Genomic DNA, 72,089 nt, shown 5'->3' with positions numbered 1-72,089 from the left:
GTGTCTATTTGGTCCATGAGAGGTAGATCTGAGTGGGTTTCCTGTAGCTTATAAGTTTACAAAAGAGATAACAGCATGAGTTAACAACACGAGCAGTCTTTAAGCCTTTGTTGGATCGTATAGTGGAATGTTAATTAGAGTTAGGCAAGTTTACAGGAACTCAGATAATATTAGGACAGTGGCATAGCAAGAAAAGGAAATATGAAGCATTTAATTGATGGCAACTGAGTTTAGGTAATGAGGTAACAGATAATGTCTGTGAAAGCTTAGCTGTCAATGTAGTCAGAAGTCTGAGAAAGAGTAAACAACAATCTACCAGTTATATATTATTTTAAAAAGTGACAGAGTCCACTAGCCAACAGTTCCCATGGTTTCCATAGTCTCTTGGGTGAAGTCAGTTTGGCTTTCAAGTGCAGAAGATGCAGGGCTTTTTTTCTGTGGAATGGATACACGTGACATGAGAAATGACTTACCTTGATTTAGCCAAGTCATTTGACTTAGGGCGTCCCATTGTGTTTGTTTGTATACAATCTAGGCTGTTATGTTCTAGGAGTTCGGCATCTGAGTCTTCTGAAACCATCTTGGGAAACTGTTAGAGGCTTTGGGCATTCTGTCAGCCATAAACTTAAAACATACTGTTAGCAGACTTCTGACAAGATTGAGAGCCATAAGGATTGGTTGTAACTGAATAAAAATCTATCGAGGCAGGTTAGGAAAAAGTCTTAAGTAACTTTGGCAGGTTGTGTAGGTAGAAAAAGCACATTTTTGTATTAGCAAAGAAGAAAGCTGGCAATAGTGGCATACGGTACAGCTGGTACAGCTGGCGGGTTGGAGCTGGGAGCCACAGGTGCCTCGGACAGGTCAGGTCTGCAGTCAGCCAGGGCTGCAGGGCAGGACTTCCTGCTGGAAGCCACTGCCTAGTGTCTCTGGCAGTAGTGAGTAAAGAAAAGCAAACATGTCCCATATCACCCCAACGTTTTTGTGGCGAAACACTCACTTTATAGGTCCCGGGCAGAGAGGGAGAGAGAGCGAGCCTTCCTCACGTGCTTGGGCAGCCAAGCCCTTTGTGAGGTGGCTGCACACGTGGGGAAGCAAGTCTCAGAAGACCCAGAGCAGAGCTAGGGACCACAGAGGGAAGGGAGCAGGCAAGCCGGCAGACCAGCCACAGAGGAGGCGAAGGTGGGGAGGGAGCCAGCTGGGTAGCGAACCCGCTGGCTTTCCAGGCAAACCATCAGAACTGAGTGTGTCCAGGTGGCCGCAAATGATGAAGGAGGTGAAGGGGGAAGGTCTCGAAAGACTGGCCCTTGGAAGAGACACCTGGGGACTACGGTCGGAGCCGGTGTTCCTAAGAGAAAACAGTCTGTCCAGGCCTGGCCTGGGGTACTTAGCGTCAAGAAACTGTCTTGAGAGGAGAGGGGAAGTGTCCCATCCAAGGGGAGCCATCCTAGAACGAGGTTCAGGGAAGGACAGGGTATGCTTCTAGCGCAAGAAATCTTTCTTGTGACCATGTGGGCAGTTACTGCGTGGTGTAGCAGTGGCATTGCGTCTGTCCTGCACGGGTCACAGTAGCTGAGGTCCCGGAAGTCTTTTCAGGAGATAGGGAAGAGGAGAGAGAGAGAGAGGAGAGAGGGAGAGCAGAAAAGTAGAGGAGTAGAGGCTGGCCATGACCACGTGGAGAGAGGGGGAAGGGAAGGGGGGAGGGGAGAGGGAAGCCTGCAGGCATGGGGCCAAGGGGGAAAGAGAGGAACAAGAGAGCGAGGAGGGGGCAGGCAGCCCCTTTTATAGTGGGCAGGCCTACCTGGCTGTTGCCAGGTGACTGTGGGGTGGAGCATGCCTGGGTGTTGCCAGGTAACTGTAGGGGTGGAGTTTAGACAGAATACTAACACTCTCTCTCTCTCTCTCCCTCCCTCCCTCCCTCCCTCCCTCTCTCTCTCTCTCTCTCTCTCTCTCTCTCTCTCTCTCTCTCTCTCACACACACACACACACACACACACACACACACACACTCTGCTCTAGACAACTTTTTCTTGCTATTCCAAAAACTCTGGTTTAGACAGCTCTCTCTGTTAGTAAAAATTCTAAAAGCTATCTGGATAGCTCATGGGGTTTCTTGGATCTTCTGACCATGTCAGAAATCCTGTTAAAAAATTCTTGAAGAGTTGGTTTTGCTCTCCAGAGATTTCCAGATAGCTCAGCTCTCACTAGAGAAAATTCTAAAGAACTGCTATCACTGCTAGCTCAGCTCAAGTAGACCAAAAGCTAGTTTTTATTTACATAGCAATTTAGTTATTTACTCCAGCTTCCCCTTTGATGATCCTATGAATTAGCATCCTGTGACCCCAGCCCTTTGATTCTTAGAAAACAGCAACCACAGATTTCCTTTAACATTGCAAAAGAATCCAGACATCCTCCTGCCTCTGTTACACACAGATGCTAAACCAGCTGGGTGGGACCCTGCCCTAAAAATACCGGTAGTACCACATCTGGGCCTAACCTTGCTGTGTGCTAGGTTGCTGAACTCAGGAATCTGCCTGCCTTTGTATCTTTCTGACAAGCTGGCTCACTAATGCAGCTGCTTTTGGTTCATTTAGATTCGTGAAGCCCCTCACAATTCATATTGTATCCTTATATTTTGCATAGTTGAGATATTATATATATATTGAACTCACGTATTTAGAGCTCTTTCCCACAGCCTTAAGGGCTGTCCTGAAGGTCCCAGTGTGTATCATTTTACTGAGACATTAGCCACTGTTGTGTTTATAAAAAGATAAAGAGATAAAGAGTATGTTCTGCGGGTGTGTGGAGAGGGATGGGGGAAGGGGCTGTCCCAGCAGGTCCTTCCCCTGAGGGACCAGCCACACACCAGTATAGCATAGAATAGAGCTTATTCAGGGCATGGGGAGGGGAGCCAGGAGGGTAGTAGAGAGAGAGAGAAGAGAGAGAAAGAGAGAGAGAGAGAGAGAGAGAGAGAGAGAGAGAGAGAGTTAGAGAAGTAGAAGAATAGAAGAGTAGAGGAGTGGAGGCCGGCCATGACCACATAGAGAGGGGGGAAAGGAAAGGGGAAGGGCAAGGGGACAGAGAAAAGCTAGAGGCAAGAGAGCAAGAAAATAAGAGAGAGAGGAGGGGGGCAAGTAGCCCCTTTTATAGTGGGCATGCCTACCTGGCTGTTGCCAGGTAACTGTGGGGAGGAGCATACCTGGCTGTTGCCAGATAACTGTGGAGGTGGAGTTTAGACAGAATACTAACAGCCACACCCTTGACTCCTGGACTCATGCTGTCTCAGATTATCACAGAGTCATTAATGTTAGCAGAGGGATATGAAAATATGTACATTATTACACAAGTAAGCCTTATGTCTACAGGAGCCATCAATGCTCCAGGAGGCTCACACCAGGGCCTGGTCCCAGGAGCAGGAACCATGTCACTCTGTCTGCACTAGAGTCATGCTGGGCTCGGCAAACATTAAGACCTGAGTCTGGATCTCCAGCATCAATGTAAAAGCCAGGCATGGGCACAGGCAAGGTATTATATTTCCAGTCCTGAGATGGGGGAGAGATAGGTGGATCTCTGGAGCTCTTCCAACAGGCCATGTAACTGAATCCATGAACTCCAGTTTCAGTGAGAGATCCCATCCAAACGAATGTACTCGTTGGAGGACAATTAAGGAAGACATATGATGTAAATCTCTGCTTTCAGATGCAAATGTATGGTTATTGTAAACATGTATGCATGTGCACGCGATCTCTCTCTCTCTCTCTCTCTCTCTCACACACACACACACACACACACACACACACACACACACGTATACCATACCACTACCACTGAAATAAAAGTGGAAAAATGAATTCATTTGCAGTTTTGGCTAAAATCTTTCTCCCATAAGAGTGTGCAGGGTTCTTGGGGTAGACTGTTTTTATTGCTGGCATAGTATTTCCTGTAAGGACTCTAATTTCTGAGGACCCCATTGAAAGATTTTGGCACGCAACTTAGACAGACAACACCAGACCAGCCGGTTCCACGAGGGGAGGGGGTTTATTCAGGGCAGAGGGTGGGGAGAGAAATGGGAGGAATGGCAGAGAGAGAAGAGAGAGAGAGGAGAGAGAAGTGGAGGCTGGACATGATCATGTGGAGAGAGGGGTTAGGGACGGGGGGGGGAGGGGGGAGGGGGCAGAGAGCCTGCTGGCAAGGGATCAAGGGAGCAAGAGAGTGAGGGGGGGCAAGCTGCCCCTTTTATAGTGGGCAGGCCTACCTGGCTATTGCCAGGTAACTGTGAGGAGGAGCATGCCTGGCTGTTGCCAGATAACTGTGGAGGTGGAGTTTAGACAGAATACTAACACCCATTGTAGGGGTGGTGCTCTATAGCTGCTCTAAATCCACAGCAAATATCTGTAGCTCTAATTCACAGTGATGCTTGGGGACACTCAGAAAGACAAGCTTTGTTATATGTTAGGGTTGGTGATTGTAACAAGAAAAAATAAGAATCGAAACAAGGAAGGCAGATTTCTGAGCAAGCCGGAAATCAGAACAGGAAGTCAATGGTGAAACACAAGGCTCTCCTCTATCCTGTTTCTGGAACTCCAGGCCATAATAGTTGGATGTAAGTAAGAACTGCTTCCCACATCAAAAGAAAGAGACACAAACTACATAAACAGCTAAAGTGGCTCATGCTTTTCATCCCAGCACCTCAGAGATAGGGGCAGGTCGAGTTTTGTGGGTTGTAGTGCAGTTCTGATCTACAGAGCAAGTGACACACAGCACCCTACCACCCTACCAGAAAAAAAAGAAGAAAAAAAAAACACTGGAAATTTTACCTGGCCGTAGTGGCATATACCTTTAGCCCCGACTCTTGCTAAGACAGAATCAGGTGAGTCTCTGAATTTTAGCCCAATCTTGTCTACACAGTGAGTTCCAAGGCAGTCAGGATACACAATGAGATTCTGTTTCAAAAGACAACATAAAACAAAACAAGGTATATAGATACATGAGTTTATTTACAGTTTGAGCCAGAACTTGGGAGAGTAAACTTCTTAGTGTCTCTTCCTAACTTACTACAGTATTACCATTCGTAGAAACAAATGCAGATAAAAGAAAGGATATTTGCATATGGAGATTAAGCTGGGGCTTCAGCTACTTGAGCTGAGAGAAAAGTCCTGGGAGGAGAGACCCTCACAGACACAGGGAAAAGGGGTAGTAGTGGGGCCTGAGGCCCATTTCCATTGTCAGCATGCTAATTTCTAACACCTCCATAACAGCTCCCTCTCCCAATTCCAGGAAAATCCCTGTAGATTCTGTACACACCACAAGGGGATTAGAATCCATTGCATCGTGGTTGTTAAGGAACTGGTTGATGGAACAGCCATCATTTAATGGCTGGGGATTTGTCACCCCTGTTCAGTGACAGAAGACAGGAAGCTTGTAACGCCTCACTTCCTGGTGAAGATGTAAAAGGTGGCTCTTCACAGAGGTGGTCCCTCTGATTCCCCATGCTTTCACTCATGGCCTTTGATCCCAGTCTTGCTACTTTTCTGGACTTTTATGAGGCTTTACCAATGGAGGGTTAATGTGATGTTTGAAAGGATTTCCACGGCGCAGCTTGGGACAGATCACAGCAGGCCAAGATGGTTCCACGAGGGGAGGTTTATTAAGAGAGTGGGAGAGCAAGAGGAGAGAGAGAGAGAAGTAGAGAGGAGTAGAGGCCGGCCATGACCACGTGGAGAGAGGGGGAAGAGAAGGGGAGAGGGGAGAGGGCAACCTGCAGGTGCTCAGGGTTGAGGAGCAAGAGAGAGAGGAGGGGCCAAGCAGCCCCTTTTATAGTGGGCAGGGTTGCCTGCCTGTTGCCAGGTAACTGTGGGGCGGAGCATACCTGGCTGTTGCCAGGTGACTCTGGAGGTGGAGTTTAACAGATTGCTAACAATGTTCACTTCCAGTGTGGACAAAGAACCAATGGCTTTCTCTTCTGCATACTTTTTAAGTCAGATATAGAGAGCTGGTAAATAAAAGGGAGAATTCGTAAGTCTGCTTTCACAGTCCAATCAGGGGTTAGTGTTTGGAAGCTTTGCAGCTCTCAGGATGAATGTAGTGACCTGTGGTTATTGAAAAGATTTCAGGGACCAATGGTGGAAGGAGATGTCTCAGCGGGCCCATGCCAAGGCATCTCTTTCCCCTGAGGGACCAGCCACACACCGGTATAGCATAGAGTTTATTCAGGGCATGGGGAGGGGAGCCAGGAGGGTAGGAGAGGCAGAGAGAGAGAGAGAGAGAGAGAGAGAGAGAGAGAGAGAGAGAGAGGAGAGAGAGAGAGCAGGGAGGTAGAGGAGTAGAGGCCAGCCATGACCACATGGAGAGAGGGGGGAGGGAAGGGAAGGGGGAGGGGCAACCTGCAGGTGAGGGATCAAGGGAGCAAGAGAGGGAGGAGGGGGCAGGCAGCCCCTTTTATAGTGGGCAGGTCTACCCGGCTGTTGCCAGGTAACTGTGGGGAGGAGAATACCTGGCTATTGCTAGGTAACTGTGGAGGTGGAATTTAGACAGAATACTAACATTCCCACGTTCTGGTTTAATTAAAAAGAAAAATTGGAAAGAGGTGAAATTTAGACAGAATATTAACATTTATGACACCATCACTGTTAATTAGCCAGTAGTACAACCCTGCCTGAGTGGAGAAGAGATGGGTGTGTCTATATGGGTATCTATCATGATGATTAAAATATATTAATGACAATTTTCACTTCTTTAGCACCATACATGTTAGGATCTTCTTTAAAAGTGCTTCCACAGGCTTTAATTAGGTTGGTGGATTTTGGCTGACTGGAGCTGCCTCCTCACTGACTGACGGGCAATGGGCTGAAACTTTCCTCTTTCCCTTCCACTAGGAAGAATATGAATTTGCTCATGCCTTAACACTTGAGACACCCAAGCCCCTCTACCCTCTACCTCCCCACCCTGTCTCCTCTTCCTGTACATTTAGGGATGCAGATGAAACTATTGATTAATCTAGCCTGGGGATGTAACTCTGTGTGTACCTGCCTAGCATACAGTAAGCCTGGCTTTCCATTCTGACCATGTCAAAGAAAAATAAAACTTATTTAAGTTACTCCTACTAGGATCAAAACCAACGAACAACAACAAAACTCAAACAACTCCCCCAAATGAAAATAAAAACAAACAAATAAAAAAATCAAAACCTAAACCAACCAACCAACCAACCAAACAAACAAACAAACAAATAGTCAGGAAAGGAAAGCGTAGAGAGTCAAATGGGCCATAAAACCCAGCCATTCTGAATCTTATTTTCCTCTAACAATTTTCCATTGTAGATTATGTATGGCACTGTTGTAGCTCAAAATGGAAGATCTGATTGCTTACTTTCCTACCTTTTATAGAGCACTTCCGGTTTCAGATGAAGGAAGATGTAGGATGCCTGGAGGAAAATGCAGAGAAAACCAGAAAATACTCTTTGCATTAGCTATATCTGAAAAGGCCTGAGCAAGGACCATGTATCTTCGAAGCTATTAGGAAGAATTACTAATGCCCTCATCTGTCACTTCCCGCAACTACCAGCTTTCTGCTAGCCCTTTGTCTCCTCTGCCCCACCATTTGTTTAGCTTGATTGAAGTCAGATCCAAAATGCAATCTCATTTCACACTAGACATTTCTGTGTCTTTCCCCCTAGTGAGTAAGGACTTTAAAAACAGAAGCATGAGACCTTTATCATGCTTAACAGGAAACCAGTTCTCCAATGCTATCTGACTCTCAGCCTATTTTGTCTCAGGCAAAGATTGTTCCCCAATTGCATTACTTGATGTTTCTTGTGTCCTTTTGTTCTTTCTCCCCTCCCTCTCCTTCTCCCTCCCTCCCTCTCCCTCTCTTTCTTTTCTTTCTTTTGAAGTCTCTTTTTCTTTCACTCTCTCCCCATTCTATTAATTTGATGAGAAAAAAATGGATCATATGCCACATAGAACTTTCCAGTCTATATTTAGCTGACTGTACATTTGTCTGGTGTCTTTCAATGCATTTCCTCCATCTGTCACATTTCCTTAAACAGTGGTTAGATCTGGAGGTTGAATTGGCTTTGTGATCTTTCTGCTTTGTTTTTAGTTTGGTGTGAGTAACATGGGCACCAGAGCTGGCCATTCTCTGTTGTGTTTTTTGTTTGTTTTTTGTTTGTTTGTTTGTTTTGATTTTTTTGGTGTTGGGGACTAGACCCCTGGGGTCTTGCACATGCTAGACTCTGACTCTAGCTTTTGATTTGATTCTGAGACCTTTAACAAGGTCTTGGTTAAGTGAGTCAGGCTGAGTTTAAACTCACCCACTCAGCTTTTATTTTATAATATCAGCCCCCTGAGTAGCTAGGATTCTAGGTCTGTGCCACCAGACCTTGGAGCTGTGCTATTGTTATACTGGATCACATCACAAAGGAGGAGGTATAGAATGTTCTCGTCCTGACATTTGGGAGCATACTTAGATGGAATATTAGAATCCATGATGTTATTGCAATATGATGCCTTTTCCCATTCCATTGTTTTTGTTTGTATGAGCTGTGATTTTTTTTTTTAAACCGTGGTAGAGATCCAGCTCAGAGGCTCACACATGTTGGGCAAGGGCTTTACCATGGAGCCCTGCTTTAAGCCCACTGTGAATTTTTTTCTTCATTAATTAATTTATTTATTCACTTTACATCCCAATAGTTGCCCCTCTCCTCCCAGTCCCTCTCCCACATCTTCTCCTCCATTCTCTCCTCCTCTACTGCTCTGAGGAAAGCCTCCCTGCAATTGCCCCAACCCTGGCACATCAAGTTACTGCAGGACTAGGTGCATCCTTTCCTACTGATACCAGTTTTTCCATCAACAGGATGCCCTCAAATTGTGCTTTCTTTATTGCTTCTATTTCCATTTTCAGGTCTTGAACAGTTTTATTCGTTTCCTTCATCTGTTTAATTGTATTTTCCTGTATATCTTTAAGGGATTTATTAGTTTCCTCTTTAAAGGCCTGTACATATCTGATTGTATTTTCCTGACTTTCTCTGAGGGATTTATTAGTTTCCTCTTTAAAAGATTCTATTATCTTTATAAGGTTGTTTTACAGGTCGTTTTCCTGTGCTTTAGTTGCGTTAGGATATCCAGGGCTTGCTGTAGTGGGATAGCTTTGCTCTGAAGGTGCCGTGTTGCTCTTGCTCTTGTTTGTGTCTTTTGCTGGCTTTAACCATCTGGTTATTCCTGGATATTCTTGGTGTAGCAGGTATTGGGAAGGCAGCCCTAATCAGGATGCTACCCATGCAACAGGCCTCTGGTGGGCAGCCTTGGACTAGATGTTCTTGATGTAGCAGGCCTGGATGCTCCTTGTTTGGCTGGCTTGATGGAGGCCAGCAAAGCAGGGCCAGACGATTGGAGCTCTGAGGACAGCCAGCAGCTAGCTCAGGGCAAATGGGCATACCCCGGGGGATGGGCAGGGGAACTGGGGTGGGGGCATCTATCTGGGTTTTTCCTTGTTTGGTGGGCATGATGGAGGCTGGCAGAGCAGTGGCCAGACCTATAATGCTAATTCTTAACCAAATCTTAACATCTAGGGATGAATGCTATGAGGATGAAGTGGAGAACGTAATTGGATGGAGAGTTATTTCCCCTGACAGGACTAGGAGGAGACTGTTATCTTGTTAGTAGGCAGGCAGTCCCTATGCTTGACTCTGATTGGGAATGTAGTCAGGAAAGATGCAGACAGAAGCATTTCTTTCTTTGATTTCTTGTTGTGGTTGTTTTGTTTGTTTCTGTTGTCTTTTTATTTGATTTCTCCTCAGAACTAGAGCTAAGAGACGGTTGTGAGCAGCCATGTGAATGCTTGGGAATCAAATCAGAGTCCTCTACAAGAGCAAAGAGTTCTCTAAACCACTAAGCCATCTCTCCAGTCCCTCAACCCCTCCCTCCCCCAAAAGCAAAGGCATGTTAAACTTTACTGTGAAGGATGGGCAGTTGAGTGATAAGACACAGTTTTGTGATACTGTCAAAGCTGACATCCTGAATCCTTATGGAGAAGGAAGGACAGTGATGAAGATGGCAAGCCCGGGAATTCCTTAGTGGGTAACAGACATTTTTACCTTTTTGAAGACTTGTTTTTATTATTTCTATTTATCTGAATGTGTGGATGAGTGCCTCATGTGTCCAGATTCCCATAAAGATCAAAAAGAGGGCATTGGATGTCCTGGAGCTGGAGTCACAAGTGGCTGTAAGGCAGTCCCCATGAGTGACTCTGATGGGAAAATAAGTGGAGAAGATGCAAACAGATCTTTTCCTTTGTTTATTTTCTTTCTTATTTGGGGGGGGGGTTCCCTCAGAACCAGAGCTAAGAGATGACTGTGACCAGCCATGTGTGTGCTGGGAACCAAACCAGGGTCCTCTGCAAAATCAAGTGGCCTTAACTGGTGAGCCATTTCTTCAGCAAATGTTGTATTTATTTGTTCTGTGGGCATGAATGGGTACCACAGGACCCACGCAGAAGTCAGAGGAGAATCTGTGGAAATCTGTCCTCTCCTCCCACCATATGGACTGCAGGGATTGAACCCAGGTCATTGGTCTTGGTGACAAATGCCCACTGAGTCACCTTGCTGGCCTGAGAGTCATTGTTGACATCCGTGGTGGGTATGAAGATACTCAGCTTATAATGACTCATGTAGTCATGCATTGTTTTGCTGTGTCTGTTTAATTTGGGTTTGGGCTTTTAGCTTCATCAAACCTTCCCTGAAGCAACAGTTGCACAACCCACAAGGACTTGCTCTTGATGTTTTCAAACACTCAGAAAAACATTGTCATGCTTCTGTTTGGGGTTTTTGTTTGCTTGTTTTTGTTTTGTTTTGTTCTGGTTTCTCTGTATAGCCCTGGCTGTCCTGGAACTCACTCTGTAGATCAGGCTGGCCTAGAGTGCAGAGATCTACCTGCCTCTGCTTCCCAAGTGCTGCAATTAAATGTGTGTGGCACCACCAGCCTTAACATTTCTTATTGTGTATCTTAGAAAGCTGGAGAAGAATCTGCACCAAGCTCTCAAATGATTCTAAACTTTGTTTGGTAACTCAGGAAGCAGGGGAAATCCGACAGCCTTCCTAGAGAGACTTGGGAAAGCACCCAGCAAACGTTATCACCTGAGATCCCGAGTCAATGGAGGGTGCCTGATCTTGAGAGAACACTTTAACTGTCTATTTGCTATTGTGAACATAACTCAGTCTGCTCTGGCCCTGGACATCAAACAGAAATTATGAAAGATCCCCTGGGGCCTGACAATACCTGACAATTTCAAGAAAGCCACTAAGGTGTTCTATAGTCTAGACTAGGAGGAAACTAGGGAAAGAGAGTCACAAGACAGAACAAAGACCATCCTGTTAGTGGCCAGCCTCCAATAGCAAAGAGCTGCTGTGACTCAGTGTCTCTGACTGGATGGTGGTGTGAACGTGGAAGCATGGGGCATTTCAAGGATCACCACCCAAGACCTGTCTCAATTGTCAGTAAAACCATAGGCAAGCAGATGAACCACTTTCCTAGTGGCAAGGGCTCAGATGGACAGAAAGCAACCTGATCCTGGTCCAACAAGGGCTGGACTGAGGAGCCTGGGTTGTCTCATACTTCTAGGTGACATCCAATATCTCTATGTGAATCCTGGGTAACCCTGATGGTGGAGGGAGAAGACACCTGCCTATTAGAGTCAAGTGCTTTTTTGTCAGCCTAATTCTGGCTCTCCTTCTCCTTTCCAGAAGTCTCTGGAAAGTTCACCACTTGCTCTTTTGCCCACCCTCCTGCTCCAGTTGAAACATGCCCCTGATAGTGCCGGAGCACTTTATTCTTCTGGGACAAGATCTCATGTCCCGATTGGGAACTACCATATTTATGGTCCAGGATAGCACCTCATTCTCCCTGTAATGGAGAATGAAATAAATTTGAATGTATGAGCTATCTAGGAGGCAGACTGAAAGAGCGGATGTAGCCTTCTAACTTTATTGTTTTTTCAAATCCTATTTTTAATGACGATTCTTAAATGCTTTAACCTTTCTTGTAATCTACCACCCACCAGGGGTAGTGGAAAAGAAAGGATACAGGGGAAGTGGACCTGTTTAGAAATGGTTCTTTGGGGCAACTCCTATCTGTGTTATCTGGAAATCAGCAGTTCAGTTCACAGGTCAGCAGTGGCAGCTCGATCCACTTGCAAACACCTCATAGATACACCAGCAGTCCAGGTCAGTAGAGTTGGGAAAGCAACAGCGGTGACACGACCTAGCAGAGATAGCCAGGCCTTAGCCTCAGCACAAGTCAGAAGGAGGGACCAGCAGGAACACCAGGAGAAGTTCTCAGCTGTGCCTCTCTCAGGGAAGTGAAGACCAGTGAAGATGCAAGACCCACAAGAGTTGTACAGCTAGCTCTATATGCAAGCCAAGCACTCTCTCTCTGTCAGTCTGTTAAGTCCTATTTATACCCTCCAAACATCACATGTCCTCCACATGCCTTGCCTCAGCATGTGTATCCAATCACCCGAGTCCTTGGAAGTGGCAACAAACTGCAGCACACCACGTTTTTGGTGCATTTCTCTCTATGGCATCCTGATAAATACAGTTCAACTACACAACATAAGGCAGACTAATACATGTGTGTCCTTAGCAAAGACTCTTTCATCACATGTGGTTTCACATGCTTGTTTTAGCGGAACATCCTCTCTCCTGTGTCTGCTTCAGCGAAACATTCCTTCATGTGTTTGCTCCAGCAAAACACCATCCAACTGACTTTCCCAAGAGCCCTTAAGTTTCCACATCACAGCTTCCTTATTAAAATCCATCTCAAAGACTCCTTTTATTTTTCATACCCTACAGTAACCTTTACAACTTGATACATGACAAAGCTTACAAAGCATCATATAATTGGAAACAGTAGGGTTACATGATTCCCTGTAACACCCCTATTCTGGGTTTTCAAAACCCTAATAGTGGAGACTATTCTACTCTCCTGACCTAGATCCTAGAGGACTCCAAATGGTTTACTGTCCTAGACTTTCTTTAAGAAAGCCCTCCTTTTGTGTATACCTTTACATTCTGTGCTAGATAGTTTTATGTCAACTTGACACAAGCTAGAGTCATCTGAGAGAAGGAAACCTCAACTGAGAAAATGCCTCTGTAAGATCAGGCTGCAGGCAAGCTTGTAGGGCATTTTTGTTTCTTAATTAGTGATTCATGTGCAAGGGCCCATCTCATTGTGGGTGGTGCCATCCCTGGGCTGGTAGTCCTGAGTCCTATAAGAAAGCAGGCTCAGCAAGCCACAGGGAGCAAGCCAGTAAGCAGCACCTCTCCATGGCCTCTGCATCAGCTCCAGGTTCCTGCCCTGTTAGAGTGCCTGTTCTGACTTTCTTCAGTGATGGATTACAGTGTAGAAGTGTAAGCCAAATACACCTTTTCTCCATCAACTTGATTTTTTGTCCTGGTGTTTCATTGCAGCAATAGAAACCCTAACTATGACAAACTCAGACTTTCAATACATATTTGCTTTTAAAGACTCAGCTCCTCAGGTTAGTCAACTCACCTGGATGGTCCTGCCCCAGCGATACAGAGACAAGTCCGACTCTTTGGGTAGACTTTATTTCGGGACTTCCTTGACTTCTTGAGCTTTCAAGCCAAGATGTGGATGACTTACTTCCTGTGTCCCTGAAGATAGAAGATCCCCAAGAAGGATACAAAGCACTCTGAAGGTCTTAGCTGAAAGGGGCCAATTGTCAGTCAGGTATTTAGGACTGGGCATACCTAAAGGAGAAGAGACTTGAGGACCAGGTGCAACTTTTCTCTTCCTTCCCTCTACCAAAACCATTTAAACACTTTTAGGAGTTTTAGGAATTAAGGAATTCTACAGGCTCTGGATTGACCATACGGAAGAAATAGTCTGGCTTCTGTATCAGCTAATGAAAGAGACCCAGATGGAATGAACATTCAAACCCTGAAACAGGGGCCAAGGAACTAAGACCTTAAGCATGCACTCCTTAGGGCCCCAGCTTTGAGTCCTTCCACTAGTAAAGACTTCAATCTCTAGGTAACTGAATGAGGAAGAATGGTTTGGGGGTGCTTACCCAGTCTAGCAGGCCCACTCAGTAACAGCTAGGCTACCTTGGCTTAGAACTGGACCTCATGGCCAAAGGCTGCCTTGCATGCTTCAGAGCTTGTAAGCTAGTCACTGTGTCTGTTCCAGAGGCATATACATTGACCTTGGGACATGACTTGACTGTATATCTCCAATAACATGACAAGACAATTGGAATCAAATTGGAATCAAAATAGCTGAGTACAGACTTACATGATCTGTCGTTCCTCTTGGAGGGCCCAGCTGTTCAAATAAAAACTTGCTACACCTTTGATTCTGCCACCTTCCTCCTCAAGGAATCAAAAGCAAAGACAGTGCAAAAACATAACTGAACAAATAATTCTACAAACTTCTATTGTTAGGGAAGGACTTGGACAGTCCCCTGCAAACTCTAATTAGGTCTTCTTTATGGGTGGCAGCAGCATCATTGAACATGGAATCCACAGAGTCAGGTATAATAACCCTTTATGACACCCTAAAAAATAAAGCCCCCCCCCAGGGACCAGTACTCAGGTAACTGACCTCATATTCCCAGCCAGAGGCCAAGAGATGTCAAAATAAGAGGGCCCCCTTTACACTGATTCTAAATATGCCATTTAAGTCCTGCATGCCCATGCCCTGACTCAGGAAGAAACTTCCATACAGTTGCATTATCCCCTATTGAATACCGTGAAGAAACAGACGGGCTGCTTTCTGTCATATTTCAACCCAAACAAGTGACAATCAATCACCCATTGTAGAGGACATCAAAGGAGAACTGATAAGGTGCAATACTTGCTCAAGCCGGGTTACTACACTGGAGACTTCCTTTCCATGGCCACCCTAATCTGTGGCTTCCTTACCCCTTGGTTCCTGTAACCATGAGAGGAACAGGGTTTCTCTTTCACCTTTTCTGTGGTTATTGGCTCTTGGTCAGTGTGACTGACACCTTCTTACCCAACTCATTAATCTTTCCAATTGCTAGATCTTTCCATCATAGGACTCAACCAAACCCCAAAGAGACATCTTTGTGAGCCTAGCTCCCAAACCAGGTCAATCTTACCAGTCGATAGTCTGACTTTTCATACACACCTGAAATCTCCAATATCAGGGTGAGAGGAGAATCCAGACTGGCAGCAAATAGACCCCTCTGAACCAGTATGATGGCTTCACTTGTGTACCTGGAGGAGACAGGCCGCTCTTTATCCTTACCTGACTAATGTTTTCTTTGTTTTGTAACTATTTAAAAGCATGCTCCTTGCTGCTTGTTCCTCTTTGGGAACCTGTTCACCTCAGGAGTTTCTCTTTGGCTTTCTTTCTAACCTATCTACTGATTGAATCTGTCTGACTCCCCTCCCCCTTTCCCTCTTTCTCATACTGCAGGCTTCATTTCTCCTTGTCCCAGGACAACCATCCCGGGATCTCAGACCACAGCTTTTATAATCGTCCAGCCTCAACCTCTGGAGTGCTGGGATTCCTTGTGTGAGCCATTACACACCTGGCACAGTCACTCTTCTTGATGATGCCACTGTTGGAATCACACCCATGAACCTGATGCCTTTGTTTCTCTGCATTTCCTTTATTTACACATTTAAACATTTCTGTTGGATTATGTATGTTTGTGGGTATACTCTGGAGGCCAGAGAACAACGGCAGGAGTTATCTACTTTCATCATGTAGGTCCAGGGGATAGAACTCATATTACTGGCTAGTTTCCCTGTATTTTAAATAAAGCAGGATCCAGACATTCATAGTGGGAATTTTGGTTTCTTTAAAAAACACAGAAATATTCTAGAACTATGTTCTCTAGGTATGGGGACATGGGGCTGCTGTGTCACAGCAGCTGATTATGATTTGCCTCGTGCTCTAGCAGGGGTGGGGTTTTGCCAGTTGTGGCTAGTTTCTGTGAGTGTGTGATGTTTGGAATTCTGGGGACTTCTCAGAGGATGTATAAATGCTAGAGCCCCAGTAGTGTGACTGGCTGGTTGGTGCTTGGATGCTGTTGACTGCTGTAGGTTGTGATTTGTCAAGTGATCATGAACAAAGAGATGAGAAGAAATTAGCTATCCTGATGGTGACAAGCAAACTTTCCCCCAAGGAACTTAATGACCCCAGTAAACAGGAAGTAGTCTAATGATAATGTTGCCTCCCTTTCCCACCCCATCCCTTTTTCACTCCTACCTAGTGTTTCAAAGAGTGGAATAAAGGTGGAAGGAAAAAAAACCCACAAAGTGGTCAAAAGCCCGGCTACAGACAATGGTAAAGAAAAGATGATTTTTTTTTGGGGGGGTGGTTTGGTTTTTTGAGACAGGGTTTCTCTGTGTAGCCCTGGCTGTCCTGGAACTCACTCTGTAGACCAGGCTGGCCTCGAACTCAGAAATCTGCCTGCCTCTGCCTCCCAAGTGCTGGGATTAAAGAAAAGATGATTTATTTACAGTTTGGCCAAATGGAGAGATGGAGAAGTCTAAATTCCTCCCCAGTGAGCATTTGGCCATTTTAAAATTCATAAAAATCCATAACACAATGCCTAGAACATATGTAAATGTAAATGAGGCATGCTAATCAGTTCTTTCCTAAGAAAAGGGGACCTGGGTCCCCAGGTTTCCTATGTCCCCTGTAACAAAGTTTTTCTTTCTTTCTTTCTTTCTTTCTTTCTTTCTTTCTTTCTTTCTTTCTTTCTTCCTTCCTTCCTTCCTTCCTTCCTTCTTTCCTTCCTTCCTTCCTTCCTTCCTTCCTTCCTTTCTTTCTTTTCTTTGTGTGTGTTTGTGTGTGTGTGTGTGTGTATAGTACATGTTTGGTGCACAGAAGTAACGGCCAGAGCAGGATGTTTGATGTTTTTCTCTATTGCTCTCAGCCTTACTACTTTGTTCAGGAAAGATCTCTTCCTGAACAGGAAACTTTCTGGTTCAGGTCAGGTGGCTGAGGGAGCAGCTCCCAGGATCCACCTGTGTCTCAGTGCTATGGTTACAGGCATGGGCAGCTGTGTCTGTCTTTTTTTAAGTGTGGGTGCTGAGGATTTGATCTCAGGTCCTCATGCTTGCTTACTTCACCCCACAAACCATCTCCTTTGCCCCAATCTATCTTTGTATTTCATTTCACATTTTAGAAACATAAAATCATTCATATATAATGTATAATTATAACAATGTACATGCATGTATGAGTGTGTGTGTGTGTGTGTGTGTGTGTGTGTGAGAGAGAGAGAGAGAGAGAGAGAGAGAGAGAGAGAGAGAGAACGCACATATAGTCCAGGGTGGCTTTAGCCTCTTGAGTGTAGGCTTTCAGGTGTGCATTGCCAGTCCTACCATCAATGATATACTCTCTATAATGTTATAGATTTCTGTTTTACTTTAAACTATGTTTATAATGGAAGTAGAATCACAGCACTTTCCTCCCTCTGGCCCTTCCCAGCTACCCTCCCTTGAAGCCCTCCTCTTATACTCCCAAGTAGATAGCATATTTTTATTTATTGTTGCATATATATGTATGTGAATGTGAGTGTGAAATATGCACACACACATGCATACAACCTGCTGAGCCCATTTTTATTGGTGAGATATATATATATATATATATATATATATATATATATATATATATTCCCGCAGTCATTAGTTGTTTATAGCTCTTTGCCTAGGGATGGGGCCTGGTGGATTTTCCCCTTCCCTGTGAACATGTCTGTGATATTACCATTGTTCTGGTTTGTTTACGAAGTCATTTCTAGGAGTGACTGTTTCACAGCAGACTTCCTGGTATTCTGGCTATCACCGGCTTATTGTCCTCTTTTCCTTGATGGTCCCTGAGCCATAGATGCAGGAGTTGTGATAACGGTGAATCCACTGAGACTGGGCTCCCCAGGATCTATTGATCTCTATATCGTATCCAGTTGTGGTTTTCTGTGGTAGCCTGCATTTGCTGTAAGGAGAGGCTTCTTTCATGAGCTACATGCGCACAGGAAAAGTGGCTTTCAAACCTAACAAAGTTTTAAATTCAAGTCCAGGGTGAGGAAAATAAGGTTTTATAGCTCTTCCATTTTTTTTTTTCAAATAGAAAAGCATCTCAGGGGTTTTGTGGAGTGGAAGATCCCACCCCATCTCAGGCCTGACAGACTTCTTTGTCCCTAGATCCATTCCTTTGCCAGGTGGAAAGCGGAAGCCTTTGCATCTTTTCTTTGCCAGTCAGTGTCAATCTCTAGACTCCTGGATGTCTGTCAAACACTAATTTTCTAAGTGGCAAAAGGTGACGATCTGAGAGCAGCAGGGAGGGCCCCAAGCCTCTCCCAGCATTTGTTCTTCTGACAGGCCATCAGCAGAGGCTCAGTTACATGGCCACTCAACATTGCACAGACTCAAGTATCTTTGATGGCTTGTCTTCTGAAATCAAATGTTCCAAGATCTTTTGCCTGCCCTGAATACCCATGATAAGAGAATTCTGAAATGCTCTAAATTAAGTTACAGGCCAGAGAACAGAGGAAGAGATCAGATATTATTTTAACTGACAGCTTCCAGCTAAATCAACAAAGAAAAAGACAAAACTGCTGCACTGCGTTATTTTCCTGTGTGCCGAAGACTATCCATGAAGGTCATCCCACTTTCAGCTTTCAGAACGGACTAGCCAAAACGCAGCAAGTCTGCTATGGACTGATGAACCCTCCACTCCTGGGACTCTGTCCCATTCCTCTTATCCTAGCCCTTCTGATCATAGGTGTAAACAATTCATTTCTTTCCCCCAACATTTTATTCTAAAGCATCTGGCTCCTTAGGTCCATAACTACTGATTTCAACTGTTGTCTGGCCATGCTGCTGCTGGTGGCTTAGGAATCCTGTCCCAGGACCTCTTTCACCTCTTAGCATGTGTCAGCACCGTCAACCACTGTTTCAGAGGCCTCTTTGAGACTGAGACATTGATTTTTTTTAATTGGATATTTTATTTATTTACATTTCAAATGTTATCCCCCTTTCTCAGTTTCCCCTCTGTAACCCCCCCCATCACATCCTCCCCTTACCCTGCTTCTATGAGGGTGCTCCCCCACCCATCCACCCACTCCCGCCTCACAGTGATTTGATACCTGGCAGCGCCTTGCTGCATGGAGTTTTGGGTCTTTTCCTTGGGCAAGGCAGATGGATCTATAGCTCTATTTTGGAGGCCACACAGAGTGGCAATTTCACAAGCAGCACCTGGCAAGTGCATTTTGGAGTAGTGGGGCAGTGAGTCTGTTGAGAAAGACGGCAGAAGGAATCCTGGGCCAACCCTTCATGTGCTGTGTCAAACTGGCTTATTATCCACCCTCCGGACTCCAGGGTCAGTCAGTAGGTCACTGAAGGACCCTCTCCAGAGGGACCTTTGCCAGGCTGGCCTTTGGCCTGGGCAGGCAGCCTTCCAGCGGCTTCAGGTGCGTGACTAAGATTTCCGGCTCAGGAGCGCCCCGGGCCTTTCCGGGCTAGGCAGCCGCCCCCGCGCCGCCATGCTGGAGCCTGTCTCCCGGCGGGGGGCGATAAGGCGGGCTGCGGTGGCACTGGTCCAGCGCCAGAGCTTCAGCGCCCTCTAATGGGCAAGCCTGGGAGGGCGGGGCCCATGCTCCGATGCCCCTCCCCATCAGACCTCGGGAGCGGGCGGGGCTGCAGCATCAGTTACCGGCAGAGGCTGCCCGGGTTTCGCAAGGACGTGACCTTGAGGGGGAAAAAGTCCCCTGGTGCGTCACGAGTAGTTGCTAACCCAGGCAGGCGAGCTGAACTAGTTTTCGAAGTCCAGAGTGGTGGGAAGGAATAGGGACTAGAATGTTCATACTGGGGACTCGCGGCTAGCTGCACCTTTACGACCGCCAAGGCGAGCTTTGTGCCCAGGGCCCGGAAGCTGGTACGAGCCTGCATCCCGACTTTGTCCGGGCTTGCCCTTGGGGTGACGTCATTCTGGGAGTCAGCAGAATAAGGAGTCTCCCCCTCCTGCAGTCCAGAACTCAGGTCGATTCGCCCAGCCTCACAAGGAGCTAGGGTTTGCAACAGAAGAATGGTTTCAGCTAAGGCAGTTTAGAGCTGCCTCACAGAAACAAGAATGGATGGCTTGCCTCATTCTGATCTCACATAGGCAGTGAAAGTGGCTCTTTTTACTGGAGTCTCAGGAGAGAAAACAAAAACAATCAACAATAAAGCAAAACAAAAAACCATGACCTAGGCGACCAAGTCCTTGTTCCGCCTTCAGCACTGTGAACTGAAGTTTTCCGAAGAAGCTTTGTCTGATTAGAACAACTTGGTGGTGGAATTTTGTGAAAAGAGGGGAGTCAAAATTGCCATATTTTAGAACTCTTAATAACCATTTACTTTAACTTTTATATCTGACCTAACGTGTGTGTGTGTGTGTATGTGTATGTGTGCATGTCACACGTATGCCCACCAGTGCGCTTGGGGGGTACGTGTGAAATCCAGAAGACAACCTTGGGTACCCTTCCTCAGAGGACATCCACTTGATTTATTTTGAGATTTGTCTGAAGCTTGCTAAGTAGGCTGTGCTGGCTGGCTACTGAGCTCCAGAGATCTTTCTGTTTCTGTTACCTTGTTGTTGTTGTTGTTGTTTTTGTTTTTAAATGTGGTTTCTGGGATCCAACTCAGATTTACTGACTAAGCTGTCTTCCCAGCCCTGACCTAAATTGTTTACAAATTTAAAAAAAAGTGTGTGTATTTGTGTGTGCCACACCACATGAGTAGAGATCAAAGACCAGCTTACAGGAGTTCGTTCTCTTCCTCCAGCAAGCGGGTCTGCGGGGAATCCAACTCAGGTTATCAGGCTTGGCAGCAAGCACCCATAATAGCTAAGCCATTTCACAGGGCCCTGGCCCAGCGTTCTTGTAATGCTCAGAGAAGCTGTCACCAGTTTATCACAGAACTTGGCAGACCTTTGGCCTCCACCTGCCCTCTACCTACAAAGAACTCTGGGAGGTCACACATACCTATGGAGTAGCTTTGTGGCTTTGCAGTCTACAGGATGCTCCTACCCCTGTAATTGAAAGTTTATTGATTTACAGCTTTACATTCTTCTGTGACTACACAGTTCATGTCATCTCTTCCACTGTGGAACATGACGCTCAAGGCTCCCAGGTCATATGACTCAGCATCCACTATTCTCTTACTTCCTTTAAGGCCGAGTGTCACTTTGTGTCAACACTTGCCACACACTTGAGCAGCAGGTCTCTTGCCCTTTCTGGGCCTTAGTTTCCTTACCCGAGGAATCTAGAGACTATGAGGCACAGAACCTCAGGGTGTCTGTCTGAGACCAGAAAATGAGAGAAAAGGGCAGGATAAGGCCAATCTTTACCCCAGTTCTTTTATTCTAGATCCTTCACTCATTCCCACGCAGGCTTCACTTCAGGCAAACAGTTGGACACCTCCACCTAGATAGCAAACATAGGCCAGCCTCTGATATTTGTGGGATCTGGGGTTAGAGTACACAGGGAGGGTCATATACTATGTGTCTAAATGTTTGAACTTTTTAAATATTTGAAAGTTATAAATCTAACAAACCATTGAATAAAATATATCATCCTATCCTCCATCTGTGTGAGTGCATGCGTGTGCGTGCGTGCCTCTGTGTGTGTGTGTGTGTGTGTGTGTGTTAGACACATTCCCTGAAACTCAGACAGATAGGGATAAGGGCCATGACTAGAAAATAAGACGACAAATTTCTGGCTTCCTCCTCTCAACTGGCTTCCTCCTCTCAAGATGGCTGCCTTCTTTCTCACCTTCCTGAACTGAGACAAAGGCCTAGCCACCTAAAACAAAGGCCTGGTGGGCTTTTTTTCTTTCATCAGTAGGACCTGATGAGTTTAAGGCCAGATCAGTAAATGTTTACAGCCTTTTGAGTGTCTGCCCAACAAAAGCTGTTTTTAGGAAGCAGAGTGTCTCCAATATGTTGACACATAGCTCAAGATGGCAAATACATAGTCCCTCATCCCCCCTGGGAGCAGTCACCCGAGAGAACTCAGGTGGGTGGTGGGCAGGGCAAGTGGCAGCGGCCCTGGGAGCCTGATAACTGTGCTTTATCCACCCCCACCATGTCCCCTGTGGAGCTTCTGCCAATCACCTCCCAAACAAAATAATTCCATCTGTGTCCTTGTCTTAGGATCTACTTCTGTGGGAACAAGAGGCAGAGAACATCTTATGCTACAGATCAGGCATCCAGAAATAAAAACATGAACTGTGGCTGAGGCTTCTTCTTGCCCTCCCAGTTCACTGCCTCTCAACAAGCAAAACCTTGCTTGGTTTCATTGCTATCAGGCTAAATGTGCCATGCACACATGCATTAGCCCTCCTTAATGGTCTAGTTTCTATTGGACATATGTATGCCTGTGAAGTAGAGATTTGAGGTAAAAGAAAAAGAAGGTAGCTTTAGTATCTGAGCTCTAGCCAGAAGCATCCAAGGAGACTCCCTGAACATCTGAAGCCAAGAACCTCTTTAATAGGTTCAAACTAACCTATCTTAAAAGGGGATACCTTTCTGTAGGTAGCAAGAGAAAAGGACCCATGGTGAGGCTATGACTTGCTCCTGTTGTTGCATTGAGAACACAGGCTGGGATTAAAAAGAAGATTAAGGGTTAAAATGTCAGTCCGAGATACTGAGGAAGAAGAATAAGAACGCTGATAGCTTGCTGTGAGATAACCAAGCTAGACTAATAAGAGGAAGGACAGTGACCTCTGGCTTCCCTACCTCTTCCAAAGCCCACCAGTAACACACAGAAGGCACTGTCGTCCTTTCATATATTCTTGCTTCTAATGAACAGCCTTAATTGTTGGTAAAGATGGCTCCTAATAAGAAGCTTCTATCTGGGAGACCATCCCAGAGCACATTTAGACAAGGAGCTAAATATGATACAACTAAGAAAGACTGCATCTATATCTTGGTAACTGATAGAATTAATGCTCTACTATGGTAAAACTTCAAGTTGATCATGCTCACAGGTTCACAGTTAGCTAACTTTCTTATATAGACCAAGACCACTTGCCCAGGGAATGGTGCTGCCCATAGTAGACTAGGCTCTCCCATATCAGCAATACTCTCTGGGCAAGGGATCCTGGGCTATATAAGAAAGTCAGTTAACCATGAGCCTGTGAGCATGCCAGCAAGCTGTATTCTTCTATGGTTTCTGTTTCAAATTTCTGCTTGAGTTCCTGCCTTGACGTCTCTCAATGATGAACAGTGACTTGGAAGTGTAAGCCAAGAAAATTCTTTCTTCCCTTAAGTTACTTTTGGCCATGATATTTGTTACAGCAACAGAATGAAATGAGAACACTGGCCAAGTGACTAAGAGCTAGTAGACAGTCAAGGTCAAAGCTGGAGTCAGAGATGGATAGAGAGGGGCTTCAACTATCCACACTAGGTAGGCAGTACGGAAACAGCATATGATCAACTCCCTGATTGGGCCAGGGCAGCAGGCATGGAGCACATGGGCCCCTTCCTTGGCACAGCTCATGAGAGCCCAGAGAATTAACCAGTCTCAGGAGAGATGTCCTTAGCCGTTCTCCAGTTTCTGCTGTTGCCCTATAGAAACTTTAGAAAAGACGAATTGAACAGATTTCCCCACTCTTGTAAGCCCCTCCCAATTCTCTGGAGTTCCTCCCAATTTCCCTTGAAAAATTTCCTTTCTCCTCATTTTTTCACTCTTCTATAATAATTCAGAATAAAGCCTGCCTCTGCTTTGCAGATCCTCACCACTGTCTATGTCATTAATATTCCTTGGCATGTGACAATGAACTTTGAGCTACTGTCCCAGGTCAGTCTCTGATGACTGCATGTGGTTGGCATCTTAGGTCCATGGGGCATGCCTAACTGTGCTGTGGAAGGTTCCATCACACTAAAAATCTCTGCAAAGGGAGAGTTTTATATTGCCCTTCAATTGTGATTGCTTCAAAACCAATGGGCAGAAATAACACAGAAACACTTAGACTGTCTCCTCTGCTGAGGAAAATTCCTTTAGAAAACCTGCAGGGCGAAAACTGAGCCACTTCTCATCGTTCTCTTTCCCTTCCATCCTGCTGCCCAATGAATCATGACTTAAAGCCAGAAAGGAACCCGGAAAGGCCCTTCTACATTTTTTAAATTTTGTGTTGTGTGACTTCCACATGTGTGTGTGTGTGTGTGTGTATCCACTACAGATAATGTTAATCCTGTTGAATGAGAGAAAAGACCACCAACCGAAATCCTTTTAGGTGAGTTAAGCAAGCTTTATTTTCTGTCAGACAGGGCTGTCTCTCTAAAGCAGAGTTTGAGACAGCAGCCATGAACACAGGAGTCAGTGTGGTTTATATAGCTTAAGAAAACTACAAGACTAGGAGGTTTCCAAGGGTTGGTTTTGGTTATGTAGGAATTTGGATGAACATTTTAAAATCATCTTATCAGAGTGGAGGTCAGGATATAGGGTATGGAACATGTCAAATTCTAGAAAATGGATCAAGATACTGTCAAATTTAAGCTTTACAGAAAACAGGAATTAATTTATTTTGACCTTGTAAGAAGATAGCTTCTAATCTTAAGATGGAGTCAGGCTGGTCCATCAACAGGGCACAGGTAACAGACAAGGGTTACTTGTTCCTTGATGTCCCCTTTCCTTTCTCCTGGGGACAAGCAGTTCCACAGGCGGCCTTCGTCAGTGAGCCTCTCATGCCAGAGCTGTTGATCCAGGGGCTTGATGAAGCTGGAAGGTGGGGGGGACTTGATTAGCTGGGAACGAAGACTGTGGGTGTAACCAAACCCACGTTTATAGCCATATTTCAGCCTCTGCTTTGCTGAAGAGGGGAGGCAAAGGGCACAAAGATGTCACTGGAATGTCTGAAGAGAAGGTACAAGTGCACTCAGTGGGGGTTAGGGTTTGGTTGATTCCTTTGAGGTATTCTAGGCTCTGTGTTGAGGATAAGAAAACTAATAAGAGACATAGTAGCAGAAGCAGGGATGGTTTATTCGACTCAACAGTTAAGATTATGAGTACTTGCTGCTTTTCCAGAGGACTGGGAGTTGGGTTCTGGGCACCCATGCCAGGCATCTCACAACCATCTGTAACCCCAGCTCCAGGGATCAGATGCCTCTGGCCTCTTCAGGCATCTGCAGTCATACACACATACCCATATGTGGACACATCCACCCTACACATACTAAAAATGATGAAAATATAAATTGAAAAAAAGACACTTTCGAGGGGAGAAGCAAGAGCAGGAGAAAGTTTAGAAGCACAAATGGCCAGCACTGTACCAGGATGGGGCTTTTATCTTACATAGTAGGGGCTTTCTTGTCCATACACCTTTATGTGTGATTCCACGAACAACCTAATGGATCACCTGTCTCTATCAACTTCAGACACTCTGTACCTCCTGTTCCCATGGCTCCAGGCAGTTCTAGCAGGCCTCTTGGCTATGAGTGGGTCTGTGTGTGGGGTGGGGGAGGGGCAGGGTGGTTCCAGGGTTGGAGAGTTTGTTTACCAGCAGGTCTTTCTCTAATGCTAATCTTGCATGGTTTCTGTTAGGCCTTCAGACCCCACTGGCAGCTCTACCTTCCTGCTCCACAAGGACCTTTGCAACACTGATGGTTATAGACCGTGTCTACCACTACCACTTAACCTAGGGATAAGGACTTCATGTGGGTGGGGGGGATGCTTCCTTCACCTATGTTATTAATTCCTTCCTGTGGTGGTTTGATTAGGAATAGGGGCCCTCATAGACTCATGTGTTTGAATGCTGAGCCCATAGGAAGTAGCACTATAGGAGGTGTGGCCTTGTTGGAGTAGGTGTGGTTTGTTGAAGGAAGTTTCTCTCTGGGAGTGGGCTTTGAAGTCTACTATGCTCAAGCTATTCCCAGTGTGGCACACAATCTTTCCTTGCTGCTTTCAGATCAAGATGTAGAACTCTCGGCTCCTCCAGCTCCATATATGTCTGGATGCTGCCATGCTCCTGCCATGATGATAGTGGACAGAACCTCTGACACTGTAAGCCAGCCCCATTAAATCTTTGCCTTTATAAGAGTTGCCTTGGTCATGGTGTCTCTTCACAGCACTGAAACCCAAACTAAGACACTTCATATCAGAGGTTGGACCAGTTCAGTCATATTTTGACTTTCGAGGTCCAAATGTAAGAAAACGGCAATTCCCCAGGGCACTGTGGTCTCGATGGCTGAATTTACAAACAGAGCCTTTATTATGGGAAAGGAATGTCAAGATTACTCTCAGCAGAGCCAGAATTTGGCATGTTTCCATGGATACCTGGACTGATGGATGTCTCACAAGGGAGCAGCAGCCAACCTCTGCCCCCATTCAGGCCCGAAGGAGCCGCTGGGACCAGGAGCATGTAGGACAGCTGAACTGTGGCTGAGGGGCCAGAGAAACATGCCCATGTTGCCGGTTCAGGAAATCAGTTTCTGCAACCTCCCAGGCAGAGGAATCTCCCTTAACTCACTTGTTAAAATGCAATGAGTCTGGGTTGGGGGCGGGGTGCCAGAGTTTCTACATTCCTAACCAGCTCCCAGGCACTACTGCAGCTATTGCCTCTGCTGCATCCACAAACCACACAGAGCAGCAAGAGCTTACATCCTCGCCTGATGGGATTGTAAAACCTCAGATTCTGAACATGACATGGGACTTAATGGCTTTAGGCCAAGCATGGCTGCAAGTCTCAACACCAAAGCCTCTTGCCTGCTGGGAAGGGCCTCTGCCATCTTCTGTTTTGGGATCATCCGCCTTACCAAAGAGATGAAATCAGCAGTCTGCAATGTGGGCAAAACACGGTTATGTTAAACTGCCTGGTCCCCGCTTGAGCCCTCTAACATTACATAATATGTCCTTGTTGCAAAGACCTATAATACCATTTGGTAGCAGGAAGCCGATTTTGGACTGTTTATTGCTGATGGGTGGGGTCAGGGAACTGGGCAGAATGTGGGAAGGGTTTAAAGAAAAAAGAGGCCTGGCAGATGGAGAGGGCAGGAAGGCTCCGGTGGCTAAGGCTTGAGGATAAAACTGATTGGTGTGTCAGCAAAATCTGTCATTGGCTTTGGCGATTCAAAAGGCAGACACATTCACTCGTCTCTGCTAATCCTCATCTGATACTGACTGAGGCTTTTCCAGCTACTATCATTTGAGAAAGAAAACTAAGCAGTCAAACCTGCATGCACAGTCCTTGCTCTTCGTCCCTGTGTGCTCCCTGCTCCAGCCTTTATTTCTTTTTGTACCATTTCTTGGGAGATGGAGGGGCTGGGGGCACTGTGGGCAGATCCCCAGGATGGTAAGCAATACTTGGAGATGGGCCATTACAGGCTTTTCTGCAGAGGCTTTCCACCACTTATTTCTCTTGCTGGGTTCTGAGTGATACTTGGGTTGTTGATGGGCCTTAGTCTGATGAAGGATTTCCAAATGGATGGATGTGGTGAAACTGGAGTGAGCCCAACACTAGGATCCTTGGGGGAGGAATGAATGCCATGGAGGGGAAATGGCTGGGTATAGCCAAGGAAGAGTGGAGGTGCGGGCAGAGTTCCCAAGGGACCCCTCTTGGGTGGCCTACGACCTGCTGACCTGCCCTTTCTCCCCTCAGGTAGGGATCCTACAGCTGAGTGGCTCTAAGCCACCAGGTACAAGGAAGGCCAAGGGATGCTACTGATCCTGCTTCTTCATGGTGAGTCCTGGGCCAGTGGCACTGGGATGGGAAGGTATGCAGGTGTCACAGGGCTCCTGCCTAAAGAGTATGAGCTCCATCCGGATACTCTTTCTGATCAGATTTCCCTGCTGTGTGACTGTGGGGAGAGGCTAGAAAATGAGAAAGAAGTAAATGGTAGGTTGTTCTTTCCCCCTTAATGTGCTCATAAACAAAACTCCTGAACCGAATATGAAATATTTTTTTAAAAAAGTAATACCCATATATTCTTATGTTTTGGTTATGAATTTATTAGTGATTTTCTAGGCATACTGTTTTAAACTCAAGGTGGGCATTGTGGCTTATGCCTTTAGTCTCAGAACTTAGGAGACAAAAGCAGGTGGAGCTCAGTGAGTTCGAGGCCAACCTGATCCACCTATCACGTTCCAGGGCTACACAGTGAGTCTAAGTCTTGAAAAAGAGTTTTATATTTTAAACTGATTTAGTAAAAAAAAAAAAAAAAAAACCAAAAAATCCCCTGAAAAAGCCTTTTTCCTAAAAAGGGGGTTGGAGACAATGGGACTGTGACATTATAGATGTTTAAATGTTTTTATTTTTTCAAACTTTGTATGTGTGTGCGTGCATGTGTGTGTGTGTGTTGAACCAGTGTCTCATATAGTGCAGGCTAGCCTCAAACTTATTATGTGTCCAAGGCTCACCTTGAATTTGCCGCATTTCTCTTCCCTTAGCTTCCCCAGTGCTGGCGTTACAAGTATGTGTCACCGTCCTCTCCGCTACTGCCACCAAAGCAGGGGTTGTGCCTGCCTGTGGCTACATGGTGGGATGCCTGCTTAGCATGAGTAGGGAACCATCCCAAGCCCTGTAGAAAATGAATGCATCTGTCCCCAAAGCTTGTCACAAAATACTTTCTCCAGTGGCTAAAATCTCAGCTAGCCCCAAGGGGGTGGGGGTGGGGAGAATCTCCTTTTCAGTTCTTCAGTAAATGATTCTACACAAACAACTGTTTTTCTGTCCCTTTCGGGAATTAACTGCTTGAAGTTATGGTGATGTATGTAATGATCTTTATATGTGGTACACGTTACAGAATCTTTTACCAGATGATTCTCAAATACTAACAATAATGTTTTGTGTTCTTGTTTTCCTGATGTCATTGTGATAAAAAATACTCGAACCAAAAACAACAAAGGGGAAGAAGGGATTTATTCAATTCGAAGTTCTGGGTCACGGTATACATTTGGAGAAGTCAAGGCAAGTTCAAGGCAGGAACTTGAAGGGAGGCTGCTTGCTAATTCATACAGGGTTACCTTTCACCTAGGGACTCATAGCCAAAAAAGTACGGCAGGAACTGTGGAAGGATGCTGCTTGCTGGCTTGTTGGCTGGCTTATGTTTAGCTAGATTTCTTATCCAGCCCGGAACCACCTGCCTAGGGATGGTGCTTCCTATAGTGTGCATGCCTACAATCAATTAACAACCAAGACAAACCCTTACAGATATGTTCACGGGCTAATCCATTCTAGGGATTTCTTCAATTGAGGCTCCCTTCCAAGATGACTCTAGGTTGTGTCAAGTTGACAGTGAAAGCTAACTAGAACGTTCTATCTTCCATCTTTTTAAAACAGTGGGACATACTCTGTTCCATCAAACAAGCAATAGTGCGCGTTCAGGGCACATGAAGGATGCTACAGAGCTAGAGTAACCACCTGCCTTTTGTCTGTGAGAAACCTACATGCCTTAATGGAGAGCAAATAAATAAATAAGAAAGCAAAACTAAAACCAAATAGCATCAAGGGGGCATACGGCACATCATGATAAATAGGATATGACTTCCTACTCAAGGGGCCTCCAAAGGACAGAGGTTGACATTTACACAATGACTAGCAGCCAGCACTATTGGAAAAGAGAAGACTGGCCGGGCGGTGGTGGCGCACGCCTTTAATCCCAGCACTTGGGAGGCAGAGGCAGGCAGACTTCTGAGTTTGAGGCCAGCCTGGTCTACAGAGTGAGTTCCAGGACAGCCAGGGCTGCACAGAGAAACCCTGTCTCGAACCCCCCCCCCAAAAAAAAAGAAAGAAAGAAAGGAGAAGATTGACTGAGTCATGGGGACAGAATGTTTGCTTCCAAGAGCCAATATTATTTTCAATGCAAACCCAAAGCTCCGCTGCCACTCATAAAGTCCAGACCTTATTCAGAGCCTGCGTGCTGCAGAACGGAGCTGTCTCTGCTACAGAACCCTGAAAGATATCCAGACTGCTTGTGACAGTTTGGCAAGCTCAGTGGTGACATCATTTACTAACAATAGACACACATCCCCTAGTGCTTTCATTTCAAACACACGCCAGCAGCACAGGGACTATTTCTCTGATGATAAGTTTCAAGCAATGAGAACAGCATGTTCCCAAGAAGCAGGCAGGGATAGCGATCTGTCTCCTTGGCTAGGGGGAACAAAAAGACCGAGAGAAGGAGAAGTGGCTCGGAGCAGGGGAAATGTGACGCAAGACTGAACAAAGCAGAAACAGTTTTCCTGGGGACATGCTGGATAAGCACAACCCCGCCCCCTACCCCCCCCCTTCCCTGTACCAATCTCCTAGCTCCCTGTTGTTCGAAGGATCATATTTAAATTCCAGAACTGACTTTCTAGAGTCTTCTATACCCTGCTCTCTCCACACCGAATCATTAGAGTGATCAGGTTTTCCACCTTGATCACGTCTCTGTTGGAATCTAAGAGGTGTTAGGTACCTAATAATGGCTTGCTGATTGAAAGCAGGAAGCAGCCCAGAGTAAATAGACTGACTCCTTCCCTCTGTTGGATGCCCTCATTCATACTAGTTATTAGGCCTTTGTCTAGAAGGATAAGGAAAGTCTATATGAAAGTAAAATCACAAGGTGCTATTCTCAGACCCACAAACAAGAGCCGAAATGCGAATGAATGACAACCATCAAGCTTCGATGAGACTGTAAAACAACTGAAATGGTCATGAATCTTTGGCAGGAGTATAAAATGGTGCACCCATTTTGGAGAATAGTTTTGTGGAAAGGCAAACATATTTATATGGCCCAAGCAGCTCTACTCCTAGCTAGATAAGTGAGAGATGCATGTACACACACACACATACACACACACACACACACACACACACACACACACACACACATGGTGGGGGGAGAGGGAGCGAGACAGAGAGACGGAGAGAATGAGTTAGTTTCCACTGTCCATCATGGCAGGGAGGGTATGGTGGGATAGAGCAGTTAAGATCATGGCAGCCAGGAAACAGGAAAAAGGGAAAACAGGAACGAATAGGGCATGATAACCCACTCCCACCCCCAAGGACTCGTTCATCAGGCCTAGATCCTCCAGCTAGGCATTACTTCCTCGACTTACACTTAAAATAACTCTAGCAGCTTGGACCAAGCACTTAATACCTGTATCTACCATGCCATCTCATATTCAGACCCTAGCACAGGTAAGGGAATCCGTTCGTCAAGGTACCACTGTTGTCTATCGCAAGCTAGTGGACATGTCTCACATGAAAGAACCCCATATGCATATGAGTGAGTGAAAGAACCATTCACTACCATTTCTATAAAATCCTACAAAGACAAACCTCAGTTCAGAAAGCAGTGTTGTAGTATACAGAGAGGACATGTGTCAAGGGGACAAGAAAGAACTTTCTGGAGATTTGATGAGAAATGCTCTGTCTTGATTGATATGGTAGGTATAAATATTTGTTCTACTTACTGAACTGCACTTTAAAATGGGCACTTTTTGTGTACCCCTGTACCTGCTTTTACATGAAGCCAAGACTTTATACTTGCTAGACACTCCACCAACTGAGCCATTTTATTGAAGGCAATCTTAATTGTACCTCAAGTAACTAAGCTTAAAAGAAGAAAGCAGGACTGTAAGGAGAGAACTAGACCCCAGGGGGAATTCTCTCACAGTAGAGGCAGATGTTGTGGCATAATAAACAACACATGTAAGTGATTCACTGATGCTATTGTATGGGCCAGTGGTTCTTGATTTTGAGTGGCAAGCAATAACTTCTTTGTGTGGATACACTGTTTGTTTATGTATTTCCTTATTGTTAGGAATTTAAGTTGATTCCTGTTAAGGGCATGTTTTTGGTTGCTATACCAAAATGTCCAAGGCTAGATACTAGATAAAGAAAAGAGGTAAATTCAGGTTATGGCTTTGGAGGTCAAAGAACATGACACCAGGATGTACTCAGCCTTGGTGAGGGTCTCACAGTAGATGAATATGCAATAGGAAAAAACTATATGGTGAGACAGGAAGCAAGAAATATTCTGGGAGTTCTGGGGAGGTGCCAGCTTTGCCAGTAACAATCTACTCTTGTGGGACTTCCTAAGAGAAGAAGAAATACATTAATCTCTTCTAAGTGCAGTGTTCTCAATGACCAAATTACTTACACTAAGCTCCAGTTCTTGAAGGGCTTACCACTTGAGCTGGGCATACTGGCACATGCCTACAAACCCAGTACTCAGGAGGTAGAGATAGGAGAATGAGGACCAAGAGTTTAAGGCTATCCTTGGCTACAATAAAGAAGTCAAAGTCAGCCTGGGCTACATGAAACTTTGTCTCAAAAATAACAGAAAAGGAAAACAAGTGGGTTTGGAAGAGACTGGTGCGATGGCTCAGTGGTTAAGAGTACCTGCTTCGCTAGCAGAGAACAGGGGTTTGATTCCCAGCACCCACGTGTAGGCTTACAACTATAATTCCAGTCCCAGGAGATCTGACACTCTCTTCTGGCCTACACAGGCACCACACAAACGTGGTGCTCAGACATGCAGGCAAAACATCCATACGCACAAAAGAAAAATAATGAAAGAGAAAAAGTCCAGCACCCATCATCACCACACCAATCTTTCTTTCCCATTTCTGTTGTGGCTAGCCCCGGCCTTGTAGTTTGATACTAATTCCCCTTTCCTGTGAAGGGCTGCTATTTAGGATGGAGATTTAAATATCTCCCACAACACATTTCTAGTCTTACAAGTCTTTTGGTACCACGTCAGCTTCATATGCTTTGAGTGTATTGGCTGGTTCTCCAACGTGGTTTTTTTTTTTTTTTTAAGATTTATGTATTTGTTTATTTATTTTAACTGCTGAGCCATCTCTTTGGCTCCTGCTTTTCCTTCTTGTCATAATAGGTACCTGCATGGAGTAAGAAGCATGTTCTGGGGTCACCTGAGGCCATAGGCCATGGCATGGCACTCCCTCTTACACTTCTGTCTCCCCATTAATTCTGTTTTGAAAACCTAGCACTGGGCTTGGCCAGAGGAGCAACTGGGGGAGTATTTGCCAGGAGTGGAAAGAGAATGATTTCTAGAGCCAAAGTGGCTAACTAGATTCTGCTGAAACCAGAAAGCAGAGCACATTTTCCCATGCTATTTTAGTTTTGTGAGGCGCAAGTCTTTTTCAAACAATGAGAATACAAAAATATTCCAAGCTCAGCCTGTGGTTGGAAACTCCATGAGTAACCATTCCCCTAACAAACCTGGGGGGGTGGGGCACATGTTTACAGAGCCTAGTGCCTCCAGAGAGAAGCTCCCCAGCTGGTCCATATTAAGATGCCATTCTGTGGGCGCCTGAGCCTGGTCAGCAATACCTCCCTGCAGCTTGGAGCTGGCCTATCCATCTCAGCAGGCCGCAGACCGACAGTTTGTTTCTGGTGTTTGCCAGATTTAGGGACACTTTGTAACTTTTTTTAAAAAAAAAAAAATTGATGGAAAATTCACATAAAATGTACTCCCCTTTCACACGTGACGTTTAAGGACAATTAACAATGTTGTGCAATTGTCACTTTTATCTAGTCCCCACAAGCTTTGTACTGTCCCAGAACTTTGGAGATGTGCTATTATTATGCAGCTAGTTGAAGCTTGCCCCTTGTCTCAGCCCCTGGCAACCTGTAATCTGTTGTCTTTATGGGTTTTCCTGTTGCAGACATTTCCTGTAAATGGAAGTAATATGATATGTGGCCTTGTGACTAACTCATTTCCCTGAGCATAATTTGTTTTGCAGTTTTGGGGATTGAAGCTAGGGCCTCACACATGCTTTGTAAATCCTCGATCACTAAGCCATATTCCAGACCTCTGTTTATGGCTTTTTGAGACAGGGTCTCTCTACATAGCCCTGGTTATCCTAGAGCTCACTATATAGACTAGCAGGTTGGACTAGAACTCACAGGGATTTGCTTGCCTCTGCCTCCTGAGTACTGAGATTAAAGATGTGAGCCACCATGCTAGGAAACCCACCCTGCTTTTTTGAAACAGGGCGTCACTATCATGTACAGGCTGGCCTTGTACTTGTGATTCTTCTTCCTGAGTATCTGAGATTACTGACCTGTGTTATGAACCCCAGCTTTGCATGTTTTAGAAATCCCCCCTTTGTCTACATTTTGGCATGTGCCCATAACTGTTCTTTTTAAGGTGGGATATTTGGGTGTTCAGGGTACCACATTTGCTTATCCATCTGTTAGTTCATAGCCATTAGTTGTTTTCACATTTTGGCTATTGCTCATGGTGCTCCCATAAATGTTTGTGCATACCGGCTTTCTTCCTTTTTCTTTCCTCCCTCCCTCCCTCCCTCCTTCCCTCCCTCCCTCTCCACCCCACCCCACCCCTGTCTCTCGATTTTTTTGAGACAGGGTTTCTCTGTGTAACAGCCCTGGCTGTCCTGGTACTCACTTGCCTCTGCCTCCTAAATGCTGGGATTAAAGGCGTGTGCCTCGTTTCTTTGGTTACCTAAGAGAGACATTGCTAGGCCACTCAGCTATTCCTTACCATTGTCTACCTCTTTAGAGATAAGATCTTACTATGGAGGTCGGGCTGGCCTTAAAATTGTGCTTCACCCTCTTGAGAGCTAGGATTACAGCTATGCATCCCAACACTTAGCTTACTACATTTTGCACAACAAAGATGGATCCCATTTTGACAAACTTGGTCCACAAACATTCTTGTTTTAAGCTTCACAATTGAATCACCTGTGGAGCTGTATTTGGTGTGTGTGTGTGTGTGTGTAGGCCAGAGGACAACCTCCATCTTGGGTGTCATTCTCTGGAGCCTTGCTTTTTGAGACAGGGTCTTTCACCCACCTGCCATTTGCCCCAGGGGTCAACCTTCCTAGTTCTGCAATAACAGCTGCGTACCACTCTGCTCTTCTTTACGTGGGTTCTGGGGGTGGGACTCAAGTCCTTTACAGCACTTTATAGACTAAATTGTCACCCCAGCTCCACCTGTGGAACCTTAAAAATATTAAGGTTCTGGCAAGGTATAATTGTACGTGCCTTAATCCCAGTACTTGGCACGTGGAGACTGCAGGGTCACAAAGTTAAGGCTAGTGTGGGTTACACTGAGTTCCAGGTCCATCTGAACTACATAACAAGACCTTGTCTGAAAAACAAAACAGAACAAAACAAGAAACCAAACCCCACGTAAACACACAAAAAGCAAACAAACAACAACAAAGCAAGGAGGCCGGGCAATGGTGGTGCATGCCTTTAATCCCAGCACTTGGGAGGCAGAGGCAGGCGGATTTCTGAGTTCGAGGCCAGCCTGGTCTACAGAGTGAGTTCAAGGACAGCCAGGGCTATACAGAGAAACCCTGTCTCGAAAAACAAAACAACAACAACAACAAAACAAAAAACCAACAAAGCAAGGGCTGTTGGATGGAGCATCTAAGAGGCAGAGTGTTTTTTTGGTATGTACAAGGCCTTGGGTTCCATGCCCAGCATAGACAACTAAGCAGACAAATAAGCAATAGAAAGGCACACGGATACTGGAGCCCATCTATGTTACAACTGCCTGGGGCACTGTTAGTTTAAGAAACTCCATGGGACTCTACTGTGCAGCCTTGGTTGGACCATCCTGGATCCTTTGCATAGTACTCCATAGGAATACTCTCCATAGTCATAGCTTCAACATTCCGATACCTGATGTATCAATCAGCTTTCCATTGCTGTGGCAGAACTATCTAAGCTAAATAACTTGCTAAGGAGGAGACTATTTGTCTCATGCCTTCAGGTTTCAGCCTGTGATGAGCCGGCTGTCTTGTTCTGGGGCATGAGGTGAGGCAGAATACCATGGTGAGGAAAACAGTGTAAAGCTCCTTACTTCAGAGCACCCAGGAGGCGATGTGTGTGAGTGTGCTAAAGACCTAGCATCCCTTCACAATGGCACAGGCCTGGACTGCCTGCCTTTCACTAGGTCCTGTTTCTGAAAGGTTCCATCACTTCCCAATAGTGCCACAGGCAGGGGACCAAGCCTTCAGCACATGAGGTTTTAGGGGATATTTAATCTAAACAGAGCACCTGGTGTTTTGCTTCCTTTTCTGGGACTTGGCTTTGAGGGATTTGTCCCTTGATGAGCTTTAATCCTGTGACAAGTGGCTCTTGGAGTCCACTTCTGGCTTGGCCTAGTGCTTTCACAGCTGTCCCAAGCAGTACAGTACACCTGTTCCTCACAGCCTCCCACACAACCCAGGCGGGGGGGGGGGGGGGGGGGAACTGAGTGATAGGGATAGTCTGTCTGAGGCTTAAAAAGAAAGCAGCATGAGGGCTCCGGGAGACGGAAGTGGTGATCGCAGAGCCTGCATGGATCTGTAGTAGGCCCTCTGCAAACATGCTGTGCTTGTTTGGCTTGGGGTTTTGTTGGACTCCTAACTGTGGGAATGGGGCTGTCTCTGACTCTTTTGCATGTGCTTGGGACCCTTTTCCTCCTATGGGGTTGCTTCACTCAGCCTTGATCTAAGGGTTTGTGCCTAGTCTTATTGTGTCTTGCTATGCCCTGTTCAGTTGATGTCTCTGGGAGGGCCTGCCATTTTCTGGGGGAGAGATGGGAAAGGGAAAAGAGGGGACTGGGAGGAGTGGAAGGAGCAGAAGCTACAGTTAGGATTATTGTATGAGAGAAGAATAAATAAAAATGTAAAAAAAAGAGAAAAGAAAGAAGGGAGCAGAATGAGAAGTTGGGGATAAGCCTGGGAAGGGTCTGTGGGACTGAGAGAAATGGGACAGAAGGGCATGTCCTTAGGGAGAGGATTTGACCATGGAATGTTTTGGAAAGGCTCACCTCTGAATACGCCAGGCCTTTCTTGAGCATTTCTTGTTTTCTCCTCCCTATTCCTTAGACTGAAGGCGGAAGCACGAAACCCTTCCCTGACTTCCAGATGGATACAAAATACTGCCCTGTGAAGAGATATTGCTAAGCAACTGACAGATGAATTGACTCTCTATTCTCACAAACTGTAATCTTGATTTTAATTGGGCAAATAGGCTCTTCTGGCCAAGGCTTCCCCCATGGAACTTAGCTCAGGCCAGCCAAGATTTGTTGTTGAAGTCACCACTGCCGATTCTGAGAGAGTCCACCCTCCATGTGGCCACAGAAAAGTCAGAACCATCTGGACTTCCCAATTCACTCTTAGAGATTTTCTGTCAAGAGTTTCCTTTTGGTTCTGAATTCAGGTCATTTTCCTGGGCAAGGTGAAGTGTTTACAGTTTCTTCAGGGGAAAGAGGAGGGGTCACAAGGAGGGGGTCTGTACTACAAAAATGAAGGGGGCTGGTTGTGTTAGCTTTCCATTTCTGGACCGAAGATCCAAAGTAGACAGGTTAGAAGGAGGAAAGGATTATTTAGACTCATTGTTTCACAGGTTCCCATCCATGCTTTCTTGGCTCTGTTGCTTTAGGCTCAAAACAGCACAGTGTATCATGGTGGGTGGTGGAGGCAGAAGACCGACCGCTCAACTTTATGACATTTGATAATCAAGGGGAGAGAAAGGCTGGGCCTGGGATACCAATAGTCCCTTCAAGGACATCCCTCCCTCCAAAGGCCTACTTCAGTAAGCTCTATTTCTTTTCTTTTTTTTTTTTCTTTTTTGTTTTTTGTTTTTTTGTTTTTTTTTCGAGACAGGGTTTCTCTGTGTAGTCCTGGCTGTCCTGGAACTCACTCTGTAGACCAGGCTGGCCTCGAACTCAGAAATCCACCTGCCTCTGCCTCCCAAGTGCTGGGATTAAAGGCGTGTGCCACCACTGCCCTGCAAGTAAGCTCTATTTCTTAAAGGTTCCTCTTCCTAATAATTCCAGAGGTTCTGAACCAAGCTTTAGCACATGGGCCTTTGGAAAGACATTTCAAAGCCAAACTATAACATCTATGTTAGGCTGCTGCTTAAGATTCTTACCAGAACTGGCCACATGGTTCAGTGGGTAAAGTTGTTGGCCTCCAAGCCTGATCATGTGAGCTCAATCCTTAGAATACACATGGTACTCCCACAAGTTGTCCTCTGACCTCCATATGCATACTGTGGCAATACACACACACACACACACACACACACACACACACACACACACACACACAGAGCGGGTGGGGGAGAAATGACTGCTAACTACAGGACCTATTCTAGGCCGCAGAAGCAAATCCGAACTTTATTACGTGTTCCTAAGCATTCTTGATTGGAAGCTTCACTGACAGGCAAAACGCCTATATCAGGAGGTGGGTCACTTCAGCCAGTTTAGTGCATCCATCTGCACACAGGAGACACGTCAGGTGCTGGGTGTCAGCAATTCCATCATGCAGATTTTTTTCTCTCACCACTGTGTAAATCTGAAAGTCAAATGTCCTGCCACTCTGTCCAGAAAATGGTTTCTGCCTAAAGCCTCCTTCTGTTTCCGAGTCTTGTGGGCTGTCGGCCCGACAAATCTTGGTCATTTACTTTGGGTTTGAACTGCAGGAAGGAGAGTTCTGGCTTCTAGGTAAATGGAGAATGAGTAATTTAAAGGCGTCGTCTCTGCTGTCAAATGTTTACTACAGTCACAGACTGTTTCGTACAGAACAGAAATCCACTTATTCATGCGGATGATCTGAGTGGATTTCTGGAATGGGAACAGGGAAGTACCATAGGAAGTTTTAACGGGACCTTGGGGGAATGCAGATCTATTGCTCTCTCTGCACAAGAATGGACTGAATGTCTGAGTTGCATTCCTATATCACAACTGAAACCAAATTCCCAGTGGGCTAGAATGAGGAGTGAGCCAGGGCCTTCTGGGAGGCGATGGGTCACAAAGGAGGAGCTCTCAAGCCTGAAATTGTTATTATTTTGAGACGGGGTCTCACTGTGTATCCCTGGCTGGCCTGGAACTCACTGGCCTGCTTCTGCCTCCCTAGTGCTGGGATTAAAAATGTGCACTGTGTGCCAGAGAGTTCTGTCATGAGGACCAATCAAGAGGATGGCGGTCTGTGATACAGGAAGGCAGCCCTCACCAGCCACTGAATGAGCTTTGATCTGGACCTTCCCAGTCTGCAGAACCACAAGAAATGCTTGTTTACAGTAACGTACCCGGTTTAGGACACTTTGTTATGACATTCTCAGTAGAGGAACAGTATGCTGGCTTCTTCAGACTGCCCTTGGCTTCTGCTTCTTCATAGCTTTGCATCACATGCTGCTTTTTGTTAGTTTCAGGTTTTGTTTATTAAGACAGGATATTCTATAGTAGCTCCAGCTGATCTGAGTTGTTATGTAGCCGGCGATGGCTTTGTGCTCTTGATCCTCCTGCCTTCACCCACCAAGTGCTGGGATTACAGGCTTAGCATCACAACATCCAGATCACATGTGACTGTTCAAACCTCAGCCCCAAAGCTAGCTGGCTAGTGCCTTATGTCTTACTTGATTTTCATGGAGAAGGAATTAGATTTGTTTACATCAAAGTGTTCACCCATGGTGTAAACAGCTGTGCCTAGGAGGAGAGAGCAGGGACCCATGGGACTTTGAGTGGGGCATGTTTTCTTAGAAACTGTGGTTGCTAACAGCTGCTATAGGACCATGGACAATGAGTGCCAGGAGGGCCCTCAAAGGTCAGAAAGTGCAGTTCTTTCATATCATAGTTAGGCAGGGAGCTCAGATTAGGTATGGAGTCTGGGAGACAATAAATTTAGTGGAAAGATAAACAAAACTTAGTATCATTTAGGTCCACCTCCAGAAATATCACCTAATGAGTCCAGGAGAATAATGCTTAGGTGCAAGGCTGTCAGAGTCAAAGAGATAATCTTATGAATCTATGAACAAACACTTATTAAACTTGATTATTGTAAGACGACATACACTTGTAATTGTAATACTTCGGAGACTGAAGCAAGGGGATCATGAGTTCAAGGCCAGGTCGAACTACAAGTGAAATAGTGTTTCAAAGTTTTAAAAAGTTGGTTGTTCTTAGGAGAGAAAAAGAAACTTGTCATCCAGGGTCGGGGCGGTTTTGTAGGGCGTGGGCGGTGGCGTGGGCGGCAGGCATCCTGGACACTGCGGCTCAGTGAGAGCAGGCAGGGCACGGAGCACAGCTCGCTTTTCAGCCTCTCGAATCGCGGCTACAGCAGCCTCGGACAGCTGGGCCCGAGAGGAGGGGGGAGTGGTGCGGCAGACTGGAGGGTCTGCCTCTGTCCCAGCCTCCAAATGCGGGCAAGTGTTACATCTCTTTTGGTTCCCTCTTTCCGAGGGCAGCTCAGGAGTGCCTGCAGAAGGAAAAGTGTTACAGCTCTGCCCACGGGGAGGAGAGAAGTGTTGTCATCCTTTGAAATGTGCAGGATAGCCAGTGACTGGCGAGGAATCATGAAAAAGCACTCCGACACCGGGAAAGGTCTCACACCACACAACGCCTTTACTTTTGAGCTCCAGGGGATATAAACAGTTTTGGGGGGAGAACAGGTAGCTTCTATTGGTTTGGTTTGAGAGCTTGGGGATGCCTTATTTGCATGGAGGTGTTATTCCTACGTGATCAAGGCCATGGACCACTCCGTGGGAGGGGCTGTGGGGAGCGGAAGCTAAGAGAGCCATATGGCTTTGGGAAAGTTCGAAGCAGCCTCCCGTCCTACTGGCCTTCTTCAGACCAAGGTTCCCGGGGCTTCAGATCTTTCTACCAAGCTTTCTGGCTTTTTCTCATAGCCCACTGCCCCACAGAAACTCATAAAAATTGAGTGGTATTATACATGTTCATCTCACCCATGTGACATGTGTTGCTCTAGTTCCTAAACTGTTTCCTATATTTACTGTTCATGGCATTTTGCTCATTGTGCATGGAGTGAGGTAGGGGTTGAGATTCTTTTTATTTTCTGGGGATTACAATATGCAGGTCCAATTTGTCCTGGTCTACCTTGAATTAGTCTTGTTACCATAAATTTGGGAAGTCTTGGTGTGGTTGTTGAATGTTACAGGGGAACAAACTTGGGGCCCCCTTTCAGGGTTCTTAGTCTTGTTAGTAAAAGTATTTGGCAATCCTCCCATCACCTTTCCTCCACCTCCATCAGACTCCTGAACTATACAGACAGGAGCACGTTGTCCTCTGAGATGCTCCACTCAGCAGCTGACTGAGATGCAGACACCCACAGCCAAACAGTGGATGAAGCTTGGAGACTCTTATGGAAGAATAGGAAGGATTGCAGGCCCCTAAGGGGATAGGAACTCCACAGGAAGATCAAAAGAATCAACTAACCTGGACCCTTGAGCTCCCAGAGTCTACCAACCAAAGAACATACACAGGCTGGACCTAGGCCTCCCTGCACATATGTAGCAGATATGCAGCTTGGTCTTCATGTGGGTCCTGAATGACGAGTAGGGGCTATCCCAAAAGCGTTGGCTGTCCATGAGCTATATTCTTCTAACTGGGCTGCCTTGTCTGACCTAAGTGGGAAAGGCCTAGCCTTGCAGAGATTTGATGTGCCATGGTGGGGTGGGGGGATACCCAGGGGACTCCAACCTGCTCAGAGGAGAAAGGGAGGGGGGAAGGATAGTGAGGGGAAGGGTGACTGGGAGGGGAGCAGTGAGCAGGATGTAAAGTGAATAAGAAATGAAATGAAATGAAATGTATTTGGCTAGGCATGGTGGCACACATCTTTAATTCCAGCACTGGGAAGGCAGAGGCAGGTGGAGCTCTGTGAGTTTGAGGCCAGCCTGCTCTACATAGTGAGTTCTAGACCAGCTGGATTTCTAAAAAAAAAATTGAGAACAGACTCTGAAGAAATCTTGAGGACAATTTTATTAGATTTTGAAAGAAAAAACCCCAAAGCAGGCAAGCTGCAAATGAGCCCAAAGTATTAAAAAATGCATGCTTAGAATGGACACAGAAGGAAGAAAAGGAAAAGTTACACTTTTCTGAGTAATTCAGAAAATGAATGACCAATGAAGCTATATGGCTTTGGCCAGACTTGTAAGCTGTTGGCCTTACACAGTGTGAATTCTGGGAAGGAAAAGTATATTATAGGGCTATCTATCTATCTATCTATCTATCTAATCATTAAAAGGATAATTATTTATTCTTTTTAGTATGGTTTAAGGTGAGCCTGTCTTCTTGAGAGGTAGTCTCTTGGCCAGGTGATTAACCAGCTCAACTGGATTAACAGTTTTAAGTCATGGCAGCTCCAAATGTTAGGTCTCCACACAGGTCAGAGGAATAGCTGGTTTAGCCTCTCCACAGATACAGTCTTACATTAATCCAAGTAGAGTGGAAGGTCTTCATAAAAGTTAATTTGTTTCTTTTCACCCTTCATGTTACTCTGTCATGTTTTTCACTCATGCATGTTATAAACTCCACAATTTCATGCTATTTTTTTGTTTTAAACAATCTCTTGTCTGTTAAGCAATTAAGGTGAGAAAAGGAAGGTTGTGTGTTTCGAGATGCATCTACCCTTTCCACTGTTCTTCATTACCTTCCTTTAGCCTGTTGTCTAGCTTCATTTTCCTTCAGAGTAGGTCCATAGACAGCTTCAGATTAGGATTACTAAGGAAATGTTTATTCTAAATCTGTTAAAAAGAATTTACAGGGAAAGATGGATCTGATGAGTGCAAGATGGGGAACAGGACTTCCAAAAGAAAGGATCCCGAGGATCCAGCTATACCACTCCTAGGCATATACCCAGAAGATGCTCGAACATATAACAAGGACATATGCTCAACTATGTTCATAGCAGCCTTATTTATAATAGCCAGGAGCTGGAAAGAACCCAGATGTCCTTCAACTGAGGAATGGATTCAAAAAATGTGGTATATTTACACAATGGAGTATTACTCAGCTATTAAAAACAATGAATTCGAGAGGTTCCTAGGTAAATGGATGGAACTAGAAGTTATCATCCTGAGTGAAGTAAGCCAATCACAAAAGAACACACATGGTATTCACTCACTGATTATTGGATATTAGCCCAGAACCTTGAAATGCCCAAGATGCAACTCACAGGCCACATGAAGCTCATAAAAAAGGAAGACCAAGTGGGGGTGATTCAGTTCTTCTTAGAAGGAGCAACAAAATACTCAAGGGAGCAAACATGGAGACAAAGTGAGGGACAGAAACTGAAGGAGGGGCCATTTGAAGACCTTTCCACCTGAGTATCCACCCCATATGCAGTCACCAAAGGTAGATGCTGATGTGGAAGTCAGGAAGTACATGCCGATAAGGGCCTGATATGGATGTCTCCTCAGAGACCTTCAAGAGTCTGACATATTCAGAGGCAGATGCTCACAACTAGCCATTGAACTGATCATGAGGTTCTCAATGGAGGAGTTAGAGTGAGGACTGAAGGAGCTGAAAGGGTTTGTGGCACCATGAGGAGAGCAACAATACCAACCAACCACAGCTCCCAGGGTCCTAACCACCAGCCTGGGAGCACTTATGGAGGGATCCAGGGCTTCAGCTGAATATGTAAGAGTAGAGGGCCCTGCCGGGCACAGGTGGAAGATGAGATCCTTGACCTCATGAAGGCTGGACGCCCCAGGGGGTGGGAATTTTGAGGGTGGGGAAGTGGGAGTGGGGGTGGTAGGTGGGGGTTACATCCACAGAGAAGAAAGAGGAGGGGTAAGGGGAAGGGGGGTTCCCGGGTGGGTGGGGGATGGGGTAAGGGGATAACATATGAAATGTAAATAAAATATCCAATAAAAAAAGGAAAAAAAAAAGAAAGAAATACGGGAACTCTAACAAAAAGGGTTGAAGAGGTGGGCTCAGCCAATAAACTGCCTGATACACAAGCATGAGGACCGAGTACAGCCTGTAAACCCCCCCCCCCCAACCCCGGGCTGAGGATGCAAAGACAGGAAGCCCTCTGGGGTTTGCAGAATTGTCAATCAAGCCAAATGGGAGAGTGGGAGAGCTCCAGATTCGGCAAGAAACTGTCTCAATACAGTGCTGACTGAGGAAGACATTCATAATGATTTGTCCTCCATATACACATGCAGATTCATGTACACACACTACCGAAAGTATATCATTTGAGTGGATATGCCATATTTGTTCATCCGTTGATGGGTATTTGTTGTTTGTCTTTTGGATGGTATGCTGCTATGAACATTCCTGTTGAGGTGTTTGTTATGCCCGTTTACAACTCCTTTGATTGTATACTTCAGTTTGGAACTGCTAACCACCCGGTTGGTCACTCGGTTATATCTAGTAACATCTCTCCATCCATCCCTACAGATGAAATCCCGTTATTATAAAGTTGGTTCTTGGTTTCTTACTTTGGATGCATATTGGAATTAGCCCCTTGGAGCTTTACAAATACCAGTGCCTGGTCCCTGAAGATCTTGATGCAGTTAGCTTGGGTTTGTGAGTATCAAAGCTCTCATGTAAGTCCAATGTGAAGTCCTGGCTAGCATGCCCATAAATAGACCTTTCTTTGTAGTCTCTTTGTAGCAATAGCTATGGGCATACTGTAGCTATCAGCATAAAGTCATGTGATAGAAGATACTCTGCTATGATTGCAAGCAGGATTGACCACAATATGTTATTATTATATTTTAAATATTTTTCTTGACGCCCTGCTTTTCTCGATTACTAATCACATACGTAGTCTTCATACCTGGTAAGCTAACATTGCAGTTTTGTTGCCTGTTTTGAGAATTGACTTGATTTCATTTAAGTTTTGCTTACTAATACAGTAAATTACTATTTCCAATGGTTATCAGTCTCAGAGACCAAAAGCAGATCTCTGATGGTGATATATTGAATGCTTTGTAGAAATTTAAAATAAACTGCAATTTACTTTTTGAAATAGGTTATACATCCACATGGTAAAGGTAAGTGTCCCTTTTTCATTCTGGTTAAAAACATGCCTGGCTCAGTGGTAAAAGTAAGTATTGCTCTTCAAGAGGACCGAGGTTTGGTTTCTGGAACGCACATCAGGTGGCTCACAACTGCCTAGAACTTCAGCTGTAGAGGATCAGATGTATTTTTTTGTCCTCTTTGGGCACAAAACTCACATGAGTGATGTGGTTCATGGCTTCAGAGGTTTCAGTTCACATCTCTTCTGTGGTTCTGGGCCTGTGGTGCAGCAGCACAGAGTGGTGGATGGGTTTGGTGGTGCAGAGCTGCTTGTTACCACAAGTATGGCCACCAGAAGCAAAGTGAGACAGATAGGCCTGGGACAAGACACATGCATCAAAGACTCTTTATCAGTGCTCTGCCTCCTCACACTTTTTTTTTGAGACAGAGTTTTGCTGTGTAGCCTTGGCTGTCCTGGAATTTACTCTTGTAGACCAGGCTGGCCTCAAATAACAGAGATCCACCTGTCTCTGTCTCCCAAATGCTGGGACCAAAGGTGTGCACCACCACCTGGCTTCCTCCCATCTCTTTACAGTCCACTCATCTACGAAGCATCTCTCAAGATCCAATAATCGATCCAAAAGCCCATTAGCTGGCAATTGAGCCTTTACTGGATGAGGTTTTGAGACATATTTTTAGATTTAAATCATAACAACATGACTCAAAAATGTAATTGTCAAAGGGAATATACAGTTGCTGGGCATAGTGGGGAATGCTTTTCATCTGAGCACTTGGCAGGCAAACGCAGGCAGATCTCTGAGTTCAAGGCCAGCCTGGTCTACAAATTGAGTTCCAGGATTGCCAGGGCTACATAGAGAGCACTGTCTGGGGGGAGGTGGGGTGGAGAGGCAATATACAATGGAAAGGTTCATGCTGTGTGTCTTAAAAGCATTTAAAAACCATTAGCAACCATCTTTTTTGACCTTTTGAATTATACACACCATTTGTGATAATCTACATTATATATTATGGGCAATAATATAGTAACAATATAATTTGCTAGAGCTGTAGTAACAGGCAGGTGTGAGCCACTCTGTTACAATCCTGAGTTGTTTACAAAGAGTTCTCAAAACAAATCACAGTCTTTGGCAAGAAGTTCATAAAGGAAGGCGTCAATTCCACTTACTTCTGCAAACATGCATTGAGCCATACTGTGTGCTTGGAACAATGTTGTCTGCTCAGCAGGAGAAACATGAGTCATATGATTGAGAGTGTACTTTTCTTAATTAGAAGAGAGGAGAATGAACAGCTTCTGGTAAGGAAATGTGATACTTCAACTTGACCTAGTTGGAAGGGTTGATGAGAACAGGTTACTCCTCTGTTCTGCAGAGGATTGGAGTTAAGGTATTTTTGGCCATGCTTCCCTAGCAGGGTGTATCTCAATCAACAAGAGATCTTACTCACAGCCAGTCTGACAGTATAAGTTCCAAGAATCTTGCTGGTAGCTTGATGCCTATCTCACAGTGTTTAGGGAGAAGGAGAAGCTATACCAAGCTTTCTCAACAGCAGAATGATAAAGTAGCCCATTTTCAGTTGAACACTCAGAGACAAGTCTGAAAGTGCCAAATTCCCTTTGGAGCAGCTGAGAAACCATGGAGTGTTCCCAACAGATGAACTGCTGGAAGCTGAGCAAGCCCTCAGAGGTGGCAGCAAGCATGTGGAGCACACTCTTGTGTTGTCTATGCCTTCAAGTTACACAGGGACTTAGAGAGCCAAGGTACTGTGTATGTGATGGGAGGGACCAAATGACAGGACCAGGGAGGGTTGCCAGAAATTGGGCAATTTATGCCTGGGAACCCCCTTTCTTTACAAACTGTGAAACTGAACACTGCCTGAAACCACTTGGTTAGAAAATGAAAATGGTCCATCTGTCAGCGCTGTCTTCCCCTCCGTCCCCCTCTCTCCTCCTCTCCAGGGTCTTATGCATCCTTGGCTGGCCTTGAACTCACTATGTAGCTGAAGATGACCTAGAACTTCAGATCCTCCTGCTTTTCTTCCTGAGCACTGGGATTACAGGCATATACTACACACTTGGTTTATGCAGGGTTACAGATGGAACCCAGGGCTTTGCATGTGCTAACCAAGCTACACCCCCAGCCTTGTACTAGGCTTGGGACCACTGCCTTGCACAGGGAAGCAGGCCATGCTATTCGGTTTGCTGTCAGTGGCAACAATACTGGAAGAGGGGAGGTTTTTGATTACTTTATTTGATCATTCACTTGAACTTTCAGAATGAAATTTATAAACATTTTTTCCCCAGTATGATGTAAAATAGTTTCTAGAGAGTGTGAATGGAACTTAACTCTATAGTGTCCATAATCATTTTTTTCAAGATGTAGGAAGTTAGTGACAGTGTATTCAATATATTCTGACCTTGAAACACGAGAGGCCATATATGCTGGTGAGGTAGCTCAGCAGGTAAGCACTTCTGTGACCAAGTTTGATTTGAGTTTGATTCCGGGCCTCATATAATAGAAAGGAGAAAACTGATTCCTGTAAGTTGTCTTCTGACCTCTTCATGTATGGGTGTACACACCCATACACAGGCATAAAATAAAGTAAAATAAGATGGTGGGCAGTGGGGTGGTGGTGGATAGGGATCCTCAAGGGGACAAGGGGGAAAAAAAGGTTCTCCTGCCGTTAATTCATTACCTGATAATCTGCCAAGCGCCCCTTTCCCCTTTATAGATGACGTATGGTATGTGCTTGTCCCTTATCACAAGATAACAAGAAATCCTACAGAGTGACTCATCAGCCATTGATCTTGGTGACTAACAAAAAAAAATCACTAGGTCCCATACCACTCAGACCCCCCCCAGAGTAAAATGTCTGCTTTCTGCTGTGTTTGCATCTAACCTGCATCTCCCACAATAGCATTCTCCTCTTTTCCTTCCAACTAAACTTATCTGAGTTCATTCTGTATGTTTCAGGTTTTATTTCTGGCATCACTGGGATCGGAGATTATCCTTAATATTTACATTCTAAGCGACCGTTAAAGACAAAGCAAGGCAACAATAGGCTTTTCCAACTCCCTACCCCCATCCTTCTCTAATTCTTCCTTTTCACTGACGCTTAAATGACTCATTGTGGGTGTGAGTGTGTAAAAAAATTGAAAGCTTATGGTGGGCCAGTGACTCAAATTGAAATGTATCAAAAGCTCCATTCATAAACAATTTCCCAAGTAGCCACACTTGGCTTTAATATGTATCATCTAAAAACACCATCTCAATATGTAACCCATACAAAATCAACGATGTACTATTTAACTTTTTGGCATCCTCTGTATACTTGTAGTACTCAACTTGGCTGAACTCATTTCTAACGGTCTGGGGCACATGTGGCTACTGGCTACTGCACTGGGCAGCACAGGCCTTAATGTGGGGGGGTATAGTGACATTCCTCAGAGAGTCCCCTACCCACACGATCAACAAACCTAGTCATATTCGAAAAGCGTACAGTGTCCTCTGTATCATAAGGAAGCTTAGAGCAAAGTGGGATGTAGCAGAGTTTGCTGATTAAGGTCATTAGAAAGCAATGCGGAGGGCACTGCGGGTGGGGAAACCCGTGTTGGTAAGCAGACAGAAAGAGGCCATTTGACGGCGGCAGGACTCAGTGAAGGGTCTGCAAACTGCTACTGGGGTGACTTTTGACTACTGTTCTTTGTCTTTTCTTCTGGCCCCTCTCTTCTCTAGCGGTGGTCTTCAGCCTGCCCTGCACCCGGGCCGCCGAGGCCTGTCTGCGGGCCTGCCCTGCGGCCTGTACCTGCAGTACCGTGGAGCGTGGCTGCTCAGTGCGCTGTGACCGTGCGGGCCTCCAGCGGGTGCCCACTGAGTTTCCGTGCGAGGCGACCTCCATCGACCTGGACCGGAACGGCCTGCGCATCCTGGGCGAGCGGGCCTTTGGTACGCTGCCTTCGTTGCGCCGCCTGTCTCTGCGCCACAACAACCTGTCCTTCATCACACCCGGCGCCTTCAAGGGCCTGCCGCGGTTGGCCGAGCTGCGCCTGGCGCACAATGGCGAGCTGCGCTACCTGCACGTGCGGACCTTCGCGGCGTTGGGCCGCCTGCGCCGCCTGGACCTGGCGGCCTGCCGCCTCTTCAGCGTCCCTGAGCGTCTCCTGACTGAACTGCCGGCCCTTCGAGAGCTCACGGCCTTCGACAATCTCTTCCGCCGGGTGCCAGGCGCGCTCCGGGGCCTAGCTAACCTGACGCATGCGCATTTCGAGCGCAGCCGCATCGAGGCCGTGGCCTCCAGCTCGCTGCTGGGCATGCGGCGGCTACGCTCGCTCAGCCTGCAGGCCAACCGCGTGCGCACAGTGCATGCCGGGGCCTTTGGCGACTGTGGCGCCCTGGAGGACCTGCTGCTCAACGACAACCTGCTGGCCTCGCTGCCCGCCGCCGCCTTCCGCGGCCTTCGCCGCCTGCGCACCCTAAATCTGGGCGGCAATGCGCTGGGCAGCGTGGCACGCGCCTGGTTCTCCGACCTGGCAGAGCTCGAGCTGCTGTACCTGGACCGCAACAGCATCACCTTTGTGGAGGAAGGCGCCTTCCAGAACCTCTCGGGCCTCCTAGCTCTGCATCTTAATGGCAACCGCCTCACTGTGCTCTCCTGGGCCGCCTTCCAGCCAGGCTTCTTCCTGGGCCGCCTCTTCCTCTTCCGCAACCCTTGGCGCTGCGACTGCCAGCTGGAGTGGCTGCGTGATTGGATGGAGGGCTCTGGGCGTGTGGCAGATGTGGCCTGCGCCTCCCCAGGCTCTGTAGCCGGCCAGGACCTCAGCCAGGTGGTCTTTGAGCGCTCCTCTGATGGCCTCTGTGTGGACCCTGATGAGCTGAACTTCACCACATCCAATCCAGGCCCGAGTCCAGAGCCAGTGGCCACCACTGTGAGCAAGTTCAGCAGCCTCCTCTCCAAGCTGCTGGCCCCAAGGGCCCCTATAGAGGAGGTAGCCAACACCACCTGGGAGCTGGTCAACGTCTCGTTGAATGACAGTTTTCGGTCCCATGGAGTGATGGTCTTGTGCTATGAGGCCACCTTTCTCTTCACCTCTTTCCTCTTGCTCAGCCTGGCCCAGTATGTGGTGTTGGGCTTGCAGAGGGACTGACAGCTACACTGCAGTGACCCAAACCACTTTGGCCAGAAGGGGGAAGGTTTACTTGGCTGCCATTAGGCGTGTCTGTAGTAACTGGAGAGGGAATAGGAATGGGATTGGTGATTAAAGTTCTTGCCAGGGTGGAAGAAACAGTTTGTCTCTAAAGATAGCCCTAGGCAGAGAGAGCGCTGGGAAATGACACTGGAGTGGGTATAAATTTCTGCTTTTCTCACATGAGCATCCATTGAAAAAGAGAAGAATGAGCATGGGCCCTTTGGAGGGTAGATGAGAATGGAAGTTCCTGGGAAGTACTCTCCTACTTCCCAGGCAACGGGGCCCATAGGCCTAAATGAATGTAGGTTTCAATTGGCTAAGTACTAAGAACTATGGCAGCTCTCCTGCCTCAGTAGCCGGTAAACCCAATCCTTGCCTTTTCTAACACGATACTTCACCCTCCTTTTATCCCCGGGGGCTTGGGAACCACAAGGTTCAGGAAGGTGGACAGGGCATTAGAGAATGGGCATGGGCAACAGACTTAGATCCAAGGCAGGCAGTTGTTGCTGAGGTCCGAGGTGTGCATTGAGGCATTTAAAACAAAGATTCATTTCTTTTATGTCACAATTGGTCCCTCAGTATAGGCACTGTCAGACTTACATAAGGTGTGTGTTTGTGGACCACATTTATAAAATGCTAAAGTTAAACCCGTTTCTCTTAAGCCTTTTCAGAGTCTGTCAAATACTATTGTGAGTTTCCAGTGTATTGTGAATGTCCAAGGAAGAACAAAATCCTCTTTTCTTAGCATTTCTTTTTGTGGGAAGAGTGTCTGTTCCCACAAAGTGCTTTGTTAGCCGGGCAGAGCATCTCCAGCTGGGATGGTTCCATTAGGTATGGAAATTATTGTGAGCTGCTTGAATGGAGACTAACAGCCAAGAGAAGAAAGCAGCAAGGACCTGTGAAGGGGACTCAGATTTCCCAGGGTATTCCCACCGTATTCCCGAGGGCAAAGGTCTACCAGCATCCACTCGAATGTTCAGGGGCTCTGAGTGTGGAGTGGGTGAAGGGGCAGATGCCAAGTCCCACCCAGGGCCCCTGACACACCAGTTTTTCTCATGGTGATGTGGGAAAGAGCAGAGGTTGACTGTTTTGTCAGCTTCAGAATCAGCAACTCTTTAGGCCCTGGCCATGAGGGTGTTTGCAGCTAGGCTGGGGGCTGGGGTTTGTGGGTCAGTTGGATAGTGCTTGCCTAGAATGGGTGAGGCCCTGGCTTCTATACTCATCGTTGAAGAAAACAAAAAACTAGCCAGGCACCCTCCCATGATTGGCAGTAGAACCAGCCTGAGCTGATTACAAAAGGTGCAAGTTCCTAATGGGCCGTCAGGTGATCAGGCCAGGAAACAATACACATGTCTGCAAAGTAGATGCTTCGGTAAGTCTCAACACTGCGAGCACTGACAGCTATATTCATCAATGTCCTGGAAATAAATGTACAGTCTTCATATACTGAGTTCCTTTCTTTGTACATAGAGTGGTAAGTTTTCAAAACCCACACAGATTAGGGTAGGCCAAGATGTCAATGGGAACAGTACTTTAAAAAAATATGATTATTTTTATTCTTTGATAATTTCATACATTCTTTGTGTGTGTTTGTGTGTGACAGAGTCTTACTATATAGCTATACTATATAACTTATATAGTATATGTTATATAGCTTAACTATATAACATGATCCTACTCACTCAGCCTCCCCCATTGCTAGGATTACAATGGTTTCTAGTGTGTGTGCGTGCATACACACAATTAGAAATATTTAAAAGCAAACACAAGGCATGAGGGGTTTGAGGATGTAGCTCAGTGATACTGTATAGCATGTACAAGGTCCTGTGTTCTATCCTCAGCACACAACCGTACAAAAAAAACCCAAATCCAACATCAACACTGTGATGTGAACTCTGTAATTTGCATGTGCTCTTTCAAATTGTGTATATTTGTGTGTACTATGTTACTACAATTTTTATTTAATGGTGGAGTTATAGTTTAAAATGATGAAAGCTGCTGCTCTGGAGTATGCACTTGTTTTGGCTTAACTTTGAAAATTACATATTATGCAGGCACTCTCATATTGTGGCATGACATGGGTGGAGGTCAGAGGATAGCTGTGAAAGTCTGTTCTCCCCTTCAATCATGTGGGTCCTAGAGATGGAACGCACATGCTCAGGCTTGGCAGGGGGCTGAGCTATCCCACTGGCTCTTGAACATGCATGCTTTTAAACAGACAGCTTACTTTTGAGGCTGGAGAGATGGATGAGTGGCTAAGAGTACTTGCTGTGCCAGCATCAGGACCTGAGTTCTGATCCTCAGAGCTCATATAAAATGCTGGTCACGGTAAATGAGCATGCCTGTAATCCCAGTACTGTTGAGGGGATGGGGACAAGAGGGTTACTAGAACTCTCGTCCTTTCCATTGTATTATTTCTTACTAATAGTTTAAATTCAAATATCATGACCCTCCCCTTAAGTACCTTAGTGTGTGTTTCTTAAGAATGAAGCTATTCTCTTACCAATGCAATTATTGAAAATCAGGCTTTCAATAACTGATAAAATACTATTATTTCAAATATACTCTTTGGGGGCTGGAGATTGAGCCATGCCTCACATGCACAAACCTTGGATTTAGTTTGATCCTCAGCACTGCATAAACCAGGCATGGTAGCATATGACTGTAAGCACTCTGCTTGGGAAGCTGGGGGCAGGAAGATCAGAAGTTCAATGTTATACTCAGTGGTATAGCCAGGTCTTGGCCAGAGGGGTTATATGAGATCTTGTCAAAAAAATACAAACAAAAACATTCTGGTCTAGGAGTGTGGCCTAGTGGTGGAGTTGCCTAGCATATAAAGACCCTGGCTTTCATTTCCAGAACCAGACACAAAAGTTTAAAAAGTTAAAAAAATATCTGTTGAAATATCAACAACTTTTAAAAGTGGCCATTTTCCTAGTGGTGGAAAATTAGATTCCTAAGTCTTGATTTGTCTTCATTTGGTCACAGTACTTACAACTCTAAGTTTGCTCATTGACTTTAATGTTTCAGAGCAAACTGGTTCTTTGAATGTTTTCCTTTCCAAACATGAGAACCTGATGAAGTCAGAAATGTTATTTGCTCAACTGTGTGTTGTGGCCATGGAGACTGAGTAAAGACCACTAGAGTTCCCTATGGCAGGTCTTTGTGTTTGAGTAACCATGGAAGTCCACAGTGGACATACAGCCTAGGTTACTGAGGAACAGGTGTTGCCTTGAGAGTAATGTCCTTTCATTTGAATAGCCTCAAAGCTTTGCTCTAGTTCTGCCTAGGTTAGGTGGCCAGCTTTAAATGAGTATTTATTTGGATGAATTTTTGAACAAATATCAACACTAAAATAGCCTCCTGGGAGATAGAGTTTTGCTGACATATCTACTCCAATAGAATTCTGGGAATGTGGGAGCTACTTATTGCCAAATAGACCCAGAGATACCTGGATAGTAGCTTTTATACACTCTTGAGAGATCAGAAAGTGAACCTTCCCCATTATAAATTCATTAGAGCCTGTCCTGTGTGGATGAAGCCCTGAGTGAACGTGTGCTATTGACACAAGCACAGCCATGTCAAGGGCCCCAAGGCTGGACCCAGACCCACAGGAGTGGTACAGCCTTTCCCAAGTGAGGCTCGGAGGGATGGCAAAGCCTTCCTCGGGTCTGAGTGTGAATGTTGGCAGTGCGTGCAGAAAATGTCCACCATAGCCTCCTCCACCCAAAATTTACAGCCTGAAGACTGCTTCCCTACAAAGACTGTCCCTACCGATAGCTATACCTATCCCCTTGATCCGTCTGCATTTTGTAAATCCAACCTCTTCAGCTGTATCCAATAACCTACTTCTCTGTTTAACTGTCTATAATAAACATGCCGAGCTTTGGGGTGTTGAAGCTTCTCCATGTGTCTATCATTTCTTTATTCCCTCACCACCCTATTCAGGTTAATCGCTGGAGCCATGTAAGGGTGCAGCACTCTCCTCAGTCATTGGCTAGTAATCACTTTGGGAAATGTTAACTAGGTACCATAAGTTCTGCTGAGCAAAACTGTATGTAGCAGTCAGGATGGGCCACATTCTGCTGCAGTGACCAACGGCCCCTGGGGGGAAAAATCACCATCTTACTGTAGTTTATTTCTTGATTATGGTATGTAGCCAAGGAAGGCTTCGGGGAGTCAGTGTGGTACTTCTTCCTTGTAACTACTCAGGTTCAGACATGGTTACCAAAATACAAAGCATCAGCATTCCCAACCACAGGGAAAGGGAGGGTCGTAGAATTAAGCATTCTTTTTAAATGTTTCCACACAGTTGACTCATGTTGATGTGTGACAGACTTCCTGGGTAGATGCAGCACACACAGGTCTACTCAACCCAGTTAGGGAGCCCACAACAGTCCAAAGTGCAAATTTCACCAAAGTCCAACTTGGTGAACCTATGAGTTTGATTGGTGTCACTTATAGGAATATGGGTAAGGGGTTACTTACAGGAGCAAAAATGACTCAATGACAGCTGCAACACCAAATCCCACCCCAGCACTGTGACAGCTCATAAAAGTTGGAACCGTGGAGCACACTGCATAGCCTGCAGGCAACTCAACAGATTAGAGAGTGTCCTTTCCAAGTGACTCAGTTTGTCTGAGCCTCTTCCAGAAGCTGGGCTTGTGTTTCTGTTCCTTCTAGGCAGTTGAGCTGATCTCAGTCTTCTATGTAGTTTGAGTCCACTGAGAGCAACTCTCAGCAGCTCTTCACTGTTTACTCTTGGAAGGAAGTAACCTAGTGAATCTGGTCAGTTTCAGGGACTTCCTGAAGCTCTTTTGGGTTGTTTGCTTCCTCTCTTAAGGAGCTTCCTGGTAGGAGAAAATGTTTCAATAAAGGAGGAAGCTGCTACACAATAATCAATGTTCATATAAAAGAAACTGTACTTAAGACAGGGAAGTAGGGTCCCTCATGTGTCCAGGAGAGGAGAAACTGGACTATATGTGAACACAACAAAGCATAGTGTTAGTGACTCTAATTTGGTGGCTTATTCAGTAGAACACTCCTCAAAACTGCCTGAAGGAGACTGCAGGAATAAAGCTCCCAGAAAGGCTTCTGAACAGCATTTGCTCTAGCCAATAGTGATGCTATGATCTCTTTCTATTGATTCTTTCAAGAAAGGGGAGAGATGCCAGGCATGGCGCTACCTACCTGTTAAAGGGACTTGCATACAGTGAGAGCTTTCCCCCACAATCCTGGAGTAGGTGCAAAGCATACCCAAACCCCCGTTTTCACAGAGAGATCCTTTATTAAGCAGGGAAGAAAAGTTAAGGTGGCTGCTTTCAGACTCAGGCAGAAAACAAGAGCAAATGACCTTGCAGGTGTAATTTTTAAGAGGAGAAAAAAAGGAGGTCTGTGTTAGAATGGGCTAGGATGCAGTGGTATATTTTGATTGGGCATGTCTAGTAGGTGAGCCAAAGGGGGCGTTTAATTGATGGACTTTGGGTAGCCAGCCTCAGGAATGAGCCTGGCATAAGAAGGGGTCTAAATAAAGGAACAGACCAAGCTTTAGGGATGTAGTTTATGGTCTACAAGAGAGAGGGAAGGAGGGCAAGGGGAAGACTAGGCTTGCCAGTATCATGTTAGACAAGCCCAAGACTTCTAGAGCCCTTCACCTGTTATCCCAGCACTTGAAATGCTATGGCAGGAGGATGGTTTAAGGTCAGCCAGGCTCCATAGTGAACTTGTCTCCCACCACATAAAAGGGTGGATCTTGGAAGAGTTAGGGAAAAGAATGGGGAGGAGATATGATCAGAATATATTCTATACTTGTATGGGATTCTTAAAGAATAAAAATATATTGGAATCAAAAATATTAAAAATGGATAAAGATAGAGTTCATATTTTTCCTTTAAAAAATGTTTTCCACCTGGGTGCAGTATCACACACATACCTTTAATCCTTGTATTTGGGGAGCAGAGGCAGGAAGATCTAGCTCTGTGAGTTTCAGAGAAGCCTGGTCTACATAGCAAATTTCAGGTCAGCCAGAGTTATAGACTCTGTCTCAAAGAAAACTATTTTGCAAGCTCAGTGATAGCACTTATCTAGCACACACTTGGCTCTTAGAAATGTTTTTCATACACACACTCACTTTACAATACTTTTTTTTTTGCTGATTTTTAAAAAAAATTTATTGGATATTTTATTTACATTTCAGATGTAATCCCCTTTCCCCCCTACCCAGGAACCCCTATCTCATACCCCCTTCTCCTGCTTCTATAAGGATATGGCCCCACTCACCCTCCCACTCTCACTTTCCCACCCACAATTTCCATCACACTGGGGCGTCCAGCCTTCACAGGACCAAGAACTTCCTCTCCCACCTATGCCCGACAAGGCCATCTTCCCCTACAGCTGGAGCCATGGGTCCCTCCCTATGTGCTCCCAGGCTGGTGGTTTAGACCCTGGGGGCTCTGGTTGGTATTGTTGCTCTCCCCATGGGGCCACAAACCCTTTCAGCTCCTTCAGTCTTCACTCTAACTCCTCCATTGGGAACCCCATGATCAGTTCAATGGTTAGCTGTGAGTATCCACCTCTGTATATGTCAGGCTCTGGCAGACCTCTAAGGAGACAGCTATGTCAGGCTCCTGTCAGCATACACTTCCTGACATCCACATCAGCATCTACCTTTGGTGAATGCACATGGAATGGATACCCAGGTGGAGCTGTCTCTGGACGGCTCTTCCTTCAGTTTCTGTCCCATGCTTTGTCTCCATATTTGCTCCCATGAGTATTTTGTTACTCCTTCTAAGAAGGGCCAAAGCACACACACTTTGGTCTTCCTTGTTCATGAGCTTCATGTGGTCTGTGAGTTGTATCTTGGATGTTGCCAGCTTTTGGGCTAATATCCAATTATCAGTGAGTACATACCATGTGTGTTCTTTTGTGATTGGGTTACCTCACTCAGGATATTTTCTAGTTCCATCCATATACCTAAGAATTTCTCGAATTCATTGTTTTTAATAGCTGAGTAATATTCCATTGTATAAATGTACCACATTTTCTGTATCCATTCCTCTGTTGAAGGACATCTGGGTTCTTTCCAGCTTCTGGGTATTATAAATAAGGCTGCTATGAACATAGTGGAGCATATGTCCTTGTTATATGTTGGAACATCTTTTGGGTATATGCCCAGGAGTGGTATAGCTGGGTCCTCAGGTAATGCTATGTCCAATTTTCTGAGGAACTGCCAGACTGATTTCCAGAGTGGTTGTACCAGCTTGCAATCCCACCAACAATGGAGGAGTGTTCCTCTTTCTCCACATCCTCGCCAGCATCTACTATCACCTGAGTTTTTGATCTTGGCCATTTTGACTTGTGTGAGGTGGAATGTCAGGGTTGTTTTGATTTGCATTTCCCTGATGACTAAGGATGTTGAACATTTCTTTAGGTGCTTCTCGGCCATTCAAGTTTCCTCAGTTGAGAATTCTTTGTTTAGCTCTGTACCCCATTTTTAAATAGGGTTATTTGGATGTGTAGAGTCTCATTTCTTGAGTTCTTTGTATATATTGGATATTAGCCCTCTATCAGATGTAGGATTGGTAAGGATCTTTTCCCAATCTGTTGGTTGCCGTTTTGTCCTATTGACAGTGTCCTTTGCCTTACAGAAACTTTGCAATTTTATGAGGTCCCATTTGTCAATTCTTGATCTTAGAGCATATGCCATTGGTGTTCTGTTCAGGAACTTTTCCCCTGTGCCCAGGTATTCGAGGTTCTTCCCCACCTTCTCTTCTATTAGTTTCAGTGTATCTGGTTTTATGTGGAGGTCCTTTATCCACTTGGACTTGAGCTTTGTACAAGGAGATAAGAATGGATCAATTTGCATTCTTCTACATGCTAACCTTCACTTTACAATACTTAACTTCCCAAAGTTTGATCTTTGGAAAAAGTTCCCAGAGGGAAGGTCTATAGGTGGTTTGCAAAATAGTCTCTTGTGCTGGCTTCCCAAGGATGGTCAACAATCCTCATGCTCACCCTCCTCTTTGTCAGGTCAGCCCTATACTCCCTTCTGAAGAAGGCTGGGCACAGCTGCCACTTTTCTTGGTCCTCACTGCCACCCTCCCTCCTTCTACAAGAGACAAGACCCTTTTCTCAAAGTTGTCTCTGACTTTTGAATCTCTCTCAGTCCAGAAGAGAGGGAAATGACACTTTTCCAAAGGGGTGGTTAAAGTGGGAGAGAGAAAAGTAGGCCAGCCAGTGGTTGCTGGGAGGGGCTGTTGGCAGCATTCAAGGCCCCAGCCTCCATATAGGCCTCACCCACATGCCTGTAACTGCCAAGGTGGTTCTCTGTTTCCCAAACCAAACTGGCAGTGAGCAATTTTTTTTTCTCCTTTTTAAAAGCTGGCCTCTGGAGCTCCACCTAGGAAATTGCAGTGTCTGGAAAGTGGCTGTCCTGTCTTCTGCAGCGCTTCCCCAGAACATCATATAGTCCGTGTGGCCACCAGAGCAAGAGATGATAGAGAAGTTCAGGCTGTCAGCCCTTCCTGTTGACCTTCTAGTCTTTTCTCTGTCCCAGTTCTATAACGCTTAAAACTTGATACTCAGAACTTCAAGTATAACAGTGAGGCCAGTCAGCCTAACCTACATAGACTGACACATTTCTCTACAAACAGTCCCAACCTCTAGGCAGTGGGGAGGAACTGCCTCTCATTAATGTTTTCCTCCTTTCTGTTGCAGGCCCTCACTGAGAATGTCTGCAGATTCTCCTTAGAGAGAACTTAGTGGGCTCTTTCTGTTCCCACAAGGCCCAGTGGGCTTCACAGCACAAAGGATTTCTTTCAGGATGACAGTGTTTTTGTCTCAGGAAGCAGGGACTACTGAACTCTGTCATCCTCTGTCTGTCCTTGCATCTACTGGGCTAGTGGGTGCTGGGCTGGGCACCCCATCATATTCAGTTTTCAGGGAACATGGGGGAGCATGGTCCATGGGTCATCTGAACTGTATGTTTTCTTTTCAATTCTGGGGATGGAACTCAGGGCCTCATACATATTAGGCAAGCTCTCTACCACTGAACCACACCCACAGCCCTGCTTTTGTGTCATAAGCATCAGCAGGAACTGCTGGATCACTTCCCCTTGAGATGGTACTCCCCATTTCCCCCTGGCTGGGTCAGTTTGAGTTTTCATCTAACTCTCTTTTCCCTAACACACCACATACAATCAGCCCCTGGTCTGAAGGAGCAGGCTGGTGTTTGCTTCTCTGGTGGTTTTGGGTACTGGCTGGAGTGAGACTTGACCTTTGGTCTCTTCCCTCCCCACCCCCAGCCAACTTCAGTTCCTGAATGAATGTGACCTCTATTCCTTCTCTTTGTGGTCCAGGCAAATGAAATTGAAAGGCACTCAGGTAAACATACAATTTTGAAGGGCGTTCCCTTGAAATTTTGCTGACTATTAAAACTGTGTTCCTAAGAGGAGAAAAAGAGTTGTTGTTTATAGCCAGACTGAGTTCTACCAAGTCCAACCCTTACAGAGGTCCGAGGAGGCTTTTTCTCCATCCTTGCCACTCCAAATAGCTCCTCATGCCCGAGGGCTACTCATAGCTCACTCTTTTGTTGTGATTTTGAGAGATTTTTTTTGTTTTACTTTGTAGCCTAGGCTAGCTTTGAACTCAGGGCAACCCCCCTTCCCTAGTCCCCTGAGTGCTGAGATGACAGGCATGAGTCACTCACTGTATCTAGTTCTTATCACTCACTTTTGGTACATTAGTGGGTCATGGAACTAGTAGATGCTACCAGTCTTAAAACAAACAAACACCAGAATTGCTCAGTGGTATAGTGTGCTTACCATGTGGGAGGCTGTAAGCTCAGTCCTCAGCAACCCTTTCCCCCATTGTCTTGGTTTCTTTTCTTGTTGCTGTGATAAAGTAGTCTGATGAAAGCAACTTAAGAGAGAAAGGGCTTATTTTACTTATAATTAAATGTACGGGGGAAGTCAAGACATCAGAAGCTGAAGTAGCTGGTTACATTGCACCTACATTCCAGAAACAGACAAATGTTGCTGCTCACTTCAGGATCCTAACCAGGGAATGGTGCTGCCTACAGTGGGCAGGTTCTTCCTACTAAGTAAAGAGAAATGTTAGCATGTGTCAGAAGTAGTGAAAATGTGTTTACAGGATTCCAACTTAAAAATCTATCTTTCTTTGTGCACTATAATTTTGTGTGTTTGTTTTCATAACAGAGTTTCTCTGTGTAGCTCTGACTGTCCTGGAACTCTGCAGACCAGGCTGGCCTTGAACTCACAGAGATCTGCCTGCCTCTGCCTCCCCTGAGTGCTAGGCATGTGTCACTGTACCCGGAAACCAGGGTCACAGATCTCTCTGATTCCTTTTTTGTTTTCAAAGAGCATATCATTGAAAAGAGATGTGGGATTGGTCAGTCTCCTTTCTCATGCCACCAGAACATGTGCCTTCCTCATGCTCTAACATCGTTAGATCCAAAAAAGTTAGACCAGGAGTTTGGAAGACCACCTGGGCAATTGCAAGGATGTACATCTGAGCCACTAATGAGTGCTGGGCTCCCGCAGTGAGACTGCTTCATTTAATAAGTTTATAGCTATTAGTGAGAATGTCCTTGAGTGACCCTCCTGGTGTCCTGCAGTGATACCTATTATTAATTCTCTTAATGACATGAAAAAAATAAACCCCAAATACCCAAGGAGAAATAACTACAGAGATTGTCATCAATAGGAAGAACCCCATTATGTCAGTTCTGTACCCCATTCCTAATGTTATATATACTTGCCTTTGCCCAAACTTTTCTCCCTTTATTTCAAAATGTGTGTTCCTCTGGAAACGAGATGGTTTCCATCATCCATGGTGTATTATGTGCCCAGTAGGGAGTCAGTGCAGAATTATTTAATTCTCTCATCTAATCTTACAACAATCCTGCAGGATAGGCAGTTACATCCATTTTACAAATGTGGAAACTGAGGTTTAAAGGCTCAAGTGACTTGACAAAGATCCATAGCTAGTATATGGCAAAAGTGGTATTTGAATATACATCTCAGCTCCAGACTTCCAGTCAATGTCCCTGCTCTACATAGTAAGGGGATAGACAGTTCTTTTCTAGAGCTCACAACTGAAGGTTGGAAGGAATGATCAAAAGGATTCCCAAAGAACTAGCTTCTGGGTTAGTCATTGTTCTCATCACTTTGACAAATATCTTAGAGGGGTCAGGCAGTGATGGTGCATGAATTTAATCCTAGCACTTGGGAGGCAGAGGCAGGCAGATTTTTTTGAGTTGAGGTCAGCCTGGTGTATAGTTACTTCCAGGATAGCCAGAGCTATTGTTACACAGAGAAATCCTGACTGAGGGATGGAGGACAAGCAGTGGCATGGAAACAATCTGACAGGAGCCACTTAAGAAAGACATGATGGATTTTGGTTCTGAGTTGCAGAGGGTTTCAATCCATAGTAGTAGGGAAGGGATAGCTGAGTGGTTGGGCCATTGAGGTGGGGTGTACATTAGGGATTTCCCATATGACTGTGGTATACAGAAAACAAAGAGATGAACTAACCCGGAACTGGAACTGGGGTTGTGTTGAGGTTTTGTCTTTTACTGTCTATCGTGTGGGTCCCCAAGACCTGGAGTCTGCACTTAGCTCCTGTACCCCCAAGTTATTTCTGATTGGTGAATAAAGATGCTGACAGCCAATAGCTGGGCAGAAGAGACACAGGTGAGAGTTTTGTGGGCTTGGAGAGAGAGGACCAAGAGGAGGAAAGGAGCAGAAGGAAGCTGCCATGGAATAGCGGAAGAATGTACAAGAGGGAGAAGGAGAGTTGCCATGGGCTAAGGGCCAAGAGAACACGGCCCCGAGGGCTGCCCAACGGGGTTAAGAGCAGCCCAGATGGAACACAGTAAATGGTAGTGATAACTCAGGGTTATCGATGGGAAAGCAGATTCTAAGAACATGGAGGGTAGGCAGTTGCCCAGTGATTGTGCATGCTGTAGACCTATTAAAATATAAAGGCGCTGGGCAGTGATGACGCACACCTTTAATCCCAGTACTTGGGAGGCAGAGGCAGGCAGATTTCTGAGTTCGAGGCCAGCCTGGTCTACAGAGTGAGTTCCAGGACAGCCATCTATCTATCTATCTATCTATCTATCTATCTATCTATCTATCTATCTGTTGTGTGTGTCTTTCATCCAGGAACATAAATGGTCTAAGGTGGGGAAGAAGCCCTGTGCTGGGATTTTTAATATTTCTACTACGGGGTTAGCCTATACCACCTACAGGCCTGGCTTTAGTGATCTCCATCCAGGGCTCACCTCCTAAACAGTGGTTTCCAACCTGTGGGTTGCAACCCCTTTGGGGTTGCATATCAGATATTTACATTATTACATTATGATTCATAACAGTAGCAAATTACAGTTATGAAGTAGCAACAAAAATAATTTTATGATTGTGGGTCATCATGTTATGAGGAACTGTATTAAAAGGTCCAAGCATTGGGAAGGTTGAGAACCACTGTAAGGTTTTATAACCTTCCAAATCCCTCCACAGGCTGGAGGTGAAAGTTGACTCACTCACCGTGATCAACATGCCTTGGGGCAAGTGTGTGTTTATAGATCAAAAAAAAAGCAAAAAGCAACTCCAGCCTAAACCGCACAGTATGTACCAAAAAAAAACCCCTCAAAATGAATCATTAAATTATGTATAAATATAAGACATTTTGGAAAACAATGGGATGGGGTGGGTGGGGCTTTGGAGCTAGGAACAGTTCTTAGACTTGATGTTAAAAGAATAAACTGATCGATTCTCATCAAAGTTAAAGTGCGATTCTGCAACAGGCCATGTGATGGACACATAAGGTACAGAGCTGGTGAGCTAGCTCAGCATGCAAAAACCCTTCTTCCCAAGCCTGATGGCCTGAGTTCAATCCCAGGGATGTACATGGCAGGAAGAGAGAACCGACCCCTGGAAGCTCTTCTCTCACCTCCACACACGTGTCAAAGCATGCATGAGTCAACACACACACACACAATAAATATAGAAATAAAACAATAAGTTACACACTGGGAGAACATATTTGCAAACCACATAGCCCACAAAGGGCCCTCAAAACTCAACAGTGAAAACGGCAATAGTGCAGGTAGGAAATGGGCAGAAGCCATAGACAGACCTATCATTGAAGACGATGCAGAGATGGAGAATAAACATATGCAAAGACATTCAGCATCACCACCCAGCAGAGCTAGGCATAGCTAAGCCACAGTGAGATAAGTCTGTATGTCTCTCAGAATGGCAAAAATAAAACCCAATGATGACACCTGATGCTGGTGGCTCATGTATGAAAGTGCAGTTAGCCATTCTGGAAGAAATGTGGCAGTTCTTACATAATCAAACATACAACCACCACGCAGTGTAGCATTTGTACTCCTGGCCCTTGATCCTACTGAAATGAAAACTTATATTCACGTGTGAATCTACATATGAATGATCATAGTAGTTTGATTCACAAGAGCCAAAAAAGGGAAAACTAGCTAGATGTCCATCCAACTGGTTACCAGTAAAGTTTAACTGCTGAAATTCTTTTGCTTTCTCTATTTTTTTTTAAAAAAAAGGCTTAAAATTAAATGTATGGTTAATAATACATATTATTTATTCTTCAAGAAGCTTGACATGTATACAATGCATTTTAATCATATTCACCCCTCACTTAACCCTTCCCAGACCACTCTCATTGTGTCCTGTCTTGATTTGGTTTCTATTGCTGTAATAAACACCATGACAAAAAGTGACTGGGGGGCAGGCTTTATTTCAGCTTACATACTCCATCATAGAGGAAAGTCAGCACAGGAACCCAGGGCAGGAACCCAGGGCAGGAATCAGGGCAGGAACCCAGGGCAGGAACCCAGGGCAGGAATCAGGGCAGGAACCCAGGACAGGAACCCAGGGCAGGAACTGAAGAAGCCATGGAGGAAAGCTGCTTACTGGTTGTCCCTCGTGGCTTCCTCAGCTTGAATTTTGTACAACTCACACCATCCTGCCCAGGGCTGGTGCTGCCCACAGCGGGCTGAACCTTCACATACCAATCAATAGTCAAGAAAATGCTGCACAGATTTGCCCACTGGCCAATCTGATGGAGGCATTTTCTCAATTAAGGGTTCCTCTCCCCAGATGACTCTAGCTTGTGTCAAATTGACCTTAAAAAAAACCCCATGAGTACAATTAGTGCTGCTTATGAATGTGTATAGGGCCAGCCACTGGAGCATAGGCAACCAATCAGGGGCCACCTCCCTGAAGAAAACTGACTGTTACCTCCTCCATCAGACAGTAACTGCCAATTATTCCTCTGATACTGGTGAGGCTTTGTGAGCCCTTCCCCCATTCATGCTCCATGTGTGTACACACACAGGTGCCCATGCTCCTGGGGCTGCAACTCAGGACCGTGTACATATTCATCCCCTGCCTCTTCCATCCCCTGCCTGTTTCTGGTTCTTTCCAGCTTTCATGACATCTGAACGCCACTGCATTCTCTTTCTTCTTCTTCTTCTGAGTTAGACTTACCTTACTTAATATGGCGATTTCCCTAGATCTATGTGTTTTTGCTGCACTGTTGTGACTTGGTTTCTCTGTATTTGCACAGAATCCTACTGTCTGTCTATAGTACACTTTCTTTCTCCATCCATCCGTCACAGTGCGGCAGGGCTGTGCATGATTGTCCTCCGAGACAAGCAATCAACATTTTGGGGACTTTTAGCTCAACTTCCTTGCAAAACTGTTCAGCTGGGTTTGCTGATGGCTTGCTTATACCCCCTCATGTAGGTCCCAAGACCCTAACCCAAGTATCCAGCATCTCCCACCACCTGGTGTATGCAACGCTCCCTAATTGCAGGCGATCTCAGGGAGGGACTAGAGTATATATATGGATGAGGTAGGGACACTAGAGAAGGAGGACTCCTTCCATGTGACTATAAAGAAGTCTTCATCCTTGTTGTGTAAAGGCTGTTGTGGCTGGTTGTGGGGGAGGAACACCCACACCCCTGTAAAGAACTCCTCATCTGTGCTCTGCAATGAAGCTCACGAAACTCATTGGTTCTCCAGAGGGAACTTCAGGGAAATCATGTCTCTGTTTGTCATTGGGACCCTCAGAGGAGGAGTAGATGTTGCCATGGTCTCCCCAATGGAAAGAATTCTAGCTCCAAGCAATGGTGTGGATGAACAAGTATCTGCAGTGGGTGATATATATAGTACTCCAGGTATACATACAATGGATCATATGGTTAGTTCTATAGGTTAGATGTTTGAAGAACTTCCAGACAGATTTCCTAAGGGCTGTGTGAGTTTACACAGCCACCATTATTTGTTGTCATTTTGTTTCTTGGTGACAGCCACTCTGGCTAAAGCGAGGTGGAATTTCAAAGCAGTTTTACTCTGCATGTCCCTGCTAGCTAAGGATGTTGAATATTTCCCCGGATAGTTACAGGTCATTTGTATTTCTTCTTTTAAAAAAACAGTTTTGAGACAAAGGCTCACTATACAGACTAGCCTGCTCTCTAGATTGTAATGCTCTCTCCCCATCCTCTAACACCTTTTTAATTGTGTGTGTGTGTGTGTGTGTGTGCGCGCGCGCGCACGCGCCTGTGTGCACATCTGCCTGAATGTTTTCTTTCTCTACATTTCCATTTCAAACTGATAGGTACATTATTCGGGGGTCTTGTAAAAGAACTCGCCCTTTGGAAGCTGGTTTCCTGATGCCCAAATCTACCAGCACACTTCTGGGATTTCCGATTGTGACTGCAGAGGCACGTCTGTTTTCTGGCTCCCCTGGCACTTGACTAAGACAGCATCTGCAGGCGCAGCCTTCTGGAAAGACAAAGACAGCCTCATTTGTCTCTCCTCCACCACCTGCAGTGCTGCGGCTCCTATTTTCCTCATTAGGAAAATTCCTTTCACCTCAAGGACCTGATGTGAGGAGTGAAGGGGAGAAATAGCCATGGAACTCTTTTTCAGAGCCAAAGAAAAGTGAGTCATTGCTGGAGGCTGGATGGTGCTCAGCTGAGGGTAACAAATTTCAGCACCAGAGGCTGAGATGCCCTAGAAGTTCAGTTCTTCCTCATGATCCAGTCCACATCTGCGGGAGTGTATGGGAGAACCGGCAGGATATTAAGCCAGACAGAGGAAGCACATAATCTCATCCGCACAGGGAACCTGAAACAACTTGAGACCACAGAGGCAGAGAGTGCAAGGGGGGCTGTCTGCACCTGGGGCACGGGGCATGTCCAGTACAAAGTTTCACATACACACAGGACAGATAGGCCTTCCTAGACAGCGGGATGACTCTAGTTAGCAATACTACTTACTTGAAACTCCCTGAGAGTTTTTTTTTTTAATGTTCTCACTAGAGAAGTAATCTATGTGGGAGCTAGGAAAATGGTAAGAGGAAAATAGTTAAGAGTGCTGGCTGCTCTTGCAGAGGACCAGGGTTCAATTCCCAGCTCACAACCATCCATCAGATTCCAGGGAACCTGATGCCCTCTTGTGGCCTCCCATGGGTAGTACTAGGACTACATGTACTGCACACAAATATATGCAGGCAAAACCACTCATACACATAAAATAATCAAATATTTCTTAAAGTAATAAATCTGTGAAACAATGGAGAAAGAGCTTCATTTAGCCATTTTACAAATGCACGCATAGGTCAAAGCATCGTGATGTACACCATAACTTTAAACAATTTTTATTTGCCAATTAGTGAGTCCCCTTGTAGTATTCACAAGGTCCTGGATTGCATCCCTACCACCCCATATCAAACCAAGACAAAATAATCCCATTAAGTTCTGTGGGAAGGAAGTCTCTAGCCTATGTGGCAGCTGCACTACAAAGCTCAAAGAGACCCACATCTCTCATAAGTTATCCATCCCTTGTATATCGTTCTCATTCTATTAGCCATCTCACAATCCAACAGGGCTGCCAAAGCACCAGCCATCACATACATAGTCTAGTCAGAAAGAGGGAGGAAGGGAACAAATAAAACTGTAGTTTTTTCTATCAAGAATATTTTCTGGCCAGGCACAGTGGTGCACACCTTTAATCCCAACACTAGGAAGGCAGAGGTAGGTGGATCTCTGTGTGTTCAAAGCCAGTCCTGGTTCCAGGACAACCAGACTTACATAATAGAGAGGTCCTGTCACAAGCAAAAACAAAGGACAAACGAACCCTAAAAGGAATATACATACATACATACACACACACACATATATATGCATATAAATATACATACATACACACATATACATACATAAACACACACACACACACACACACACACACACACACACACACATACACATATATATATATATATATATGATAATTCTGCTCTCAGGACTCATAGATTATTAAAGAGAAATCCCAGTGCCGGGTATGGGATACTTTATTATGAACCATTGGTCAAGGAGGCCTAAGGGAACCTCAAAATGATACAGGGTTTTGTCCTTGCTCTTAGTTGCCCAGTAGAACTAGATGAAAATAGCACACACAATATCCCACCCTTGGGTCGCTAGGTGTAGAGACACTAATCTGGAACTGTGTTGGAAGCCTTTCCCTTGCTAGTTAGCTTTCATGATGCAGGGAGGTGCTGGGTAGGGAGAAAACTCCGCAGCAGTCTTACCCAGCTGTGAACTCTGTAAGCTACAGTACCAACTAGACACCAAGAGGTGCCACTAGTGCCATAGTGGCACAACTGCTGGGGGGAAGCAACAGCTTTTTGGACAAAGTTATGTCTGCTACTGTAACCCTGGTCAAAACTCCATGGCTACGGAGGCCATCAGCCCTGATGGGAAGTGAGACAGGAGCCTATTACTGTTCTGCTATATGGACAGGATGCCCAACTGCCTTCCACATGTCTACACCCAGAGCTTAGTGTTGTTCTCAGTCTTGGTCAGAGAAGCTTCTGTTTGCTGTGGGCAACAGTTAACACAGAGACTCATTATTGGTCAAAGTGTTCAGGTATGAGTGGGATATCTATATCCCACCCCCCTACCCCCGGGGGCTCAGGGAACACTGCAGAAGAGGAGAGAAAAAGAATCTAAGAGCCAGAGGAGGAAGAGGGTTTCTGTGAAATTCTGCCTTCTGGACATGTTCCCTGCACAACAATGGGATTTTTTTTTGGTGTGTGTGTTTCGAGACAGGGTTTCTCTGTGTAGCCCTGGCTGTCCTGGAACTCACTCTGTAGACCAGGCTGGCCTTGAACTCAGAAATCCACCTGCCTCTGCCTCCCAAGTGCTGGGATTAAAGGCGTGCGCCACCACCGCCCAGCAATAATGGGAATTTCTTAAGAATTCCCACTGTGGATTGAAGAAATCTTAGAAGACTCCACCCCCTCCTTGAGAGCTAGAGACTGTAAATGGTTATGGGGAGGCAGCAGGCATATTCCTCAGTGGTGTAGCCACAGGAAAGTTGCTTTTGTACAAGTAAATACTCGCCCCCATGCCCCTGCAAGCAAAGCTAATTAAATGTGTGGGACACACACTGAAGACATGACAGAAGGAGAGAGACTTAGAAAGAAAATTGGCTTGGTGGGAAGAGAAAGGGCATAAGAAGGCAATGGGGGTAAATACAATCAAAGTACATTACGGATGTGTATAAACTTGTGAAAAGATAAATACGTGAATGGTATTTTTTGTCAGTTGCCTCGTTCCCTACATTCATCCCCCATTTGACCAAATACAACTGGAGGCTGAGACATATTATTTATCCTATTTGGTTATATCTCCAGTGGAAGGGGAGGGACATACATAAACTGAAGAGAAACTAAAGTCCATATGTTCTGGCCAAACCCCAAGATGCTACTGCTGGAGGAAGGGGGTGATTGCAGAAAGAAGGGAGACCCCCACACCTTGGTGGGTAAATGAGGAAACGAGGGACTTGCAGAAGAAGGCACCACCGGGTCAAGTCAACAAAAATATGAGCAAGTAAGAGCTGACAAGATGGCCCCATTTGGCAAAAGCACTTGCCAGGCAAGCATCGGGACCTGTGTTCGAGCCCAGCACCCATGTAAAAGCTGGGTATTACAGCATGTGTCTTTAATCCCAGCACTGGGGAGGCAGAGACAGGATGCTGCTGCTTGTGTCAAAAAACAAAACCAAACAACAACAACAAAACAAAAACCAGGCAGATAGGCTAGCAAGATGGTTTATTGGGTAAAAGTTCTTGCCGCATGGAAGCGTGACTGAGTTTGCTTCGCAGAATCCATGGTGGAATTGTAGAGTGAAAAATTATAGATACTGGGTATATAGAATCCTTTTTAGACATATAAAATATCCTTTTTTTAAAAAACTTTTTTTCTTTTTAGAAGTTTTATTTATTTTATGTATGCAAATACACTGTAGCTGTCTTCAGACACACCAGAAGAGGGCATCAGACCCCATTACAGATGGCTGTGAGCCACCATGTGGGTGCTGGGAATTGAACTCAGGACCTCTGGAAGAACAGTCAGTTCTCTTAACCGCTGAGCTATCTCTCCAGCCCCCATATAAAATATTCTTTAGGCTTTCTTTATAAAGACATGGAGAAACCGAGCCATAAAGCAAGTTAGGAATGTGGAAAGACCAGTCACCATTACTGGAACTGGCCGACCCGCAAAGAGAAAGGAAAGAATGCAAGTGAACTAGGTGGAAACAAGCTGGGAACCAAGCTGAGAACCAAGCTGGTAACCGCAGTGACAGGGCAAGGCCACAGTGACAGGGCAGGACTACATTCTTGAGAAAGATAAGCGTACAGAGAGTTTTCACCTGACCCTGACTCATGTAGGTTGGGTTCCTTTGGAATGTTCCACTATTTTTATGTTATACCACCCTAGCAACCCCCTCACCCCCTCCTCATTCCTTGGTTTGTGGTTTTTCCCTTTAAAAACACCTCTCAAACTGGCTGTCGGGGTCAATTCAGCTCCTGCGTGGGCATACGAATTGACCGGCAGCTAGTTGTCACGCCCTAATAAACCTCGCAATTGCTCTGGTACACGGTGTCTCGAGCAGATTACTGGGTGGCCGCGACTTTCTGAGACTTGAGTGAGGGTCTCCCCTCTGCGGAGGTCTTCAGAATGAGAGCATTTACATCCAAAAGTTGTCCTCTGATTTTATAAGCACACACTTCCAGACATAGCTACCTATCCCTCAAACGAATAAATAAAATGAAAAAGTAAAAAAATAAAATGGAGAAGGACTGAGGTAGATACACAACACTGACCTCTGGCCTGCATATGCATGCATGTGTGCAAACACATGAGCACGCACACATATGCACAAGTATGTTTCTACTTAACATAAACTTTCTTTGGGGTCATATCTGGCTTGGGAGGAACTTTGCCTTGACAAAGTCTGCCTGGGCTCTGGACGGTGCTGGGCCTCAGGTCCTGGGGAGGTCTACCCTGCTTTGGCGGGAGTATGCACAAAGGCAAGAGGCTTGTCTTTGTCCAGCCTTCAGGCCCTCTACTTCCCGCTTTAATACAATGCTTCTTCCTGTTTGTTAGGCAGGATCTGCCTACCCGCTCTTGCCCCAGCTGCAGTAGTTCCTTCTAAACTTTCCCCAGGTCCTACCCAGGAAGGGAGACTTCCCCTATTCCCATGGCCACTTCTTGTACCCTATGAGGGACATGAAGCAGGGGATAGAAATAGAACCCCCACCCATTGTGTGTGTGTGTGCATCTGTGTGTGTGTCTGTATCTCTGTCTCTGTCTCTCTCTCTCTGTATCTCTCTATGTCTGTGTATCCGTGTGTGTGACTGTATCTGTGTGTGTGTCTGCATCTGTATGTGTGTCTGTATCTGTATGCGTGTGTGTCTGCATCTATATGTGTGTGTGTGTGTCTGTGTGTGTCTGTATCTTTATGTGTGTGTATGTGTGTGTCTGTATTTTTATATGTGTGTGTGTCTGTCTGTGTGTGTGTGTCTGTATCTTTGTGTGTGTGTATGTGTGTGTCTGTATCTTTATGTGTGTGTGTGTGTTTATTCATGTGATTCCTTAGGTGCCATCCACTTTTTTGGGAAAGTGCTGCTGGAACAGCCATCACCCAGCCCCCATAGGCTAGTCTGGCTGGTCGGAGCACAGCAGTGATTTGCCTGTCTCTGCCCCTACCTCTGCCAGTGCTGGGATGACAAATGCATGCCACCATAGTTTGGTTTGGTTTGGTTTTGCTTTGCAATGGATTGTAGTGATCGCCCTCATGTCCTTGCGCTAACATAGCAGCAGTTTCCTGACTGAACCATCTCTTTTAGAACCATCTGTATCAATTCCAACATCTCAGTTTCTGTGTCTTACAAAGTGAACATGGTGATGATACCTACCCTTCAGGACTGTTTGGAGGATATGGCGGTAGCTGGTCCAAAGGGCTTTTCTTTTTGTAATTAATGAGTCCCCTGGGTAGTCGTGTTGGTATTATATGATACAATCTCTAGGGAGATATGAACAAATGCCTACTCACTACAGATAGGGACCCAGTTTTATTGGGATTACTAAGAGGAATGTGGGTGAAGGGTTACTTACAGATATGACTCAGGCGGCTGCATCATCAAAGCCTACCTCAGCATGGGTAGACTCACAAAAACTCAAATTCTGGATCACTGAACACAACTTGAAGGACGTTCAATACGTCAGAGTAACTAGTGCACTGGAGTTCGCAGTATTTTCCCCTCCCCTCCCCTTCTCTTTTTATTTTTAAGACAAAGTTTTACTCTGTGTACTTCAGGCTACTTTGCACTTGTCATCCTCCTGCCTCAGTTTCCTGAATGCTAGGATTAGATATATGTGTCACTACATGTAACTAATCTAAGGACGTTTTCTTTATTTTTAAGTTTCAATTTTATTAAATTCATTCATTTATTTGGGTGTCTGTATGGGCATGAACATGGTATGGTACCATGTGGAGGTCAGAGGACAACTTTTGAGAGCATATTCTTTCCTTTCACCATAGACCTGGGTATAGAACTTAGGTCATCAGGCTTGGTGGCAAGTGCCTTTACAGGCTGATTCATATTGTCAACCCTGCTTAGCTTTTAATAAAAGAATAATTGTACATATTTATGAACTACAGTATGAAATTTCAGAACATGTATATACTGTGTAATGATCAGATCAGTGTAACTAATATATCTATAACTTAGATGTTGTTGTTGTTATTCTGGGAACACTCAAAATAG

At 45.5% G+C, this 72,089-nt stretch overlaps 1 protein-coding gene across 1 annotated transcript; it reads left to right on the top strand.

The window, feature by feature from the left end:
- Nucleotides 1–27,177: 27,177 nt before the first annotated feature.
- Nucleotides 27,178–50,216, top strand: Nyx (nyctalopin). Its single transcript, XM_028776031.1, has 3 exons — nt 27,178–27,322; nt 27,629–27,709; nt 48,461–50,216. Exons 2-3 carry the CDS (start codon nt 27,685–27,687, stop codon nt 49,867–49,869), a joined length of 1,434 nt encoding a protein of 477 aa, XP_028631864.1. The 5' UTR covers nt 27,178–27,322; nt 27,629–27,684; the 3' UTR covers nt 49,870–50,216.
- The last annotated feature ends 21,873 nt before the right edge of the window (nt 50,217–72,089 follow it).

Source organism: Grammomys surdaster, unplaced genomic scaffold (assembly GCF_004785775.1).
Source record: "Grammomys surdaster isolate TR1022 unplaced genomic scaffold, NIH_TR_1.0 263, whole genome shotgun sequence".
Lineage (NCBI taxonomy): Eukaryota > Metazoa > Chordata > Mammalia > Rodentia > Muridae > Grammomys > Grammomys surdaster.
The sequence above is the reverse complement of the archived record's forward strand: the minus strand, read 5'-3'. Positions and strand labels throughout refer to the sequence as shown.

What these genes read in the sequence shown, in the direction of transcription:
- Nyx (XM_028776031.1), top strand. Translation starts at nt 27,685, where the DNA reads ATGCTACTGATCCTGCTTCTTCATG. An exon ending in ACTGATCCTGCTTCTTCATG is followed by an intron (nt 27,710 to 48,460) that starts GTGAGTCCTGGG and finishes TCTCTTCTCTAG; the next exon opens with CGGTGGTCTTCAGCCTGCCC.